Source organism: Urtica dioica, chromosome 7, assembly GCF_054948205.1.
Source record: "Urtica dioica subsp. dioica isolate 48M chromosome 7, U.dioica_male_clone48M_v1_H2, whole genome shotgun sequence".
Classification (NCBI taxonomy): Eukaryota; Viridiplantae; Streptophyta; class Magnoliopsida; order Rosales; family Urticaceae; genus Urtica; species Urtica dioica.
The window spans coordinates 45629716-45699014 of record NC_142762.1 but is presented as its reverse complement, the minus strand read 5'-3'; the positions used below and the strand labels follow the sequence as shown (position 1 = coordinate 45699014).

At 35.7% G+C, this 69299-nt stretch overlaps 9 protein-coding genes across 12 annotated transcripts; 5 read left to right on the top strand and 4 right to left on the bottom strand.

Annotated features, from left to right (window-relative positions):
• Positions 1-1677: 1677 nt before the first annotated feature.
• Positions 1678-10149, top strand: ISA3 (isoamylase 3). Its single transcript, XM_089619296.1, has 27 exons — positions 1678-1789; positions 1893-1994; positions 2386-2696; positions 2793-2850; positions 2952-3026; positions 3113-3279; positions 3486-3567; positions 3864-4100; positions 4201-4305; positions 4497-4601; positions 5291-5425; positions 5524-5610; positions 5714-5771; positions 6045-6108; positions 7360-7459; positions 7545-7645; positions 7756-7807; positions 7916-7978; positions 8096-8185; positions 8272-8344; positions 8444-8523; positions 8705-8809; positions 8915-9013; positions 9106-9167; positions 9266-9374; positions 9453-9605; positions 9691-10149. The coding sequence occupies exons 3-26, from the start codon at positions 2632-2634 to the stop codon at positions 9564-9566; spliced, it is 2286 nt and encodes a 761-aa protein (XP_089475422.1). The 5' UTR covers positions 1678-1789; positions 1893-1994; positions 2386-2631; the 3' UTR covers positions 9567-9605; positions 9691-10149.
• A 6203-nt stretch (positions 10150-16352) lies between these two features.
• Positions 16353-17941, bottom strand: LOC149392137 (mavicyanin-like). Its single transcript, XM_089619178.1, has 2 exons — positions 17663-17941; positions 16353-17171 (listed from the first exon to the last, which is right to left on the bottom strand). Exons 1-2 carry the CDS (start codon positions 17832-17834, stop codon positions 16780-16782), a joined length of 564 nt encoding a protein of 187 aa, XP_089475304.1. The 5' UTR covers positions 17835-17941; the 3' UTR covers positions 16353-16779.
• A 2938-nt stretch (positions 17942-20879) lies between these two features.
• Positions 20880-23029, bottom strand: LOC149392136 (RNA-binding (RRM/RBD/RNP motifs) family protein). Of its 2 annotated transcripts, XM_089619600.1 has the most exons (5): positions 22572-23029; positions 22385-22483; positions 21762-22049; positions 21239-21416; positions 20880-21020 (listed from the first exon to the last, which is right to left on the bottom strand). In XM_089619600.1, exons 1-4 carry the CDS (start codon positions 22953-22955, stop codon positions 21267-21269), a joined length of 921 nt encoding a protein of 306 aa, XP_089475726.1. In that variant the 5' UTR covers positions 22956-23029; the 3' UTR covers positions 20880-21020; positions 21239-21266. The 2 variants fall into 2 exon arrangements, with proteins under 2 accessions (XP_089475726.1, XP_089475725.1); XM_089619599.1 differs by lacking the exon at positions 20880-21020 and having other exon boundaries at positions 21068-21416; positions 22572-23028.
• Positions 23030-23048: 19 nt separating this feature from the next.
• Positions 23049-25738, bottom strand: LOC149392135 (uncharacterized). The gene is made up of 6 exons (XM_089619598.1): positions 25308-25738; positions 24945-25217; positions 24045-24205; positions 23841-23946; positions 23661-23768; positions 23049-23525 (listed from the first exon to the last, which is right to left on the bottom strand). The coding sequence occupies exons 1-6, from the start codon at positions 25512-25514 to the stop codon at positions 23391-23393; spliced, it is 990 nt and encodes a 329-aa protein (XP_089475724.1). The 5' UTR covers positions 25515-25738; the 3' UTR covers positions 23049-23390.
• Positions 25739-33639: 7901 nt separating this feature from the next.
• LOC149392134 (uncharacterized) lies at positions 33640-38900 on the bottom strand. The gene is made up of 6 exons (XM_089619112.1): positions 38852-38900; positions 35551-35752; positions 35379-35456; positions 34618-34700; positions 34279-34481; positions 33640-33884 (listed from the first exon to the last, which is right to left on the bottom strand). Exons 2-6 carry the CDS (start codon positions 35736-35738, stop codon positions 33741-33743), a joined length of 696 nt encoding a protein of 231 aa, XP_089475238.1. The 5' UTR covers positions 35739-35752; positions 38852-38900; the 3' UTR covers positions 33640-33740.
• Positions 38901-39517: 617 nt separating this feature from the next.
• On the top strand, positions 39518-40860 carry LOC149392133 (uncharacterized). Its single transcript, XM_089619111.1, has one exon. It carries the CDS (start codon positions 39668-39670, stop codon positions 40592-40594), a length of 927 nt encoding a protein of 308 aa, XP_089475237.1. The 5' UTR covers positions 39518-39667; the 3' UTR covers positions 40595-40860.
• On the top strand, positions 40856-45203 carry ASHR2 (ASH1-related protein 2). 3 transcript variants are annotated; one of them, XM_089619108.1, is made up of 3 exons: positions 40856-40926; positions 42750-42990; positions 43366-44639. In XM_089619108.1, the coding sequence occupies exon 3, from the start codon at positions 43452-43454 to the stop codon at positions 44490-44492; it is 1041 nt and encodes a 346-aa protein (XP_089475234.1). In that variant the 5' UTR covers positions 40856-40926; positions 42750-42990; positions 43366-43451; the 3' UTR covers positions 44493-44639. The 3 variants fall into 3 exon arrangements, with proteins under 3 accessions (XP_089475234.1, XP_089475235.1, XP_089475236.1); XM_089619109.1 differs by lacking the exon at positions 40856-40926 and adding an exon at positions 44653-45203 and having other exon boundaries at positions 42681-42990; positions 43366-44492; XM_089619110.1 differs by lacking the exon at positions 40856-40926 and adding an exon at positions 44911-45203 and having other exon boundaries at positions 42682-42990; positions 43366-44492.
• An 8552-nt stretch (positions 45204-53755) lies between these two features.
• Positions 53756-56494, top strand: LOC149392131 (patatin-like protein 2). The gene is made up of 7 exons (XM_089619177.1): positions 53756-54011; positions 54131-54315; positions 54445-54601; positions 54718-54882; positions 55229-55519; positions 55855-56030; positions 56150-56494. Exons 1-7 carry the CDS (start codon positions 53865-53867, stop codon positions 56205-56207), a joined length of 1179 nt encoding a protein of 392 aa, XP_089475303.1. The 5' UTR covers positions 53756-53864; the 3' UTR covers positions 56208-56494.
• Positions 56495-62107: 5613 nt separating this feature from the next.
• LOC149392130 (patatin-like protein 2) lies at positions 62108-64956 on the top strand. Its single transcript, XM_089618999.1, has 7 exons — positions 62108-62383; positions 62733-62914; positions 63294-63483; positions 63574-63738; positions 64024-64326; positions 64398-64573; positions 64668-64956. Exons 1-7 carry the CDS (start codon positions 62237-62239, stop codon positions 64738-64740), a joined length of 1236 nt encoding a protein of 411 aa, XP_089475125.1. The 5' UTR covers positions 62108-62236; the 3' UTR covers positions 64741-64956.
• The last annotated feature ends 4343 nt before the right edge of the window (positions 64957-69299 follow it).

Sequence of the window (69299 nt, the reverse complement as noted above, 5' to 3'; positions counted from 1 at the left end):
TTTTTTTTTAATCACATTCCTTGTTCACCACGTTTTCGTTTGCCTCAGTTATTTCTAGGTTTTCGGTCAGAATTGCGATTGATTTTCTTCGTATTCTGTCACTGAAAAAGGAAGTTTGTTTCACGTACCAATATTTGGGTATAATGCTATATTGAGATCTCATTGAATCATTTAGATTATTTGGACTCTACTTGGTTGGGATATAATTTGATTTGGCTGAAGCTAGTTTTGGAAATTCTTTGGGAGTATCCGATGGCGTTCCAATATCCCCATTGAGTTTTGTAAAGGTATTTTTAGGCCTCAGTTTCCATTTATTTTCCCCTCTATGAGTGACATCATATTATCTCCATTTTGTTGTTTTTTGTCCACGTCTGTTAACGGATCTTAACTGCTAAAGATCGCTGCGATTTTCAACAATTATATGTCATGAATAATGGGTCCTTATTATATTAATCTCTGTCAAATACCGTATATGAAGCTTAGCATGAGAAAACAGTGAAAAATAAGATCACAACACTTTGAATGGAAACACTTATTTGATCTAACATAATCTATTCTTTTATTTACTTTTTTCTACCGAGAAGCTATCTTCTTTTTTGAGGACGACAATGACACAGTTGCAAGGGATGTTTGGGACTGGTTAATGTGAGAGGTGTTTCTTGCCATTCTTGAGCTCATCACATGCTTATCTATATCCTGAAATCATCTTGTGCTTGCTTGTTTGAAAGGTTTCTTCGCGACTCTTTCGGATGGTCTAAAGAGCAAAAAGCTGACATGCACATCTTATTTGCAGGTGAGTAATTATCTTGTATCCTTACACTCTGTGGGCCTGTAAAAACTTGAAAGTTTAATTAGTATATAGTCTTCATTAATCTGTTTCACTTCTTTGCTTTCATTGATTTCCATTCTGTGCAAGATATTCGTTTCTTCTGTGGGTTGATTGGTATCTGAAACACCCTTATATTGCAAACTGCAACCTCATTTCACCCTTAAACAGTGAAGCCTTTGTATTCGCTTTCTCAAACATTGGAATTGGCTCACTTTTGGTCAACATAAAGACGCATCTGGTTTGATTTTATTTCTTCATTTTTTAGGTCTCGTTATGTCCTATTTATATTCTCTCTTTTGTGGAATTGACGTGCATAGTTGTATAGTTCTTAAGAGCATTTAGCATGGTTGCTTGAACTCCACTTACATCTAATACATGTTTATGAAACAATTTCTCTGCTTTCAGATAGACCGATCCAGGCATGTATAGTTTACCTATTTTTATACATGTTTCAGCTATTACATGTTCTTAAGGGCATTTAGCATACTTTTTAGTACCCGTTAACCTATTTTTATTGTAATCTTAATTATTGGCGGGCATGTATAGTATTTTTCATTTTGTTGGTACATCTGATATCTTATCTTTTATTTATTTCCGTTTGAATGCTAGACCTTTAAACTTGTTGTAACAAAATGAAGTAAATTATGACTTACATTTTTGTAGCAGACTTAGAGCGAAAGGTGAAATGAATACACACTTGGAAGGAGTAAATTATGATATACATTCAGCCATATTTACATTCCCACTTGACAATTGATTAACATGTAAAACCCTTATAACAGTCCTATTCCATTTAAAATGGTAAAGTCATTATAACAGATTGATTTTCTCTTCTTGTCAGGCATAAAGGTATATCGGGTGAAATTTTGTTTTTATCCTTGTCACAACAACTAGGTGTGCGTCATTGTGGGAATGGACTATGGAGGGTACACAACACCGCAAGAAAAATTATGAGCCTGGGTATTTTATGAGTATGAAAAGTAAAAATGTGATGTTTTAATCTCCTCCGTTTTACATGTACTTATATACAACCACATACTGTAACGTTGGACATTTATTGCAGGGAACGAATTTAGCTACAGCAAGAGAAAGAATTAACGGTTGCTCTATACTTCCGAATTCTATATATATCAACTACTATATATATTTTTTTCTTCCCCAAAAGGTATTTCCTTAAAATGTTTTTGTTTATTAATTTTGATTATTATGATCATCATTATTTGTCTCAGCATTGTTTGATCTCATATTCTGATACCAGTGTAAGTAAACATCTGTTGGCGTTTGTTGTATTTAATAATTCAAGTAAAAAAATTTGAATATTTTTTTTAAACTGATCGTAAATTGATGTCGTTTTTTTGTTTCCCATTAAAACGACATCAAGAACCGGCAATTGTCGTACGCGAAAAAGAAGGTCAATTTTTAAGGGAGAAAAAGGTCATTTAAAAAAGCTATTTTTTTTTTCTTTTCCCATTTACTTAAAAAGTTAGTTTAGGGACCGACGTAACGTACGTTGTTGTTTTCTTGTTTGTTTGACTCGGGGTTTTTTGAGATCCCAGATATTTAGGAGAGAGTTGCACAGAAGAAGCTGAACAAACGACAACACGTGGCTCTGTGAGGAAGGATCTGAAACAAAACAACATGTACCGAAACTCTCTCATCATCGGCTCACGTGGCAGACATGAAAAACCCGCTCTCTCACCACCCATCATCTTAAGCAAGAAGACGAAGAAGAATAAGAAGAAGAAGAAGAAGAAGAAGAAGAAGAGACCTTTGAAATCCAATCGCACTCACAGTTCAGCGACATGCTTCGACCACCGCACCTTCTAGAAGCTAACGCCGCGAGAGTCTCTCTCTCCGATCCTCCTCGGTAAATGAGTCTTTTTTTTCTTTTTTTTTTTTTATTATCTCGGCGAAGCTCTCTGCTTTTGTGCCTTATATGTCTGTGTTCATGTGGTTTCGCTAGATTGAAGCTGAGCAAATTACAGGCCTTGCCTAGGACCCGGCAACATTGCTCAGGAAAGGCAAGTTGTTTACGGGCTTTCTTCATTTTATATCTTTTGATTTGAGCTTCATTTTCATTTTCATTTTCACGTCTACTGACCGAAGATATTATCGTTGATAGTTCGGTTGTTCTGGGAAGCGTGGGATGGCTGGTAGGGTTTATGCCTCTCAAGCTGAAACGAAGGCTTTACTTGAGGTACATTTTGGGTGTATCTTGTTTTATTAGTAAATAATTGTGTTTATTTTTTTACTTATTCAATTGATGCCGATTTCCAATTTTAGGAGAAAGTGGAAGTCCTTGAAGTTCCGGAGACCAACCCATCACTGAGAACTTTTCCAGGTCAAGACTCTCCGCTTGGCGTGTCTGAAGTTGATGGCCGTATCAATTTCGCCATTTTCTCGCAGAATGCCACTGCTGTGACTCTTTGTGTATCGCTTTCTGATGAAAGGTAAGACTGCTTATACTATCACTTGTAATGATTTGAAATTTGATTATGGAATGTGGGTGGTCAAGGCCTCTATGCAAACAATTGTTATTGGTGCATAAACTGAAAAATTCCTTTAAAGAAACAAGTTCCTCTGATCAGCTATTTTTGTGTCTCGAGGGTTTAAAAGTTCCTTCCTTTTGCCTATTTTCTTAACTTCATTTTCTTAGGGATGCACGAGATGGAATGGTGGAGCTAGCTCTAGATCCTCAGCTGAATAAGACAGGAGACATTTGGCACGTATGCATAGAGGTACTTTTCGGTTGAGCTGTTTTAGAAACATGAAAGCTACAGTGAATATTTTGATATCATTTTAGTCTTTTAAAAGTTGCAGGTCCTGTTTGAATGTTACGCTGCTAATTTGTTTGTCTGATCAGCGTATTTTAGTTATAGTCCTACGGTATGCAAAATTTATGTATGAGATTTGTTGGATACCATCTTTAAACTTTGTCATATAGGTTCTGGTTATTTACCTGGCTGTATTCTTGTTTTTTTTTTTTTCTCCGCTTGTAGACATCGCTATGTTTGACAACATGTCATCTTTGTAGGGTTTACCTCGGAGCAAGGTTCGTTATGGGTATCGCATCGATGGTCCACAAGGTCGGCATCAAGGCCATCGATTTGACAAGAGCATTGTGGTTGTAGATCCATACGCAAAACTTGTGGATGGACGCAGATACTTTGGAGATGCTAGCAAAATAAATTCTCAATTTTTTGGGACTTACGATTTCGATAGCTTACCTTTTGATTGGGGAGACGAGTACAAGTTTCCGGACATACCCGAGGTGCTCCTTTCGTGTTTATCACCATAACACGATGAAGAGATCATGTTCTTTATTGAATTTCGCCAGTCAATGATTTTAATTCTATTTATTATGTTTGCAGAAAGATCTTGTCATCTATGAAATGAACGTGCGTGCATTTACAGCTGACAATTCGAGTGAGTTGGATTCAGATACACGTGGTAGCTACCTTGGTGTGATTGAGAAGGTAATTCTTTCCTGTACTGAAATTTGATAGTTCCATCGATTTGTTGTCATAGAATTGAAAATAGTGCTATCTCTATGTGATCTTGAGATTTTTGTAGGTAAGGAAAACGGGGTTTTTTAAATTTATTTTCTTCGGTTTCTCTGCGCCCGTGCAATTTGTTTTCCTTTCTGATTTTGATTTGTATTTTTAAGATTCCACATCTTTTGGAGCTTGGTATCAATGCAGTCGAATTGCTACCTGTTTTTGAGTTCGACGAAATGGAATTTCAAAGGCATCGCAACCCTAGAGATCACCTGGTAATTTAATTTTAATTGTTTTAAAATTTTGCATAATTGTTTTACCTTCCAATACTTGATGGCTTTTCTGTGCATATTTGGGAGTTCTTGTCTTCATAATACTATAAGATCTTACAATTTAAACTTCAATGTGTATGCATTTGCTGATATTCTCTGTTTGAGCTATGCATTGCCTGGAATGACGAATACAAAGGTGTTTATAATTGTTGCTCATGTATAAAATACCCCGTCACTTCTCATTCGAGGTCATATATCCTAAAACTATACAGATTCTATGAGTCTTCCTGTTTGAAAAATTATGTCCAGTGTTTGCTCAAATACCCTTACGAATAAGCATAGATACTATTTGTACAATTTTCACAAAATACATCTAAAGAGAATCGGGTCCCTTCTTTTCGGTTCATATACGGAAGAATACAATACTCTATAGTTCTTCCAGGAATCTACAAAGTGTTTTTCTAAAAATTTGCATCACAATTTTTTTTGTCTTCTCCGAGAGTTAGTCAATTTAGATGCGTCCCTGATTCAGCATTAGTGAAGAGCGCCTGTGAGCCTGACTGAGGCAAAGATCACAGGTTCAAATCTGGGACGCCCGAGCTTCTATTAACAGAAAATCAATCTAAAACGCATTTATAGAACTTGACATGACAATAAACAAATGATTGTTTGGTTTTTTTCTTGTTCCAAAGATCAATACGTGGGGGTACTCAACAGTGAACTTCTTTGCTCCTATGAGTCGTTATGCGAGTTCTGGCGGAGGTCCCCTCAAAGCTTCCGAAGAATTCAAGGAAATGGTTAAGGCTTTGCACGGTGCTGGAATAGAGGTGCTACATGTTCACGATTTCATGAATTTATGTCAATTTTTAATCCAAAATTCTTCTCTCAGTGATTGAGTAGTTTTTTTTATTGGACTTTTTTGTAGGTCATTTTGGATGTTGTTTACAATCACACAAACGAGGTCGATGATGTCGGTCCTTATACAACCTCATTCCGCGGCATAGATAATAAGGTAGCCACACGAAACGTGTGTATCTAGATATGACTCTCTATCCGATGCCTAGAATTGTGCATGTTTTTGGTGTGTGTATATGACACTTTCACATTCATCATAGATTTATTACATGCTGGACCTAAATAACAAGGATCAGATGATGAACTTTTCTGGCTGTGGTAAGCAAAACATCTTTTCGAGTGCTTTTGTATTTCTTGCCCTCAAAGCATGATTTCTGAATCCAAGCTATAGAACTCTTATTAAGTGTCTAAAACTGAAATTACCACGGGTATAGCTAGTCGATAAGCTCAAGCAGCCTCCAGATTTTATTTAGTAACAAGATTGAAATAAAGCATGCCAGGACTATAAAAACACCATAAGCTTTACGTAAAACACCTTTCTCAATCATATCGTACTATACTTATTACGCGCTCACCTTTTGTGTTATCCAGGGAATACATTAAACTGCAATCATCCAGTGGTCATGGAGCTAATCCTTGCCAGCTTAAGACACTGGTATTTATCTTAATCCAACTTATCATAGTTTTCACTCGTCAAGCTTCATGAGTCTTTTGGTTCTTCTAACCAACATATGCTTTCCCGCCTAGTTTCTATTGTGAATTAAGATAGTCAACTCGCAAAAATTTAGTCAAGAACGCGATAACCAAATAAAGAGAAGGGTAAGATTTTATACCGAATATTGTACAGATGTGATACTCGTGATGATCAACGAAAGGTTCAAGGACGACCTCCCTGATTTTCTCTCCCCACAAAATACTTGTGGGGAGATAAATTTAATACCTGTGGTTGCAATTGACCAATCGTTTACTTCATATAAATTTTATATATATATATATATATATATATATATATATATTTAAGAGAAACTGAAAAAATATAGAAAAAAGAGGGGAAAATGAAAGCTTCATCTAGAACGAAGCAAATTACAAACTAGATAGCACTTTGCCAATCGCGGGATAACACAGGGGCCAAGCCAACGAATGGACCGAATTATTTCCTTCGAAACCTTCCCAAAGAAAATCTTGAATCAATCTCTCGATGGCCGCGCAGATTCCTTTTGGCATCCTAAAAAAAGAGCAGAAATGATTGGCAATAGCCGAGAGGACTGACTGAATTAGAACAAGCTTCCCACCTTTAGATAAGAATCCTCTATGCCATCCCGAGAGCCGTTTAGTAATTTTAGCTATCACCGGATTCCAAAAGTCTGGTTCTCAGGTTTCCCCCGAGGGGAGCGCCTAGATAAGTCATGGGCCAAGAGACCACCTTGCAACCAAAGTTAGAGGGCCAGCTCGATGGAGAGATCTGGAAAATTCATACCGATAAAGGAGCTCTTCGAAATTTTGACTTTCAAACCCGAAGCTCCACAAAATTCCTGAACAATGTTGTAGAGGTTCTCCCAATTTCTCTTATCAGCTTCACCGAAGACGAGTGTCATCGGCAAACTGGAGGTGTGCAATAGGAAGATTGGAGTTGCCAACTTGGAGCGGAGTAAAAGAACCAGATTCAATACCTCTGTGAATTCTTCTAGAAGGAGTGTCGGTGAGAAGCGTGAAAAGGAAGGAAGAGAGGGAATCCCCTTGCCTGAGGCCCCGAAAGCAGGCTATTCTCTCTCTGGTTTTCCATTAACCAAAACGGAAAATTTAATATTAGTGAACCCGGTTTTCCGTTTCGGAAATACTAGTCAGACCGCTTCTTCTTTTTATTTAATTATAAATGATATTGATCTATTTTTGTGCTTATATGTAGGGTCGTCGAGTATCATGTGGATGGGTTTCGATTCGACCTTGCGAGTGTTCTTTGTCGGGGCACAGATGGCTCTCCACTTGATGCTCCCCCACTTGTAAAGGTAAGTTTTCTCGCTCCGTAATTTGAATTTCAAACATTGAATTTGTTTTTGCCTCATGTCATTGATTTAATCTAAACTGAACCAGGCTATTGCTAAAGACGCTATCCTTTCAAGGTGTAAAATTATTGCTGAACCCTGGGATTGTGGAGGTCTCTATCTTGTTGGAAAATTTCCAAACTGGGACAGGTAAAGTTCTCATTCACCTTCTGTGATAGTGTATCGATACTCTTTCTACACTTGTTCATGTTTACTCATGAGTCTGAAATGAACTCGTTTCGCAATCTCTTCTGATACAGGTGGGCCGAATGGAATGGGATATACCGTGACGACATGAGAAGATTTATGAAGGCTAGTACATGTGATTAAAAAAAATATAATATGTTGCAGAAAGTTATTAGTTATCAATCTGTTGTTGCGCTGCACTTTGCTTACTCTTCCTTAACTTCTGTGATATAGGGAGATTCTGGTATGAAGGGAAGTTTTGCGACTCGTATTTCTGGATCTGCTGATCTATATCAAGTAAGCCTAGCTGGAATTCTTGTGGTTGATCTGCAATAAAAATGGTTTCTACTTTTATATTACTTTTTTTTTTTTTTTTTCAATATAAAGTTGCTCACAGATATAGTTATATTTCAGGTAAACAAGCGCAAACCCTGTCACAGCATCAATTTTGTTATTGCTCACGATGGCTTCACACTACACGACCTCGTCTCGTATAACTACAAGGTACTTGAAAAATCACGTCGATCATATACTTTGTTTCCGCTTCTCATCCGCTGTGTAAACCTTTCGACAACTCTTTGGTTTTACAGCACAACGAAGCTAATGGAGAAGGTAATAATGACGGATGCAATGACAATCTGAGCTGGAATTGCGGTGCTGAAGGTTGCTTCATATCCTCAATCCTTTATTCAAATGCATTTCAAAGTTATGCCTGCATGATTGTTCTTCAAATTTAAATATATCAACTCATTTACTATACAGGAAAAACCGATGATAAAAATATTAAAGGACTACGTTCCCGGCAGATGAAGAATTTTCATCTGGCTTTAATGATCTCTCAGGTATGTATATGCAGAAATACCAGTCCTTGAATATAATTCCATGATATTACATGTCGCTCTGCAGATTTTCAAATACTTTTTTTCCGGGAGCACTTTTTATTGTTGCATAAAGTAGGACCATCTGTGGAACAAAAAAAATTTAAATTAAATTAATATGTAATTTCTATGTTCATGTGACAAGGGAACGCCGATGATGCTGATGGGAGATGAATATGCACACACTCGTTACGGAAATAACAACAGTTACGGACACGATACCGCTCTTAATAATTTCCAGTGGGGATTGGTGCGTTTCGAGTTTTTTTTTTTTTTTTTTTTTTTTTTTTTCTGCTATCGAAAGTTCAATCAATGGTTGTTTTTATCACATCGTTGTCCTATTGGGGCATTGCAGCTAGAAGAGCGGAGGAGTTCTCACTTTAGGTTCTTCAAAGAGGCGATAAGGTTTCGGCAAACTCGTCGTGTTTTCAGGCGCGACACTTTCCTCGGCAAAGTAAATCGCAAACACAACCACCGTCTCGGATATTTACGTCAATTTAGTTAGTGTGTGCGTGAAGAGTCTCTGAACACATTGTTCTTGTGCAGGACGACGTGACGTGGCACGAAGACAACTGGGAGAGTCTGGAGAGCAAATTCCTTGCGTTCACGTGAGTGATACCAACAAAAATATATATAAAAAAAAATTACTGCTGTTATATTTATACCAAATTGTTGGAATATTGAAGCGTGTGTGTGGTATTCACAGGCTCCACGAGAATCGCGGCGAGGACGTTTACTTGGCATTCAACTCTCATGACTTCTTCGTCAAGGTCTCTCTTCCTCCGCCACCAACGAACAAGACATGGTTTCGCGTGGTTAGTTCGGTTCTCAATCACAGTTTTATTGAGAATGCTATTTGTTTATGATATATATTGTATGTGAATAATTATCAGGTTGACACTAATCTGGAGTCTCCAAATGACTTTGTCTCGGAAGGAGTCTCGGGGGTCGAAAGCACCTACAATTTGGCCCCTCATTCCTCCATTCTTCTTGAAGCCAAAATGTAATTCAGAATCAATCACACGCTTAGGATGTCGTTGAATAAGGTGAGTTGATTTCTCTGTCTCTGTCTGTGTATGTATGTTGTTTTCAAACTTGTTACAATTTACGAGTCACGGTGCTGTTTTCCAGTGACTTTTTGGAGTTCGGACTTCAGACCACGGAAGGTGAAGATTAAAAATGATAACTTGTACGCTGGTTATATGAAATAAATTGAAGTAAAGTGGATGTTCGGGATATCAAATGTCAATTTCATGTTCCTTGTCAAGGTAAAAGGAAAGATTGGTCCCATTGATGGGCTACTTGTAACTTTCAATAATAATAATAAAGATGATAAACTAGTACTCTCTCTCTCTCTCTCTCTCTGTTTCGTTTTGGGCTGTGGTATTGTGTGAGTTATTATGTACGTGGTGAGGGACAACTCTAAAAAGACAATGCATGTGCCTCTCGAGCCTTATCTTCTTCCTGCTTTTCATTGTCGTTTTACTGCCGTTTCAATCTAATCTGAACTCGTCCTCTACTGGCTTGTCGACGTGTACTTTAGCTTGTGACACTTTGTCATTCATTGAATTTATAGAGTTTTTTACTTTTTTTTTTTGTCATTAAAATGTGAGAATAAGGTGAGTTGAAAAATAAAGTGGGAAAATATCGCCCATTGAAATTTCTCAGGCTGTCTGTCGTGGAATAGTTAGGTTGTATTCATTTTGTAATTTGTTTGTATAACCAAAAAAAAAAAAAAATAGTGGACAGATGGGATGGGTGTCCATTGAGATATGATACTCTGGCTTTCGGCGATGACAGGTGTCATGAACCCGAAAATGGAAAGAAAAAGAAAAAAGAAAAAACCAGTGTTGTCCTACACTGTATGACAGCTCACTTATTTTGCTGGCAACGTGAAAACTCCAAAAGGAGCTTCATTCCTTCCAAGCCTTCAGCTCATTAAAATACACATTTTTCTTTTTGGCGCATAATAATTATTAACAACGTGACCTGTGATTAAAGGATAAAGCAAGAATTTTCGTTGCTTTTGACGAAGGATAAAAGAAAAGAAAAAAAAAAAAAGAACATTTGTTGGCGTTGCGTTCCACGTTCACCAAACACATGCACTTGTGTTATGGATGTGGTGGTGGTAGTGTTCTGGAATGGAAGCTGGCAACCGCCTAAAATAATATAATTTTTATATACAACAAACAAATTTGTCAACCTGGTTTTGAAATTTAGAAAGCTACAAAAAAGAAAAAAAAAAAAACAACAAATCTTGGTATCAATTTTCGGTAGAATTGGCACTTATCTTGAAAACCTAGCTGGTGGTGGGTCTCGTCTCCCGTGATAGAGCATCCATTTTCCAGAAGCATTTCTACAATATCTGACTAATTTGACCACTACATATCTAGTTATTGTCTGGTTTATATTTGAAAAGTGATACAAATATCCTTAATTTCATTCCCGAAATTATGTATCTAATGTTTTCGATTTTGTGATGTCTCCTTACTAATAAGATATCTAACATAATATAGTTTTTATCAATTTAGTACGTCTTTGTAAAAGTAGTAAATAAATAAACACAAAATTACTAATCTATTTCAGCCAATAATACTTGCGGTAAAAAAAAAAAATTCACTAATCAATTATATAAATACTCAATTGTCTTAGTTGAATTATCAATCCTTCACTACTCCTTTCTTTAGATTATTTGTAAATTTCAACTAAGGCTCTATCTAAATCCAAGTTCTCTCATTTTCACTCAAATCAGTTACAGAGTGTTTGATCAACGTTTATAACAATGTTTGATCTTTATAATACCATAAAACATAAATTCTATTATGTCACTCGCAAAATGGTAAGTGGAGATGAAGCAAGAATATGTACAATCGAATTCAAGAACAAACAGTTTTCACTCAAACTCTCTCTAAACACAATGCGTAATCAAAGTCCTATGGGCAGATTTTCTCCTTTATAAGAGCCAAAGCCTAGTTAAAAAAAAAATTCTAGCTAGGGTTTCCACGAAGATCGGTTCAATCTGATTTAGAGAAAATAAAATCGAAAGTGAATAAAATAATAAATCATATTTGTGCAAAATACTCACATAATCGAATCTGTAGTGATCTACCAAGGAATCAGATGTTTTTAAAGATGTTTAGGACATCTTGAAAATAGTTTTTCAAAATACAAACATATCCAATCAACGTAACAACAATTTCAATTCTATTTTTCATCTTAATCTCTTTTATTTGCTCGATATCACATATAAAATCAATTTTCTAACATTCAAACAAAAAAACAAGTTTTTTTTTTCATTTGGAACGCATGATGAAAAAAGTACGATTTAATTTTTATTTTTTATTTAGCCTTAGCTCTAAAGCCATCGAAGCTCTGCAAAATTATAATTTTTATTTGATGGCATGGGAATCTGTACAGAAGATTGACGACTTTATTTATTTACCTACAAGTGAAACATTATAGATTTCGATGAAATTGAATGTGTTCTTGAATAATTTTTAACGTGCATATAAAATAGTTAAAATATGAAGGAAAAAAATCATTTTTTATTACGAAAAAATCATTTTTTATTACGAAAAAATCATTTTTTATTACGAAAAAATCAATGTTGAATGTGGTTATTGGACTTTTAGAAGTGAATAGATATATTAAGATACAACATGAGTTTAGAATAGATGGAAGAAATTGAAGTAAGAATAAAATTAAAAATATAGAAAATACATTTTATAGTTATGAATTTTTTTAGTCTAATAAAAAAGAGAAATTGAAGGAATAAGCTGGTGGGTCCCACCATATGTGGACTGTCCTTGCATTTTTTGCCTTTTTTTAAGAAGAAAAAATAAATAAAACCTAATGCTTATCTCATAAATATCAAGTTTCTCTTTTACAATTATATTCTTCGTTGCATCTTATAATTTGTATCCTTTCCTTTTCGCTATAGATTCACTAACATAAAGGCAAATCAAATTATGAAATGCATAAACAAACCCATCAAAAAATGTGTCAACGGCTAGTTTTGAAACCGTTTATTTATCGTGGGTGTCGAACTATTTCATTTTAATAGTTATTATTTTTCATCTTAAAAAAAACCTTTTTAGCCGCGTATTTGAATAATTTTGTCGTTTGTTTAGTCTTGGTGCGACTATTGTTCCCTATTTAATGCTGAAGTGATTTGTCCCTATTCGTGTTTATGTGTTCTCTTCGTCTCATGTGCACTCGACTAAACCAATGATTAAGGCAACGGAAGAATTCTTAAAATATTATTTATGATATATGTTTGTTAAATTACGTTTTGCATGATGTAATCAATATTAAATATTCTGTTATCTCTCATAACAACAAGAAGAAGAAAAATGTAAAATCCCAATTTCAACAGTAGAGCACATGTTTTTTATATTTATTTATTATAATTTATATTTAGGAGTGATCGTGTTTCAATATTAATATGTCAAATAGACTTTGACATCTAAGAATTAATGGTTTCGTGTGGAAATGAGCTTTCCATTTTAATCTATTAATTTCTTCTTTGGACGTATATAATTGGGTCTTCGGGAGCGTCAAACGAAATTTTTAAAGTAAACACATCGTAACATTTAATAAAATTGATTTTGGGGCTTTAACATTTTTTTTATTTTTTGAAGGAATGGGCTGTAAATAAAATTGATTTTGAAAGATGTAAAACTGGTTAGTTATAATATAATAAAGGGTTATTAAGCTATATAGCCACACGGATATAGTGGATTGAGATATAACTCACCTTTAGTTAATTTCTTGTAAATAGCCAAGTAAACTTATTAACAGATTAATAAAAGACTTATTTAACATAGTCAAACATATATTTTAGGTAGTTAATAGGCTGACACATATGCAAATTGGCTATTTATAAAGTATTTACCAAAGGTTGGCTAATTTACAATTCCTATATTTTAGGTGGCTTATGTAGCCAATTTTGTGTATAATAAATTATAAATAAAGTATGGCTATAACTATTTTGGTAGAATAATCCCACTATTTGCTTAATATATATTCATCAATAATTTTCAACTGATTTAGTAAGCTATTACTGATTACCACTTGATTTGTTTTTTTTTAAGGAAACGTACAAAAGAGAGTTGAAAAATCAGAAAGTGATACCGGTCACCGGATCATCTTTAACTGTTGAATTGATCTGTTAACGATTCTGAACCGTTCGATCAAACAGACCTTTCAATCAGATCTCCAAAACATGAAAAGAAAAATTAGAGAAGAAGAAAAAAAAGGTAATAAACAGCTAATCTGAGTTGTCAATCAACCATTAGTTTCCAATTAGCAGGACGCGTTAAACATAGGTTTCACCAAAAGATTTTGTGAACCTGCCCGTAGCTGATCTCCACTCTTTCCACACCGGCACAAACCGACCTATATATATAAGTCCCCGGGTCTCACTCTATCCTTCGTTTTCTCATCAGCCAAACAGAAAGAAACCCCAGATTCCCTCCCAAATCTCATTTCACTATCAATCAGTTTCTTCTTCTCAACAATGGCTCGCTCGCTCATGATCTTCGCTCTCTTCGCCTTGGTCGCCGCTTCGGCTCTGGCTCAAGCCCCGACCACCGCGCCGATCGCCGCTCCGACGAGGTCACCGCCCGCCGCGTCGTCTCCACCTCCAGCGACCGCCCCCGCCCCGGCGAAGACTCCCACCGCTTCTCCTCCGGTCTCCAACCCCGTCGCTGCTCCGACGACCTCCGTCGCTCCGGCTTTAGCTCCTACCTCAACTCCGTCGAGCTCTCCTCCGGCGCCGCCGACATCTGCTCCGCCGTCTGATGTTCCGTCGTCTACGCCGACGATCGCGGACACTCCGACTGAGTCTCCTGGTAAGACTCCATCCAGCGGTCACAGAATCGCCTCTGTTGCCGGATCTGTTGCCGTGGTCTTCCTCGCCAGCTCGCTATTGATGTAGATCTGAAGATTCTCGACGGTTCGCTCCGCCGGAGATGCAGAATCTAGGTTTTTCTGTTCTTATTTAAAGTTAGGAGTCCTAGCTATTTATTTTTCGATTTATTTGTTTGATCGTATCCTGTAGTTTAGATTTGTTAGGTTTTGTGGTGGTGGTGGTGATTGTGATGATTTTATCTATTGGTGGTGTTTAGCGATGCGCGACGATGACGATCTGAGTTTCATTTGTTCTTATTTGTTATCCAATTTTTTTTTTTAATACCCTCTGATTATGGATTCTTTTTGTTATTAATATTTATATTATCATGGTGGTTTATTTATCTTTGTTCCATTGTTTATCACTTCCATTAATGTTCATATATCTTTGTCTTGTTTTGATCTATCTTTTATCACTGAGGGTTTAAGAATCTGTCTTCGAATCATCTTCGTGGTACCAATTACAAAACCCCGTAATTAATCAACTACAATTTGAATAAGAGTTTTGTTAAGCATTTAATGGGAGGGATAGCTGTAGAGAGAGAGAGAGAGAGAGAGAGAGTGAAACGGTGGAGTCGTTTTTGTCTGCTGAACTAAATGGGAAGAGTACGTACGTGTTAGGTCTGGTTGGACTTTTAGATTTGTTTTCTTCTACGCAGCATTGCTTTTATTTTAATTATAGTAAGTTTTTCTTTTCTTTTTCTTGAAAAAAGTTGTGTAAGTGCTTGTTGTTGTTGGGTTTTGATTGGCTAACGGAAAAGCGAAGAGTAGGTTTTTTTATAGCAGTGTCACGTGGTTACGGCTGTCACGGAGATGCCACATTTACATATACACCAACAATCCCATGTGCTTCGAGTTGTCAGAGAAGCACTTCTATACTTTATTGAAAAGACTAATGTTTGGGCCTACGTTTTAGTATCTGTTGAAGCCCTTTGCATTTTTTCTTTGATAAAGGTTTTGGGAGATGGGAAATTTAATTAAACTAGTGGGGAGGGGTTTAACGACTTTAATCAAAGGGTAATTGCAGTTTCTCTACCTGCTTGGAGACAGTTTAGTGGTTGGGTTAGTGACTGATTGATCTAAATGTGGACTTGGTTTAGGAAGCACGGGGTTATAATTATATAGTGGTCATCATATTGGAACAAATTACAAGACCTTATTATGTAGTTATAAGCTAATTTGAGACACACACTCAAATGGTTGAGTGCCTGAATGCATTTTCATGTTTACGTCATGAGTCATGACATGAAGTGGTAAATGGGCCTACTTTGATTATTTTCTTGAAGCATTTAAAATTAATTGCTATGAGTTGTGTAGATTAAGCAGGTAAAAGAAACCGTTCTCATCAATGCTGTTTCTGATCAGAACTTATGTGATTGAACCTACTGTAACCTAAATGGTATTTAATGCCCTGAAATCCTTTGTGAATTTGATTCATCAGATGGTTGAAACTTGAAACTCTTGGTTATTCCAAGTGACAATAAATTCAGGCTCAGCTGTTTGAGGTTATAGATTGTAGAAGAATTAATGATTTTGTTCAAAGATTTAGCCTTTGCGTTGTCTCAATCTCAACATTGGATTCTCTTAGCAGATATGACATCACCATCAGATGTGGATATATTACCGTTATGATCATTTCATTACTGGCAAAAGCTGACTGGTAAATCTATTTAGTAAAATAACAGATGAAGATGTTGATATAACTTGATATATATCACTTTGAGGCCTGCCCGTGAATATTATTACTATTATTATATATAATTATAAAATCTTGGATGCGATAATAAGCATTTTCTAGAAAGGTTTGTTACAGATGTGGTGGGTGGATAGTGGGTTTGGTGAGTTGGGAGGAACCAATAGGAAATAGAAAGACAAAGTCCAAAGAAAAAAAAATGAAGGAATACATATAGAAGATACCAATCATGTTCATAATTACACAACCCCATATCATCTCATATACCCCTCCTGAGACCTACTACAAATGGACCCCCTAACAAACACACAGAAAAAAAAAAAAAGATGAAAATAAAACACAGATCATAATAATTAATGGAAAATGCAAGCAAACCTAGTCTCGATTGAAAGAACACATAGCAATTACACCACCAAAATGAAAAATGAAGCACATAAACATAATCAAAAGTTCATAACAATAAGAAGAAGAGAATACATACATACATATATATATATATCATCACCAAAGCACTGCCTCTATCCTGACGAGGACATAATAAATATGGCCGTCAAAAACTCTCTCTCTCTCTCTCTCTCTCTCTCTCACTACACTCATCATCATCATCATCATCATCATCATGACATGAGCACCAAGGCGGCGGCGGCGAAGAAGGCGAGCGAAGCGGCGGAAGCGACGAGCTTGGAGGACGAGCTCGGGGTGTGGGAGCCGGCGGGGGTGGAGGGAGGAGAGGTGCTGCCGCCGGCGCTCGGAGTCGGCGTAGTGGGGGTGGTCGGAGTGGGAGTGGCGGGAGTAGTGCCGGAGGAGGCGGCGGCGACGGTGACGGAGAGCTTCATGCCGCTGGAGCAGTGGAAGGAGACGCCGCAGACGAAGTTGTGGACGCCGGCGGTCTTGAGAGGGATGGTGGTGGCGCCGTTGTTCTCACTCGATATGGCGTTCGCAGTGCTGCAGCTGCTGTAGTCGCTCGGGCTCACCTCCGCCACCGAGTGGCTGCTGTCGTAGTTGAACACTGTACACACATTGTGGTTTAGTTTAGAAACCAAATATTTGCAATCAAATAGAATATTTGGAAGAACACAATAAATTACACACAGAGAGAGAGAGAGAGCTAGATATGAAGTTAATTTGTATATTAATTGAATTCAAGTATTATTTTGAAGAAAAAAAAAATTTACATGAAATTATAATTAGGACAAAATTAATGGACAAAAGAAAAAAATAGAAAGAATTATGTCCACATTTGAATTACAAATGTAACTATTTTGACAGGTTACAGGCGTTTTTTTTTTAATTTTTTTTTAAATTTTTTTAAACATAGTGGTTAATTTGGAAGCTTTAAAATATACAAATAAATTTCGCATGAATTCAGTAAGGGCATTTTAGTGGATTGTGATATGAATTACCTTGAATGAGTTGTGGAGAAGTGAATATATAGCTATGGATATGATCAAAACTTGTTATAGTAATTAATGATTATAATGATATTAATTGAATACCGACCAAGGCTATCTCCGACTACAAAAGTCTTGTCACTGGCCCAAGTGCTGTAATCCGTGCTCAAGCCCCACCCAGCAGCGTCTCCGACTGTGTACACCGTGGCCGATGAGATTGGCATCACAACGCTCACACCCAATATCATTATTATTGTACACAAATTCCTTATCATTGCCATTGCTGCTCTCAATTAATTGAAAATATGTGTATAACACAAAAGAACAAGAAGAAGTTTGTGTTGTGTTGTGTTGTGTTATGAGGAATTCACAACAGGGCTTTGGACTCCTTTATATATTGGCCTGGCCATTTCTAAATTCTCTTTATTATTATTCTCAAACAAACTCACTCATGCATTGCAATATGGTCATTACTTGCTTTAGACTTCATACCTAATCTTCTAATAAACAAGTGGGTCCCATTATTATTTGCCTCCTATATTCATATATATATATTTATATATTTGTTATGTTTTAATTTTTATTAACTAATTTACTTGTAATAATTAGTTCTTGCTGGCACGAAGCTAGGTGAGGGTCGTCGCCCTCCCCCCTTGATTTGATAATCATTTTAATAATTTCTAATTCATTCCAATTTGTATTAATGAAATGAAAATACTACTATTATATACTATTTTATCTTCTTCATTTGATATATGGTGTTATTCATAATCCGATCTTTTTATACATAAAAAAGGAGGTATCAATATTAAAGAGAAACAAATATGAAATGCAATAATTAAATTGTTAAATGTCATTGTTTTTCAACTTAATTGTATGTTTTATGATTACTATTTAAAACATGATCTCTCTCTCTCTCTCTCTCTCTCTCGATTGTTTTTGCACTAAGCTCAAAAGTCAATGGACTACCCAAATCATGCTAGCTATATAGTAGTATATATTATATACAAGTCGTATAATACAACGATAAATTGATTTTTTTTCTTCTTTCTTTACCAATTTGATGGTGTTGTGATTAGTAAATAGTCATTTCACTTCATCCACATAATTATAGATTATGAATGAAGTAAAGTGGTTTGCAAAATTGGTTTTAGTTTCCAAATCAATAATTGTTCTACTATTTGTTTATGCTTTATTTGAGTTGTGGTTGTTGTGGTAGGAATGTGTTGACGATTCCATTTCGACTTTATCTGGGGTAAGTTCATTAGAATTGGGGTCTTCATGTCATAGTATCCATACATGTAAACTTTCCAGCTGAAAAGTTGAACTAGTATTGCAATGTAATACATAAAATAAAATAAAATACTTGAAGTTTACATGGTATGCAGATGGGTCGGTGAAAAGGCTGGCTGATCGTATGAGAGTTTAGTAAAATATGTAAAATATATGTACAATATATATTGATACAATTGACACGTATATAATATAAGAGTTTTAGTTACACCTAAAAGGAGAAAAACAAAAAAAACAAAAAACCTAATTTGAACAAATATATCTTGATCATTCTATTTATGAAATTGCAATGTTTCATTTTTCTTGTAACATAAGGAATTTTTTGGTGCTGCAATTTGATCTGAAAATATATAAAGTAATAACGATTTATCTGTAAGAGTATAGCAATCGCTAGAATTTTTCTTTTTCTTTTCTTTCTAAATTGACTGAAAGGAATCTTTAGAGTCTTGACGCAAATTGGTGAAATTTGACAGTGATACTAATAATAGTGTTTTTTTTTCCCTCTCACACTCTTTCATCAAATAACATGCAAAGCAAAACATCCATCGCAATGATGACAATGATATATCTGCTAAGTTTGTAGAAAGTTGAAATGAGAGATACCAAGTTAGATCAAACGGTTCACCTAATCACTATATGTGTCACTTGTCGAATAACATGTACAATTTAAACGTAAAATATTGTAGATATTGTTTGTAAATATAATATAAGACTAGGTTTCGTTGATAGAATAACATGTTTTAATTGACCAAAGAAATATTATTTCCATGATCATTTAAACTTTGATAAAATAAATCACATGCTTGAGTTTCAAATCCCACTTTATCTTTTTTGTCACCTCGAACATGGGTTCGTTGATAACTCCGAGTTTTGTTAATTTGTGGTCCTACTAATTAATAGGGCCAAAAAGCATTAGCACTTTGATTATTAAATGCACTTAATATTTAATTAAATTTGGAGACGATATGCTCTGACTAAACCAAATATATTATTACCAGTCATTATCAGTTGCTTAAACTTTGGATTTCGTATTTTTCATCTTTCTTTCCTTTGATGAATAAATCGTGGAGGGGTTGTATGATTGTTACATTTTTCAACCAAAATTATAAAAATGTTTTTCTTGAACCCTATTTGAGCCTGAGGGTTTAGAACGAAATTTGAAAAGTCATAAATGAAACAAAAATGAGGAGAGGCATACAAACAACATACCTAATATTGGTAGCTAACATCTCAACATCACACAGTCTTCTTTTCCCAAATGTTTACGTTATAATGAATTTGGTTTTGAATAAAGTATCATCAAGTGTAATACTATCCTTCTCAAATCACTAGTATTTAGTTTGATATTATAAAAACTCGTCGAAACCAGAAAGAGGATTGGTTAAGCTTTATTTCTTCTGAAATGAAACATGAAAAATAAAGAATCCAAACACAAGACAAGATGTTCGAGCCTTACGTTCTTGTTACAAAATTCAAGGATGTCTGTACTTAACCACTATTTGTATCTACTGATGAGTTGGCTTTAACATACGTAACCATTTCTATATTGAAGTAATTATCTGGTATCCCAGATTTTCAAACTTAATTCCTCGAATAAAGACCAAAAATGTTCAATCTCATAAAATACTGTTTGTGTTTGTCTAAAGGTGGTTTTTTTTTTTTTTTTTTTTTTTTTTTTCATGTATGCTGTTTTATTTGACTTATTTTTCTTAATGTTTAATTTTTACAATTTCATTCAATTGTTTTTTTAGAATAATAACGCTTTCAATATAAATTACCGATTGGGAAGAAAAATTAAGTAATAGCCGGTATTCTTGAAACGTGCATTATAAAACCGGCATCCAAGGAACAGCTAGTAGAAGATAAACATACTCGAAACAAGAGATAAACCAAACCAATACTGAAATAAGTCAATGCAAGAAGTATAAGCAAAAAAAGAGAACAAAAAAGCTGGATATCATATAGCCAAAATCAACCTCTTTAGATAAAACCCGGCCAAAGTGAATGGAAAAACGTTGGTGAGAGAAGCTGGATAAGAAAAGCATCTCAAATATGATTGTTTCTTCTGCTATATAGTATATACTACCATGGCATAAGAATGACCATAGTTGAAGCACTGGTTATAATATTCTGCAAGAACTCCAAGATTATGCATTTCATATCTGCACCAAAAGCTATAAATAGAGTTGTCTCAGAACTCCTTTTTTCACAAGACAAACAGTAATAGCAAATCAAGATCCTAGCATTAAATTTTCTAGCTGATGAAGCTTCAATCAAAGCATAAACATCTTCTAAACTAGCTTTCAGACTACTCGTTATACAAAATCGTATCATACACAACATGAGTTCTAAGTTTAATCTTTGCTAAGCAAGAAAAAATAAAGTACCATACATTGATAACAGAGGTGAAAATCCCTTCTCTAATTCCCCTCAGGCTCAGCCGCTTTCGCTTGCTTCTCATCGGGGACCGACTCGGTTGTAACTTTCTCTTTTGGCTTTGCACTTTCCGGGTTCGATGTTTTCACAAACTGTTTGCTTTTTGCCAATCTAATCGGTCTTCCCATACAAAGCTGTGAACAGAAAATTCTCAGATGACTAAACTCTTTGAAAACACCCTTTGTTTAATATACAAAAAATTGGCTACGTAAACCACCTAAACTATAAGAATTGTAAATTAGCCAACTTTTAGTAAATACTTTGTAAATAGCCAACTTGCATACGTGTCAGCCTATTAACTACCTTTTTTTACATGTTTGGCTAGATTAAATAAGTATTTTATTAATCTGTTAATAAGTTAACTTGGCTATTTACAAGAAATTAACGAAAAGTGGGCTATATCCCAATTCACTATAACCGTGTGGCTATATAATTTAATAACCCTTTAATATATTTAGATACGCCGTCAGATCAAATACCTTTCCTTGAACGGAGGCGATAGCTGCCTCGGCTTCTTTCTTCGATTTGAACTGCACGAATCCGTAACCCAAAGACCTCTTCGGATTATCATGGAATATAACTTCTGTAGAGACGGTGTTGTGACCCTCTGACTTGAAGAACTCCTTGAGATCTTTGGCTCTTGTTTCGAACGACAGGTTTGCCACAAAGCAATTGAACGTCACGTCCGGCTTTGGCTCTGATGGAGAAGTAATTGTCTTCGTTCTTGGCTTCGCGTAATCGAGCGTGATGATACGACCATTTAATTCCTAAAAATTTTCACAGAGAGAAAAAAAACATTTTAGCTATAGACACTAATGACAACGAGTAGAAGATTTCACTTAACAGCATAACCTTGATTTTTTTTTTTTTTTTTTTTTTTAATATTGTTGAATTCGATTGCAACGGAATATGGAAACTAATCCTATTCTAGCTTCTCATTTTTTAGTTTCCACTCACAAATAGTCAAACACTTGCCTCAAAATTTCTAAAGGCACAATTAAAATCATAGTTCAGTCAAAGTTACTCCATTTTCGCACCATGATTGAAATAGCTTCCCATTTTTACAACTTCAAGCGAATAACTCAAAAGTATTTATGCTTACATACGATTGGAGATTGTTGAGAGCCTCAAGAGCCTCCTCTTCCGAGCCCATTGTAATGAACGCCAATCCTCTGTTTCTGGTCTTGTCGTACATTGAAAGCTTTTAACCATTCAAGAAATCAGAAAAAAATCGACACCAGAGAAATCCACGAAAAAACCTCTAAACATAATCGAAAATGGAGACAAACCTCAACGTCTATAACAGTCCCGTATTTCTGGAAGAGAGCGCGAATATCCTCCGGAGTACAATCCCAAGGCACGTTCTGGGCGTACAATCTGTTCTTGCTCTTCGGAACCTCTTCCTCCGATTCCGCCTCGGCGCTCGCCGGCGGAGACTCGAGAGCCGACGAGGAATGAGTTTCGAAGTGGGATTCTCGTCTGGTCTTGACCGGAAGACGAAACACGAACGGCAAGGAGAGTGAGAGCGAAAGGGAGTGGGATTTGAATGTCGTTTTACGGAAGAACGAAGCGGAAGGTTTCGAAGGGAATTGCTGTGACTCGCCGGAGAAACATGTCGCCGATGAGGAATAAGATGACGGAGATAAGATAGCGAGACGATGTAACGAAGCCATGAGAAAAGCTTCTTCGAGCTTTTAGTGTGTGGTCTCTGGAACTTCTCTTTGCCTTCGCTTTTGTTTTGGATATGGCCGAGACAAAGAGATAAGTTTCAGCAAAACGCCGTCGTTTTGATTCAAATTCCCTGAATTTTTTGCGCCAAAATTCTTTGCCTAAAAAGATTTTACAATGTCCCAGCTGTTTTATAATGGACGCTTTATATATTCAAATTGTATACCAAACAGCTCAAATTGTACCATTGGAATTTAGTTCAACATCACTGTTGGGGAAACATGCTATGAACAGCATAGAAACAACATTTTTGTTGTTGTTTTCCAGTCCAATTTCGTCGATCATCATAACCAACTTCACTACAAAAGGGTCACAAACAGAAGAAAAAAAAAAAAAAAAAAAAAAGAAAAAGAAAAAAGAAACTTGATTGCTAACGAGGACTAAGTTTTGACTCTGGCGTCCAGAGAATTGCATTGCAACGGTGACAAAGGCTGTCTCTCTGCATCGGCGTCGCTAAAATCAATCTTCTTCTCGATAGGGCTACTCATCTTTGATGCCGGTTTCCGCTTATTCGACTGTCACAACTCAAAAAAAGAATTAAAATAATTTTGAGATTAACTATATCTATTAAAAGGAACATCTGGCAACAAACGGAAATAGAGAACATAAAACGAAAGACATTATTAAGGCGTGTTTCTCTTTTATTCTACCTTCGCTGCTGATGCGCTGTTTGCTTGTTTTCTACAAGAACCGTGACAGTTCTTTTCTTTCTGGTACATTGTCAAGAGTTTCTTGTTCTCCTCATCAAGCAAATAGACCTGCAATTTAAAAAAAGAAAAATTGCATTAGTACACAAGATAAAACAAATTCCAAAGCGACTTCAAACTAACCTCCTCTTCAGCCCTACAAAGATTGACTCTCAGGTGTTCCTTGTCCTTCTCATGAGCCTTCGACGCAGCAGCTAGAGCTAGAACTTTTCGCGACAACGGCTTCAAGCTACGACGATCGAGAGCATTACGTGTCAGCATAAAGAGATCATCCGATCCAGTCGGAGATGACTAGAAGCGAACGAAAAAAAACTTGAGGACACTTACGAGCTCCAAATCTCCAACAGCCTTTGGCAAGGCTCGACACTGCCGTTTTCTTCCAGAAAAGCACGAGCAGTGATAGCCTCGTCTCTGTCCAATATTGTCGCCAGCACAGACTCGAGTAAGCCCTCTTCTATGGCTTCAACACCCTGGAGAGACGATATCGCCTTCAAAGTACAGTACCAAAACATTCTCACAAGTTTAGCAAGATATAGATTATCAAGTTAGAGCAATCTGAAAAGGATTCAAGTGAAGTATATCTGAAATGATTATGATAATATCCAAATATCTAATGTGTCCAGTGTTTGAATTCAAACGTCTTATTGTACAATAATCTACACAGTTAGTATATTTGAAATGATTCAGACACTACACAGTTAGAAACCATATGATAATTTCCAAATATGTGTCTAGTGTTTAAATTCAAAAGTTTTATGATACAATAATCTGAGTCCGATGTCATCTCTCCTGCTACACATTCCTCACTTATGTTTGATTACAAAGCCCAAGTTAGAGCAATCTGAAAAGGATTCAAGTGAAGAATATCTGAAATGATTATGATAATATCCAAATATCTAATGTGTCCAGTGTTTGTATTCAAACGTCTTATGATACAATAATCTACACAGTTAGTATATTTGAAATGATTAAGATACTACACACTTAGAAACCATATGATAATTTCCAAATATCTCATGAGTCCAGTGTTTAAATTCAAAAGTTTTATGATAAAATAATCCGAGTCCGATGTCATCTCTCCTGCTACACATTCCTCAATTATGTTTGATTACAAAGCCCAATTCCAATTTCCAAACCCCCCATCAAACACATTTAGGGTTAATGAATACGAATATGCACTTATTCTGCTATCTATTGATCAATTATATGTCTGTGTGAGTGAGTTACCTGGCTTGCCTCATATTTCCGCTTGAAATACTGAAGTTCGTCGGATAACACTCTGAGCTCGGTCTCCAAATCCTCGACACGAGCCTCGGCCTCTTTGGCACGTTGATCAGACTCGTTTCCAAAGTCCATCAGAGCTTCCCTGTCGCGTTCGTACAACGAGATCTCTCCCTCCAACTTCTCGTGCTGGCTCAGCAGACGAGTGCACTCCAACGCCAATTTCTGATTCTCTTCCACGAACCTCTTCAGCGCTACGGCGTTCATGTTCGCTTCAGCCTGAAGAAAAAAAAAAACAGAAATTCAAACAAACGTGTACAGAGTATTTAAAAAAAAACGATGAAATTGAAATTTTCGCAAGAAATGAACCTTGACTTTGTCGATCACTTTCTCTTTCTCCATCAATCTTGAATTGAGAATCATGTAATCGCCGTGAAGGCGTCTATGTGCTTCTTCAGAGGCTCGAAGCTTGACCTCGAGGGTTCTCGCGGACGAAGGAAGTCCAAGAGCAGAATCGATCGTTTCTTTGATGAAATCGTCGAGTTCTTGAGGAAGTTCCATTCTTTCTCTATCCATCTCTGACGAAACCTTGAAAATTTTACCCCAAATAAAACCTTAAAATCTCCGCGACGGCCAAGAAATTCCCTTCGGCCAGTTGCTTCGGAGAATTCAAACCCTAGAGCTCCAAAGAAGGCTTCGATCGAGAACTATGGCTTTTCGTATTCCGGAGAAGGAAATTGATAACCCTAGAAAACCGCAGTCTGTGCAAAAGTGAGAGATTAGAAGAAGTGTTTTATTTTAGGAGATTTTATGGAAAATAATTTCAAATTGAAAAACACACAAATGAGAAGAGAGAAACGGTGATGACCGTTAGAGCGCGCTGATGCTTATAGCTCGAATCAGTCGGGACTGGATTCGAAACGATTGACTTTCGTCCGACGTGGCACCCCGGCCCGTGATTCTGAAAACCCGGTTCGACCGCTTTCTTGTGAGACCGGGTTAGTTGACAAGTTTTAGTTGTATATCAAAAATAAAATAAATAGTTTTTTTTTTTTTTTTATGGGAAAGAAATAAAATAAAATAATTGTGATGACTCAAGTGAAATGAGCAGTGCTCAAGTTTTTAAACTTAAATAAAATAATATATATATATATATATATAAATATTTATTATAAAATAGTTCGAGGCTTTCTATTAAATTAAATAGCAACGCCCACAAATACAAACACTACTAAACATCTTTAAGCAATATAAGACCTTAAAATTGAAATGATTCAAACTACAATATCTTCTTCTTAATGTCATTTTGGATGAGAGCCTGAGGCGTTTTTTTGAATCGCGCACCACAAACAAGTGTCTAAGAAATTATATTCTTTTTTATATTTATATATTTTTATTTAATTATGATCTAAAAGTCCAACTATCCAAAATGAGCAATATGTTTTCGCAATATGATTGTGTATGATCTTTTCGTGTTGGTTGTGAAATGTCAAGTAAACAATAACATATGATTGCAATCAGGACTATTGAATCCGAGCTACGAGAGAGAACCAGAGGATTTGGGATTAGATCGAGAAGATGAAGAAAAGAAATAATGAATTTCATTAATTGAAAAGAAAGTACAACTGGTAATTAAATAGTAGCTCACAACTACTTTACCGACTCAAAGGAACGAACAAATGAAAACAATACACGTGTCCGCGTACATTGTAAAACAAAAGAAAGCAGAAATAAGTAAAACAACACCGTATTATCCTAAAAGACCTCCAAAATAATAAATCCTCAAGACTCCCCCTCAAGCGAATACATCCTTGAGATGAAGCTTGGACAAAGTCAAACGTAGTTGTGGAGAGGATAACGGCTTCGTAAACATGTCAGCTAATTGATGCTGAGTCCTGACCGGCAAGAGCTTAAAAGTCCCTTCATTGACATGATCTCTGACAAAGTGCAAATCAATCTCCAAATGCTTTGTCCGCTCATGAAAAGAAGGATTCTCAGCAATATGAATTGCCGACTTGTTGTCACAATACAACACTGACTTAGGTGAAGCTTCAATTTGGAAATCTCTAAGCAGTTGATGCAGCCAAACAATCTCGCTTGTAGCTGAAGCCATCGCCCTATATTCAGCCTCTGCAGAAGAGCGAGCCACCGTTGACTGTTTCTTAGCTTTCCAAGAGACCAAAGAATCTCCAATGAACATACAAAAGCCTGTAACCGATCTCCGAGTGTCCTTGCATGTTCCCCAATCAACATCCACAAAACCTCTCAATTGTGTTGAAGACTGAGAGGAGTAGAACAGACCAAGCCCTGGATTGGACTTGATATATCTGAGCAAATGATGTGCAGCTCGAAGATGTTCATCAGTTGGAGCGTGAAGGAACTGACTCAAGGCATGTACTGCAAAAGTGATATCCGGCCTTGTAATGGTTAAGTATAAGAGTCGACCAACCAGACTTCTATAATGCTTTGAATCTGGCAAAGCAATGCCATTCTCAGCAGTTAGAACTTTTCTTGGATCCATCGGAGTATGTAGTGGCTTTGACTCTATGAACCCATAGTCTTCAAGTAACTATAGAGCATAATGCCTCTGACTTAACACCAATCCTTGGGATGACCTTGCAATCTCTAGCCCCAAAAAAAATCTCAACTGCCCCAGATCCTTCAACTTGAAAGTGGAACTCAAATATTTCTTTACTTCATCAATGGCTTCTAAGGACGGTCCTGCCAGTATGATGTCATCGACATAGAGTAACATAACCACAAAAGTGTCTCCACTGCCTCTTGTAAACAAGGAATAATCCGCTTTTGATTGTGTGAACCCAACTGAGATCACCGAGCTTGTGAACTTTACATTCCACTGTCTAGAGGCTTGTTTAAGCCCATAGATTGACTTATGCAGTCGACAGACAAGCTTTGCTGCTGAATCCTCTCTTTGCTCCCCCTGAATCTGAAGTCCAAGAGGCAGATCCATATAGACCTCTTCCACCAAATCTCCGTTGAGAAAAGCATTGTTAATGTCCAACTGCGTGAGATGCCAGTTCTGTGAAGCTGCAAGGGCTATCAGCATTTTCACTATTACCAGTTTGGCAACTGGAGAAAAGGTGTTGATAAAGTCTACTCCTTCTTTCTGGTTGTACCCCTTGGCGACCAGTCTTGCTTTGTGTCTTGCAAGAGAACCATCGGCATTGAACTTGTTGGTGTAAATCCAACGGCAACCAATAGCTTTCTTGTGTGCAGGCAAAGGAACTATGGTCCAGGTGTTGTTGTCCTCCATCGCTTGAAGTTCCTCATTCATGGCATTCCTCCAATGGGCATATGGAGCTGCTTGATGGTAGAACTTTGGTTCCGGACATGTTGAGACTGCCAAACAAAAAGCCAAATATGAAGGAGATAACTGATCATATGTTATAACCTTAGATATGTGATGATGTGATGTTAGTTTACCACCTGATTGAGTTATGGTAACACCACAGTGATAATCTTGTAAATATGTAGGGTGGCTGTTTAACCCTTTGTGGTCTCATAGGAGCCAATTGGGTTTGAATAGGTGGACTGCTATGTGATGGACTGTGATGGGGTTGATCGGTGGTTGTATCATCCTGTTCCAGTCCTCCATCATTATCTTCCAGTCCTTCATCATTATCATCAAGATCATCATCACCATCATTATCTTCTGTGTGACTAATGTCAGGTTCACTGTGATCATCTGCATTATCACACTCAACAGAAGGAATATAGACAGGACTAATGGAAGGTAAAACAAGATCAGGAAATGGATCAAAATTCTGGTCTTGTTCAGAGAGATTATGAAAGGGAAAAACATTTTCATGAAAGATAACATCACGAGAGATGAAAACATTTCTGGTTTTAATATCAAGCAAACGATAACCTTTGTAATCCGGAGGATAACCAATGAACACACATTGCCTTGCTCTAGGGGCAAACTTAGTTCTATGGTTTTTCAAAGTGGAAACAAAGGCTAAACAACCAAACACACGCATGAAATCATAGTCAGCAGGGTGATTGTACAGTAATTCATAAGGAGTTTTATTATCTAACAAGGGAGTAGGAGTCCTATTGATGAGGAAGACAGAAGTCAAAACACAATCAGACCAAAAATCAACAGGTAACTTGGATTGAAAATAAAGAGCACGAGAGACATTTAATAAATGTTGGTGCTTCCTTTCTACCACAGAATTTTGCTGAGGTGTCTCAATACAGGAATATTGATGAAAAATTCCTTGTTTTGCAAAGTACTGTTCAAAGACCAATTCCTTTGCATTGTCAGACCTGAAAAGTTTAATCTTGGCAGAAAATTGGTTATCAATCAAGGCACAAAAACGAGGTAAAATAGTGTGAACATCTGAGTTATTCATCAACAAGAAAATCCAACAGAACCTTGTACAATCATCTACAAGAGTAAGAAAAAATATGTGGCCATTTCTAGAGATAACAGAATAGGGCCCCCAGATATCACAATGAACTAAATCAAAAGGCTTATCACAACGTTTATTTTGAGAAACAAAAGGAAGCCTCTTCTGTTTAGCTTCAGGACAAACATAGCAAGGCTAATTTCTGTCAGATGAAGAAAGAAGAAGTTTGTTTTTTATAGTATCAAGACATTTGTAGGAGAGATGACCAAGACGTCTATGCCACACTTGATCAGACACTTTGTTGATGAAGGCAATGATATGGCTTTGATCAGTGAGAACATAGAGGTCTTGGTGATTTTCACCCCTGCCAATCGTCTTCTTGTGATACATATCCTGTATAGTGAAACCATGATCAGTAAAACAAACAGATAAATGAGTCTTGCTAGTCAAAGAACTGATAGATATAAGGTTGAATCTGAAACTAGGAACAAGAAGAACATCTCTTAGAATGAGATTATTGTTGATGCGGATATCACCATGAAAATGCACCGGGATAGAAGTATGGTTTGGTAGAGTGACATTGGAATTCTGTAAAGGCTTAAGGCTCATAAAAACTGAATGATCAGAACAGATATGTTTAGTAGCACCAGTATCAAGAATCCACATCTTGTGATATTTGTCAGAAGAAATTTGAGAACAACTGTAACAAAGATAACCTGGTGTGTAAGATGTCATGTTGACTTCTCCAGATTTTGACTGAGGCATTGCCGAAGAAGTGAGCCTGGTTGAGAGAAGGTTGATGAGCTGATGGCATTGGTCACTTGAAAATCCTTCCATTGCCTTTGCTGATTCACGCTGTCAGGCACTTGAACACCTTTAACAGAATTGGCTTGGCCTCTGACTCGTGGTTTGTACCCTGGTGGATAACCGTGAAGCTTGTAACACTTGTCAGCGGTGTGTCCAATCATCTTACAGTGAGTGCAAGTAGGTTTCTCTTTTTTGTTGTTGAACTTCTTCTGGTCTTGGGCAACATTCATCGCCATGGTGCTTGATTGATCAAGATTTCCAACCATTTCTGTTTGGATGGACCTTTGCTTCTCCTCCTGAGTGATAAGTGCAAAGACTTTGTTGATTGGTGGAATGAGATCCATCAGAAGAACTTGACCTCTTGCTTGAGCGTAATTCTCATTTAGTCCCATGAGAAATTGCATGACATATTATGAGTGCAAGAAAGCCGCCAATTCTTTTGCTCCTCCACATTTGCATTCGCACTTGCAGCATGGTCTGAAATTACTCAGTTCTTCCCAAACAGATTTCAGTTTCGTGTAGTACAAGCCAACCGACTTCTGATCCTGAAGGCAATGCACAAATTCCCTTCGCAACTCAAAGATTCTCGGTGCATTGCTCTGAGAAAACCTTTCTTCCAGATCTTTCCATACTTCCATCGTTGTATCTGCAAACAGCAAACTCGATGAAATTTCTTTCGATACACAATTGAGAATCCATGAGAGGACAATTTTGTTGTTGCGATTCCACTGTCGATGAGCCTTCACTTCTTCTGGTGGTGGTCTGACGAGCGATCCGTCTATGAATCCAATCTTGTTCTTCACATCCAGCGCTATCTTCATCGATCTACTCCAAGAGATGTAATTATCTCCAGTGAGAGCTTGCGATACGAGAACCGAGCTGGTAGTGTCAGAATGGTGGAGATAGTACGGATCTAAAAGATCGTCATCCATAGACCTATGAGGTATGACTTTCTTGGAATCTTCTCCAGTCGGCGTTGTTCTTTCGGACTCCATAAGAGCAGATCTTCAAAGAAAACTTGTGACCGATAATGGAGACGAACGTAGCTTGGATTGTCTGACTAAAACGCGGATAGCTCTGATACCATATTGAATCCGAGCTACGAGAGAGAACCAGAGGATTTGGGATTGGATCGAGAAGATGAAGAAAAGAAAGAATGAATTTCATTAATTGAAAAGAAAGTACAACTGGTAATTAAATAGTAGCTCACAACTACTTTACCGACTCAAAGGAACGAACAAATGAAAACAATACACGTGTCCGCGTACATTGTAAAACAAAAGAAAGCAGAAATAAGTAAAACGACACCGTATTATCCTAAAAGACCTCCAAAATAATAAATCCTCAATAAGGACCGATCTAACCTATAATTATAAACGAGATAAATCAGTTGAGACCGCTTAGTGTGAATTTCGTATTATTTTCATTGTCATTGACTTAGGCCTAAATATAAGCATCTTTAGAATTGTATCTTCATTTTTTATGTTCACCTTTGACAAATAAATTCTTGTAGGCCCAATTTTTGTTCACCGGTACATCTCCATCATCTGCCGCGACTTTCACCGGTGCAGATGTGTCATCCACTACAACGTTCATAGCTGCAGATCTGTTCTATGCCTTCACCGGACCGGTAACACCTATCGCCTAGTAGTGTACGCAGGGCCGGCTTAATAGATTATGGGGCCTAAAGCGAAAGTTCGAAATAGGGCATTTTAAATTTTTTTTAAACACGCAAATTTTCTTATTTTTTTCTTAATTTTATTGGACTCCAATTACTAATTTTTACCGGCAGTATGCGCAATTATTCTTTATTTATATTTGAAAAGTAAGCCAAACAAAAAATTATTGACAGTATATAACAATCAAGAAAAAAAATGTCTAATTGATATTTATAACGCAAACAACAGAAATAATAAAGAAAAAAAACAATAAATAAACAGAGAAATATAAATGATAATTACTTTTTTATATTTATTTGCACATAAGAGAGCCTAATTTGGAGAATATATATAGAAGAATTAATGGATTGTATATATGATTTTTATATAAGTATGATTAAAAAAACTTCATATTTTAAATAATGTTCATGTGGGTAATTTGATAAAAGAGGGGAAAAATAGGGCCCTGGTGCAGTAATAAATTTCCATTTTGATTGAAAGTATTTAAATGAAATAACGTATGTGTCTATTTAATTGTTATAGAATGTACAGATGTTAGGGAGAGAGAGAGAGAGAGAGAGAGAGAGAGAGAGAGAGAGAGAGAGAGAGAGAGAGAGAGATATATATTTTAAGAATGTGGACCCATTACAAATTACTCAGCCAATTAAAAGTGAATAAAAAAAGGAAACTTAAAATACATGCGTTCATTGTTTCAGTTTTTAAGCTTTATAATATTTTATTTTTATATTTTATAAATTGTTATTAAAATTATGGGCCTTCCTCAACATGAGGCCTAAAACAATTGCTTTAGCTCCCTCATGGTTGGGCCGTACCTGGGTGTACGATGGCCAAGGACGCCTATGGTATGGTAGAGAGAGTATGGACTGCATCAGTCACATCCGTCTATAAAATAATAGCGCCATAGTCTGAACCTATGTTTAGAATATTGATACTGATATTGATAACTAAGTTCAGATTTAACTGGTATACCGACTACCGAATAGTAGGTCATTTTTATTTAAAAAAAATAAAAATGGAAGTTGTGAATTCAATCCTCATTGACAGTAAAATTACCCTTAAAAATGATCATACTTCATAGTTCATACCTACGTAAAATATATATCTATATATATACATATATTTTATTATATATACTCGTCAAATATATATATATATATATATATATATATTATTAATTGAGAAATTTATCAATATTAATATTGATTTTATAGTAAAAATAAAATAAAATCGAGCTTCGATCACCTCACTTATCTATACACATCGAAGGGACCGGGAGAGAATATAAAAGAGATGGAGTGTTCGATGGATGGTTTTGGTGTTTCTTCCGTTGAACTATTTAAGAGCATTTTTTTTATGGTACAATAAAAATGATAAACTTACTTGAACTGAAAAATGAATTTCTAAAAATTACAATGAAAAATAAACTTTTTTTTTACTATTTTCATTATACTTGATTACATAGAACATTTAAACTCAGATTACAAATAAATTTTTTAAACTCCATGTAATGTAATACAAGAAAAAGATTCATATCATGTATATGTAATACATGAACAAGATTCGTATCATTTATAAAAAGTTGGTGATATGGGGTCAAAATGGCTAAAAATGTCATTTTCTTATACTATTTTAATTTTCAATGAGGTCATATACTATTATTTTGTGCAAGTTGCTACCTTCTTCATCGGCGATTATTCAATTCTCAACCAAATTGGTTCCAAATAAGTACAAATATAAATTGCTTGAATTATTATTTAATATTATTGTGATAATTTGCACATGCGAATGCGAACCCATAAATCAAAGTAATACAAATAATGGCAAGCAAAAATACCACAAAGGGAAATTAATAGGCCATTCCGAAGTAGTAAAAAAAAAATACTAATGTTTACAATTTCTATAACACAATTTTTATATAATTGATCTGATCGTAGAATATCTAACTAGCTAGGGAGAGAGCCAGGTTTTGTTATTTTAGCTTTTTTCTCGTCCATATCCAACTTCTTCTTCTCATCATTCTTTTTATTTTTTGACTCTTCCATTTGTTCCTCAAGGAATTCCTCTACCTTATTCTCTAGCTCCTCAACCTGCAAAACACACCATATCATCCGTCATTTTTTTATTTATTGGTTTTTACTGTTTTTCTAATACATCATCCTTGCAATCATACCTTATACATTGAACATTTATTGCAAAAAAAAAAAAAGTTAAAACATTTAATTTAGAACATATTTTTGTATGTTCATTATTTCCTTCCTCTCACACATAGGAAGTCTTGCCAGCTAGTTAAGTCTTCGGTGTTACTTTTAATGTATTATTTTGAATTGAAGTTTTCACTCTTTTTTTTTTTATATAATTTCCTTTTCTATTTTCCTATCATTTGTAAATAAAATTTACCTCGATATAACAACACAACAAACCATAAAATCAATAAATAAATAAAATTATAGGAGATGGAAAGTGTGGGTTGAGAAATGAAACCTTATCAAGGGCCTCTTCAAGGCGATCGGTGTTCTTCGTGGTCTGATTAGCCAAGTTTTCAATCATCAAAGCGGCTTTTTGAAGCTTAGAGCCTTGAGGAAGCTTGTCGCCGAGCTCGTCCGCAACTTTCTCCAATCCCTCCGCCGCGTCTTCCACAACCTCCACCACTTCCTGCGCCGCGTCCACAACTTCTTCCAATCTCTCTGCTCCTCGTCACATTCATTATTATTTCATCATTGATAATAGAAAACACATTAAATTGATTTATTAACCAATCAAGGTGCATAAAAAAAAAACATCATATGAATCAAGCGATTAATGTCGCGTTTTTAGTTTTACCTTGCCATTTCTTCAAAGGTCCCCATTTGTTCTGCCAAAATGGTATGATCACCGTGAAGAATATCCCGGCAGCCCAAACTTTCCTGGCGGAGATTCAAGCCAAACTTCGAATTAATTAACTATGACTTGAATAGTCCATGAATTTATTATATGATTCTGATATTTTTGTCTATGACTTATTTTTAGTTTTGAACATTTAGTCCTATAGTTTTTTTGAAGCATTCCGGTCATTTTTCAAGATATATTATATTTTAGGAATTAAATAAATTGCAAACTCAAATATAGTTAATTTATATAATAAAAAAAAACTAATTAAATTATATTTGGACTCTATAAAACAATTTTAGATTTTTTTAATAAAATAATAAACAAGCTATTTTTTATTTTTATAATATGAACTAACTATTTTATTTTGTAAATATGTTTTTAAGTCGTTTAGGATTGAATTTCGAAAAGACAAAAACAAAAAAAGTTACACTGAACAAAATGATGTAAAATCAATCTAGATAACAAAATGCGAAACAGTTATGGACAGAGCCAATGAAGGCTTAGAAGGGCTTAAGAACACCTATGTGTAGAGATTTTTATTTAATTTATATATATAAGTTATAACTTATAACACACCAAATAAGTAGAAAATTATAATAAAGCCCCCTCACAAAAAAAAAAAAAAAAGTTTTAGCCCTTTATATAAATAACTAGTTTATATTAAAAATTCAAGGCATATATAGACCCATGAAACGTTGACTTTGCTATATTACCAAGCACCAGGATCTGAAGAGTCTGAAGGAGGCTGAGGGACATCTGGCAACAGATGGTCGTTGACCTTCATTCTATCCCTGCAAGCAAGCAACAATAACCTTAAACAGATCAGATCTACAACCATTACTGATCATTTGTATATATGTATAATATGCATATTAATGTATTTACATCTTTGCGTTTCTGCTTCCATTATTTTTCAGAGTTGCAGAGGTTCCGAAGAAGAGACCAGAGGCGATGGTACACGCCGCGAGATCGACGGTCAAAGATAGCCGGTGTGACGATCTACGGCTGGAGATTGATGATCTGATTGTGTGAAGGCCGTGAACAGGGTAAGAGCTAACAACTGAGCTTGACATGGCTTTGTGTTTTGCTAAGAATATGAGAAGAAAGTAGCTACAAAGTAAGAATGGTTGTATATATATTATGAATATTGTAATAATAATATTTGGTTTCTGTGTTTATTTATGTATATTATATAGAAGCATAGCTATTGGTTGAATTTTCTTGATTCATTCAAATCAATAAGCCTAATAGTCTACTAACCGCGCGCGTTGAAAGACCCGACAAGTATAGTAAAATGAATTAATATTCAATTTAAAATATGTTTCTCGCTAGCTATTATTATTTACTCATCATCTCTCATCCCATTTATTTTGGTTGTGATTCATTATTGTGACAGGTCCAGTTCGAACACCGAATCATATCTAAAATGGAAAAATCATGTTATAAATGCTAGCCGTTAGCGTGCTATTCAGGGTTGCTTGTGCTTGACCAGGTCATATGTATAATAATAATTTAAGTTATTTGGGGATATTTATATAAACGATATAGCTTACACGAAATGAGACTTGAAAAAATAGTATTAATTAGCTAAAATAGCAATTAATAAAAAGTAATCAAGTCGAGTGTGTCTAAAATCAGCAAAATAATAATAATAAAAAAATCTAAAAATAACATAGTATTGCTACAATATTTAAAAAAAAAAATTCACAAATACCAAGCGCATTAATTTTTTTGACTATGTAATTATGTATATAAATTTGTATATAAGGTAAGTAGCTTACGTATATGTGTCAATATATTTCTTGATAATGTCAATTTTTTTTTTTTTGACGATATCAAATTTAAACTATTTTGCTGAAAAATAATAAAATAATACTTTGATTGCTTTGGTAAACATTTACAACGTTGACTATTTTAAAGGGGTGTTTTGTATAATTTCTTTAATAATTATAACTCATTTCATGTTGCAATAAAGAGGGTGATGGGAATGGCAATGAAATCGTTTGATATGTCTAGTTTTCAACACAGCATAACATTACCCAACTTGTAGAGAAAATACATGTAATCATACCCACATGCCATTGTTGTTTGTAGTACCCAATAATATGCATTTTGTATAACAACGGTGCTTAACTTTCACTAATGTTTAAAAAATATACATACAAAGTTTCACCGCACTACCTCGAAAACAAACATCAGTTGCATAGTTGCATACACAATATTAAATACTAGTATGACTCTAGAGTACAATTCTTTTACTTTTTATACTTTACCCGGTACCTACTTAGCATAATCTAATTGATAATTTCACATCATATCATAAGTTCAATCCCCATTAACAATAAAGTTGTCCTTCAAAAAATACATTTACTCTTTATAAAGTTTATTAGTTAATCATGGAACTATTTATTTTTAATCTTATTAGTTGTTCGTAGATCTAGCATAATTTTTCTTCTGCTTGATAAAACTGCACAGATACCATTGAAAATGTTGCAGCATATTTTCTATGATGCCTTTTTGGTTTGGTCGGGTTCACTCCGAATTAAAAAAAAAAAAAAATTGACTTATACTGCAATTTTGATTTGATACTCTACTTAATATTTTGAACAAAAATTATGCACAAATCTTAATTGACATCTAAGCAATAATTCCCTCTTTAAATCATTTTTTTATTTGTAATCCGAATCCAGGGGTCTGTACGGTCAACGAATAAAAATTGTTACAAATATTTCTGTTACTTTGTAACCGATCAGATTCACTAATAAACTATTCTTGGTTATTCGTAACTATACTGTTGAGCATTTTCATTCTTTGATTCCAATCGTAGTCCTCTTTTTAGTCGTTTGTACCACACAAAACTTAACAGTATAAAAACAAAATAAACATAAAAAAACATATGCTAAGAATACCATCAGTGTGAATGATTCGATTTACAAACTTGTATATTTTTTTATTGAACTTGTGGGGTTGATTTTGGCGAAGTGAGCCCAAACTTCTAAGTTCTAACAGGTTGATTAAGTTAACTCTCATATTGATGATAACATATTACTTATTTATTAATATGTTTCTGACCCATCATTCTTATGGAGTCCATTGTAGTAATTGGGTTTTATCGTACACAGCAGTTTGTTTACTTCATATTTTGTTACAATTATTAGTAATTGATTTGATCGTTTATATCCTTTTGCCTGCAGATGGTATGTAATAAAAACATCACATTATCGAAACCAAGCACGTTTCTTATTAAAAACATATGTGATTGTTTGGTGGACGGAAATAAAAGAAAAAGTGAGAAAAGTTGACACAGTAGATTTGACTTTTGGAATCATCAAATTCGTTCATAAAAATGGCATATAACCAATGTAAAAAAGGGGTGAAAAAATCACATTCAAACAATATAAAAGCTAGTTTTTTCTTTCCTTCCGTATATTACAAAATTAAAGAAAATAAATTACACGTCGTTTTGTATTATTGAGGGGTAGTTAGTCAAAGGTGAGCAACTCTATAATTTAACCGAAACAAGTTGAAACTAGTACTACTACCTTATCAAAATGATAGCAACGTATATCTGAAATCAAATAAACGCTGCAAGTTGTAACACACAGATTTTATACAATAATTAGATGGCCAATCCATAGACGACTCTTTTTATAAGTATAATAAATCTGTCGTAAAGTTTTATAGAAAAAAAATACCAAGAATATTCTTATAAAAATTAATACTATTATAAAATGTGGTTATTCATTAGTTGTTCACTAATAAAAGATAAAATAGTTTCTTGTACATGGGAGGTGTGTAGAAAAGAGTCTTATATTGCTTAGATAGTAAAGAGTGCCATTTAGTGTTCCTTTGCGTGTTGCTCGCGCAAAAGAGTGGACTCAAGCCTAGAGACTCTTGTAGGCACACTTGAGAAAGACCAAACATGGACATCATTGTGAGTTCGGTTTGTAGGCTCTCCATAAACAATTGTCTCTCCCACCGTTACGTTCACTAGCGCGTCAATTATTTTTAGTTGTTTTTTGAGCGAGAAATTACGTTGTTTCATACGAACTCACGGTCCTATCATTTGGAACTGTAATTGACGTTCAACCGAACGAAAGCGACTTCCATTGACCAATAAGAATGATTTTTTCTAAGAATATAAGGAAAAGTTAAAAAAAAAAAAAAAAAACCTTATCTCGCATACTTGAAGATATTAAGAATGGCGGACCACCTTGGATTTCTGGATATCTCAATCTCCTACTCAAAAACACTTTCTCCATTCTTTTTGTCTTGCATGCGTTCGAATTTCGCCTTGGTATTGCCTGGATGCATGTTTGTCGAATCTTGCAGTATTTTTGTCTAAGACTTTCCATAACTTTTCAATGTGCAAAGATGCTATGAAGAAAACGCATCTCATCTCATGCGCGATTAAAGTTTTCGAACATCTTTATGTTAAAGAAATTATTGACAAAAGATTTAACAACTTCATTTGGTGACCAAGTCGTACCCATATATACCCAAATTATTAAAGTTGCACCTTGAGATTCCTTAATCTCGAGATCTCGCTCAAATTTCAACTCTCGATACAAATAACTTATGCAAATACACGCTCGAAATCACTCTCTCGTGCAAATAATTCTCCTAACGCGTAACCAGATTACCATACGCAAGCAAAAAAAAACACTACTCGTGACTCGATTTCTTCCTACTATTTCTTGTTATAAAAAATTTCTAATAATTGTGGAAACATCACGTCCTTCTCAAACAATAATTTGGAGTTCAAGATAACGCTCAAACTTCCCAATAAACCAAAAGAAATAACGCACATACATGTACTAAAACCTTGACTTGGCACCAAATACCTAACGCCACCTACAACACCACCAACTATTTAAATAATAAGACTAAAAACCCTTGCAATGCAACATTTCCTCACGGAATTAGACACCTTAACTAACTCTCAACGCTAAATCTCTCTTTTCTATGCGCTTCACAAATTTCAGCCAGACTTGGGAAAAAAATGAAGAGGCATAGAAAACTATACCCGACTACTTGCACCGATCACTGCTCCGGCGATCCATTTGCCGACTTCTACTATCCGTTCCAGTCTCCTCCGCCACCGCCGCCGTTTCAGACCGCTCTATTCGCCGGAGACGATCAGAGCGACGGCGTATCGGCCTCCGTCATCGTTCTCTTCGTTCTCCTCTCCACTCTCCTCCTCTTCCTGCTCTACTACATCATCGTCGCCAAATCCTGCCTCGGCCTCTGCACCAGAACGCGAAGCTCCGACGGGGAAGACGAAATCGCCGCCGAAGAGGACGGCCTTTCGGCGGCGGAGCACCAGCACGACCACCCGATCTGGATGATCGCCACCGCGGGGCTTCAGCAATCGGTCATAAACTCCATCGCCGTCGCGAAGTACCGGAGGAGCGAGGGCTTGATCGACGGAACGGACTGTTCCGTCTGCCTCAGCGAATTTCGCGACGGAGAGACCGTACGGATGCTTCCGAAGTGCAGCCACGCCTTCCACGTGGCGTGCATCGACGCCTGGCTCCGATCGCACACGAATTGTCCCCTCTGCCGCGCCAACATCGTGGCTCCGTCGCCGCCGCAGCAGAATTTCGACCGCGCGCCGGCCGATATCGGCGGAGGCGACGGATCCGGTGAGATCACGGCGGAGGCGGCGGAGCAGAGCGAGGTAGCTAGGGTTCGCGCACTGGGGCGATCGGTTTCGATGGACCACGAGGTGGTCAAAGAGCGTTTGTTAGGCGGTCAAAAGAGAGAGGAGAGGTTTTGGAGGATGGTGAGAGTTAGTCCTGTGGGGATGAAGAAGAGGTCTCTGTCTTGCGGCGGAGTGAGGTTTTTGTCGTCTTCCTCGATGACCAGAGCGCTTAGCGACGGCGATTACCGGCTCCGGCTCTCGGATTCGATTCTTCTTCCGCTCTGACCTCTTTTTGTTATATTATTTTGGTCTCACTTTTTGTGGCTGATTTAGTATGTACATAACATAACACGTGAAAGGCTTTCACTGGATTGCGAAGCAAAAAAGTAATAAGAAAAAAATATAAAACGAACATTTTTTTTCTTCTTTTAATTTGAGGAAAAACATCTTGTTTTAATACTGCAAAGCTCGAAGCTTATTAATTCAAAGATCTATCATTGTTTTTTCGTTTTGTAATAAACAATACTACTTTCAGAACACCGGTGGTGTCACGTTTGGCTTGGGGCAACGGGCTTGAAAGTTGGAACGTAATCAAAAGATTCGGATCACTTTGTTTGGTGAGTAGGAATATTGATTCTATTGTAACCATGGTTCAATCAAATCAAATAGATGGAATCACATTACTTCAAAATTTGAGAGGAAATCCAGCATTTCTTGCCATTTCATTTTATTTTTCCATTACTACCCTCTCTTCAAATACAACCAGACCAATATTTAGCCAACGACAAGTTGTTAAAGATTCGGGCGGACATCATTGGCACAATCTTTTGAATCAATGATTAGTCACCCTCAAAATGACTAGGAATTTCAATCAAGTGACAAATTTTTTTAAAAATATTCAGGGAAGCAAATTTTAAAAAATCATATAAATTTGGATTAAAAATATAAAAATTGAAAAAGATTTAGAGTAACTCCAACGTTGGGTCGACTTCGACCCACATGAGAAAACACTGCCTCTTATCCTCCGGAGACACGACAGAGACTACTGATTGTCGCGTTCCGAGACGCGGATCTCGTCAAGATAGTGACAAATTGTTGACCTTTGTGGTTAATTCCTCTGTGGCATGATTTTATCATCTTGGCAAAATTTATTGCTTACAGTTTCATTTATAAAAAAAATAATCTCAAATAACGCTTTATAGTTCAAATATTATCTTTCAAAGGATTTAGAACACCCACAATTTTAGAACTTTTGTACGTTAAAAGTATTATTTCTATAACTTTCTCTAAATAATACTTTCGTCCATCTTGAATGAGTATATGGTGGAAAGGAAACGAGAGTATGCATTAAAAAAAAAAAAAAAAAAAAAAAAAAAAAAAGCATTACGCTCCTTTCTTTCCCATTCAAGCACTACCCCTCAAGCTGCAGGTTCCACGAGCCTAATGAGACTTCGTAGGATTGTGCTTTAGTTTCTTCACTCCCAAAAGGTCTGTTCTTGCTGTGTCACACCACAAAGCAAATTACTCAAAACAACTAAGGCTCCTCTTCTTTTTTTTTTTCCTTCTTAACCATTATAAAAAAAACAATGACAAATTTGACGCATCACTTGGAACACAATTTAGTCCAGTACCATCGACTTGGTACGGTGTTGTGGTCGTCGATGAATTAAAGGTTTTTAATTTTTTTATTAGAAATATGAAATCGCTTATCCTTCTCTCCGAGGGCATTGTAGGCCTTGCCGAGCTCGGCGAGCCAGGCCTAGTATATCTCCATAATATCAGCGTCGGAGCACTGATTCGGCGATATATTTGATATGTCTAGGGCTCAAAAGAGGGCTATGGCGGAGGGGACCGAAATAGTCACGAAGAGATAGAACCTCATGTTTGGGTGGTCGATCGAAAGACCAAGGAGTTTGAAGTGAAGAGAGAAAAGAGAGAAAACACATATAGCGATGTATAGAGAGAGAGAGAGAGAGAGAGAGAGAGAGAGAGGAAAAATAGGAAAACAAAGGAAAAATTGAAAAAGAGAGAAAAAATATATTAGGATATATTTGTATGAAATAATTCTCAAACCTCCGTTTAGTAAAGATTGAAATTTTATTTGATTTTGGATAATTGGTATGAATTTAGTTATGATGTTTTCTTTAAGGCGAAAAAAAATAAGAAGAAGAACCTCGGACACTTTTTTTTAGAACAATTTTGCTGTCAATGATGATTGAACCTTTACTTTTACTTTGAAAAATTATCAACTAGATTATATATATATATATATATATATATATATATATATATTTTTTGCGATTTTCTATTTTTTAAAGTCTAGTCCTAAACTAATAATTTATTCCAGAATTAATTAATTTTTAACCCTTTTATCTTTATTTTTATTTTCTTGACAATATTGTTTTTTTTTTTTTGCTCGAATCTTGACAATATTGTTAAGCCGTTTCAGTTCATAGCTCAGTCAGTCAAAACCCTAAGAGCCTCTATCCATCCCCGCCGGCGAGTCTCCACCGAGCCAACCGGAGTCAATCCGCCGACGTGAACTCGAATAAAGAAGCGATCAGCTTTGTATTTCGCAACGAAGGCGACAAAATCGAATGGTGCTTCTTCGGAAAGTTCAGCTATGAAGTCACACGGATGAAAACGCGTTAGATTACGGTCGATTTGGAGTAGTTCACAAGGTAAACATTCTATCATGCAAGAACTCATTTGCTTGAAGAAATCTTCTGTTCGGCAATACAGAGGAAGTAAAGATGATAAAATTGACATTCCCAGGGCAAGCGTACTAACGGGCAAGATATAGTTGTGGAGAAACCCTTGGAATTTTTTTTGGTTTGTTAATTATATATTTATGAATTTCAATATCAGTTAACTCTCTATAGCTTAAGGTAGTTGATGGAATAGCTCGAGGGAAAATGCGATACAGATCGAAATTCTAATTTTTCACTCGTTAATCTACAAAGGGAAATGAGATACCAATCGAATTTTTCTCAATCCAAACGACACACAGTAAAATACTAAGGATGCTCATTTTTGTCCTCCTCTGATTTTTTCAGATTCCAAGCAAGCCTACCCCAACGAAAAACCTCAACTTGGAAATCCGTCGAATCCGTTGAAACCGACACTCGGGACCGGCTTTCAAATGGCGGCGGTGCTGCGAGTGGCGGAGATAGAAGGGAAGGGAAGGGGCGTGGTGGCGGCGCGGGCCGTGAGGGGCGGCGAAATCCTGCTGAGGGATTCCCCGATACTCCTCTACGACGCCGGCCCCGAGGACGACGTGCCCAACCACTGCGCTCGCTGCTTCCGAAGCGTCGCCGGAATCGGCGGCCGAGTGAATTGCGGTCGGTGCAACCGGGTTTTCTGCGGGGAGGAGTGCTCGGCCGCGTCGGGGCACGCGGGATGGGCGTGCGCCGCGCTCTCCGCGGCGGCGGAGAGGGCCGCGGGGGACGATCTGGTGGAGGCGCGGTTCCTCGTGGCGGCCTACGCCCTCGCCCCGCCCGAGCTCGCCAGGCTGGCGGCCCTGCGGGGGAGAAAGGCGGCGGAGCCGTGCGGCGGCGCGGTGGAGCTGGAAGGGTGGGGCCGGGAGACGGTGGCGGAGCTGGTGGGGAAGGAGCGGGAAAACGCGTTCGGGCTCATGGAGCCGGTGGGAGACGGGGGGAGCGGGGAGAGGAAGGTGAGGGCGTACGGGATCTACGGCGCGGCCTCGCTGTTCAACCACGACTGCCTTCCCAACGCGTGCCGGTTCGACTACCTCGAGTCGGGGAACCCGGAGGTGGTGATCCGAGCCGTCCACGACATCGAGGAGGGCCGCGAGATCTGCCTCAGCTACTTTCCCGTCAACCTCGGCTACTCCGCCAGGCAGGCCCGCCTCAGGGACGGCTACGGCTTCGCTTGCTCGTGCGACCGCTGCAAAGTCGAGGCCCAGTGGCCCCAGGATCGTGCCATGGATGATGATGATGAGGATGACGATGTGATGGATGATGGTGATGACATGGATGATGGTGATGACGAGGATGATGATGATGATGTGGCGTTCCCGCACGCTTACTTTTTCGGGCGATACATGTGCGAGCAAGAGAACTGCGGGGGAACTTTGGCTCCTCTGCCGCCTCCGCTTCAGTCGCAGCCGCTTCTCACGATGGAGTGCAATGTCTGCGCTCGCCTCACTTCTCTCCCCAATTAGGTACTACGCCTCATACTTCCATTTTCATCGAAGTTGAATGAGTTTTGTCTGCGATTGATTGACGTTTTTGGAGAGCTTTCCCGGGTAAAAAAGTTGTTAAAAAAAGAGAAGAGGTTTTGAGGAGTTGCAATCGACATTGTTTTTCGTTTTGTTATTTCAGTCGTCGTGCTTTGTGACAAAGAGTTGGGTGATCTATAGCTTTCTTGTTCTGTTTGGGTGTCTGTTAGAGCTTGATGCTTTTTTTTTTATGATGGTGGTGTAATAGTACATAGACGATGATGTTGATTATTGAATTTCATGGTGATAAAAGCCGTCACTAAAGAATTTATATACTCACGCCGTCTTGCGTTTGGAACGTCAGGCCTTAGGAGTTTGTTGGGAAGTAACTTGAAGCCCTTTTCTTGTTTTAACGGTGCAGTGCTGAGAAAAACGAGGATATGGTTTTGAAGAACAGAACCAAGAAATAGAGAATTTAGATTGATAACTCATGTTACCAAGATTTTCAAGCTTTTAATATATTGGGGTGAATGACCTTGCTTATGTAAATGTATTATTTTCATTTCTAAACTCCATCCTTACAAGTTAGAATCTCATCTTAATACTCTAAATCTTACCCTCCAAATTGGGTCATCGGTAAAACCATGGCCCAAAAGGACAGTCTTATCTTGTAAGAGTAATTGTATGTTGAATTTATTTATTTATTTATTTATTTTAACAATTTTTGTATTCATACAATTCATATATTTAATTACATGATACATCTAATTTCAAATTATAAAAAAATTCTATGAAAACTAATAATAGAGGTAAATTATTGTCTTGGGAGATTTGAACTAATATCTTCACGCATGAAAAAGACTTCACAGGCAGTCATGCTAATGTACAATTATATTGAGTTTGAATTACGGATTGTTGGCTAAGAAATTCATTGATCCTTTGTCCCTGCTGGATCTTTGATGGGTGATTAATAATAGTCCATCTCTATTTTACATGTAGTGGACGTATTTTTCAACAAAGATTGACTACAATTTTAATGGAAAATTTAAAATTTCTAATGCAAGCATCGATCATAGTTAATAGATGACATAGACCTTTATCTACAAAGGTACAATTATGTATGGATATATTAAATACCATTAATAATTTCCGATTAATACATGGCATATAATTTTCAATGTGCCCTAATAATTTTGCAAAACCAAGTCTCTAAATACAACTCAACGACAGATAATCTATATCCAAGTCACAATTATCTACGTGAAACGAAATGGTCCCCACCTTCATATTTGCTTTCAAACCAACATGGTACACGTCACCACCATGATGAAATTCAATTGTTAATAAAGTGGAAGACGAATCTATTATGACAAAATTATACTCCACGTGCTTACAAACAAAAGCATAAAACCATACACGAATCTTTATAGTGATTTCATTCAATTTTATAAATATTGTTCCCTTATAATAATACACATACCCCTTTTTTGTTCATTTTTTTCTTTTTCCACTTCGAACAAACCAAAAGCACGATAAAATTAAAACCCCCCATTTTATCTTTTTCGACTTAGAACAAACCAAAACGAGAGCAGAAAATCTTACCGTATAATGGGCGTTTGGCAATTTATTCAACTTCTTTGGCGATTCCTTCGTATCGTATCCCTGATTATTTTTCTTCACGAGCGAAGACATTTTTTTCTCTGAAGTTTGAATCCAAGTGTTTGTTTACTCATTTACCCTTACATTTAGCATCACATGACTTTCACGAGTTTAAAAAATTTGACGGGAATAGAGAAAAATATACGGAATGATGGAGTTTTGAATAGTAAATGTCTGTTATCATGATAATGTACAATTATATAGGGTTTGAAATTTTGGATAGTTGGCTAAGAAATTAATTGATCCTTTGTCCCTGCTTGATCTTGATGGGTGTAATCACATCATATCACCCTTAATAATAGTTTCTCATCTCAATTTTACAAGCAGGGGACGGATTCTTCAAAAAAAAAAAAAAAAAAAAAACTACAATTTTAATGGAAATTTTGAATTTTCTGATGCAAGCATCGATCATAATTAATAGAATAGATGACATATATATATATATATATATTTTTTTTTTTAGTAAGGCACTATCGGCCAGGATTACATGATATATTAGCAGTGCAAAACGCAGGTGGCACTAACGGCCAAGATTACATAATAGGTGGTACTATTGGCCAAGATTACATACTTATTAGAATAAATCCTAGGGGGCATGCATTTCTGCATCCCATGGGAGCTTGAACCCATGACCTCTCCGTCGAGGTGAGTGTGGAATTACCGCTAGACCAAGCTAGCTACCACAGATGACATAGACCTTTATTTACAAGAAACAATGATAAAATTTTGTAAGGATATATTAAATGGGAAACTTGATAAAGCAAGCTTAGTGCAGCATGTGATTTGAAAACCAAACCATATTTTGGTTCCCTTAGGAAAACCAAGCATATCACCATGTAAAATGACATTATTACCCTTAAATGATTTTTTTTTTCAAAATCAATCATTCACTCACTCCAGTTGTCTTTTTCAATTCAGAAACCAAAACAAAAGAAAAAAAAAACGTGCAGCCCACAGCCAAGCACCTTTCCCTTTCAAAAAAAAAAAAAAAAAAACCATCCTCATCGCCACTCAGCCGTCGTCGCCACTCAGAGCCCTAGCCGTCGTCGCCAGTCCAGCAATCTCGCGAACCAACAGAGCCCTCCAGCCGAGTCGCGAACCAACCGAGCCCACAGCCAAGCACGCCCATCTCCACGCACGCCCATCGTCGCAAACCCCGACGCACGGCAAACCCGAAGATAAATGGGTAAGTTTCGATCCCTAATTCGATGATATTTTGTAAGAGATTTGTTTGATTTCCTGAAAAAAAGAGTTTGAGTTCGGCATGTTGGATCCAGAAAAAAGTCCGAAATTGTTGTCTGTAATTTCGAAGTTTATAGTTGTTATTTCGATTTCATTTCGAAGATTTCGATTCCCAGAAAAGATTTCGTTTAAACTCAAATTTTTTGGGCCTTCTATGTAGTTAAACAGCTGAGAGAAGAAAAATGGGTAAGTTTCGATCCCTAATTCGATGATATTTTGTAAGAGAGATGTTTGATTTACTGAGAAAAAGAGTTTGAGTTCGTCATGTTGGATCCAGAAAAAGTTTGAAATTGTTGTCTGTAATTTCGAAGTTTATAGCTGTTATTTCGATTTCATTTCGAACTTTTTAACCTGTACAGATTTGACTTCTAATGTATACTTTTTAACTTCTTAACAGGTTCAAACGTTAATATATGTTGTTTATTTGATGGTACTTGGGTGAACAAAGGTACAAAATGGGAATATACTAATGAATCGCGATTCGAACTCCGTGCACTCGCGAAAGACATATCTCGGGCGGAGCTATTAATCGCTATGTACGAAGCTTTTTGTGTCGACGAGTCGTTATACGATTTGAAACTTGAAGCTGCGTATGTTTGGGCTGGAAGACCAATGCCTCCTCTCATTTTGGCATCGGACCAAGCTGCGTTTCAGTTATTTTTTGTAATGGATTTTCAGAGTTTTCAGTTATGTTATGTAATGAATTTCAGAGTTTTCAGTTAGGTTATGTAAAGGATTTCAGAGTTTTCAGTTATTTTTTGTAAATGATTTCAGTGTTTTCAGTTAATTTTTTTTTTTATGGATTTCCGAGTTTTCAGTTATTTTTTGTAATGGATTTCATAGTTTCAGTTAGTTTATGTAATGAATTTCAGAGTTTTCAGTTAGGTTATGTAAATGATTTCAGAGTTTTCAGTTATCTTTTGTAAATGATTTCAGAGTTTTCAGTTAATTTTTTTTTATGGATTTCAGAGTTTTAAGTTATTTTTTGTAATGTATTTCAGAGTTTTCAGTTATGTTTTGTAATGGATTTCAGAGTTTTCAGTTAGTTTATGTAATGATTTTCAAAGTTTTCAGTTAGTTTATGTGAAGGACTTCAGAGTTTTCAGTTATCTTTTTTTATGGATTTCAGAGTTTTCAGTTAGTTTATGTACAGGCTTTCAGAGTTTTCAGTAAGTTTTCTGTGATTGATTCTTTATTTCGAACTTTTCTCACTTTTTTGTAGGCACCGAAGTATGAATTGTTAGTTCCCATCTGTAAGGAGTACAGTGGTCAAATAAGTTTCAGAGGCAGCGGGTACTTGAAGGAAATAAGCACACGATTTATGATATTCGGATTACATGCTAGGTTGAAGGACACACAATTTAGTTGGATCGATTCCCCTTCCGTTACGGGTTTCAACTTTAATGGTGTGATTATAGACCAACTTCTCCAACGACGCATCCAGCAAAGATGTCAGGATGCAATTTACTTTGGTATCGGTAAGAATCCTATCCGTTTCGGAAGAAACGAGTTTGCTTTGACGACCGGACTAAAGTTTAGTACGCTTCCATCAACGGGAGAATTCAAGAAGCACCTTTCAAGCAACCGTCTGTTGAAGACGTATTTTCCTGACCCCGAACACCTTGATGACAACGACAAAAAAAACAACCGTGAACGCCCCCTTGACGGCAACCACCGTGAACGCCCCCGTGACGGCAACCACCGTGAACGCCCCTGTGACGGCAACCACCGTGGCAGCCCCCGTTGACGACGACGACGACGACTTCGTCAACCCTCCGGCGAAAGAGACGGCAGGAACTGTGGCAGCCCCCACGACGGCAACCTCTGTGGCAGCCCCCGATAATTATTTTGGTAGTTTTGGAGACTAGTTTTTTGGATGATATTTTGGTTTTTTGGATGAACTGAAATGTCTGAAATCCTTGACAAAAAATTACTTAAATGTCTGAAATCCATTACAAAAATGAACTGAAATGTCTGAAATCAAGCACATAAACTAAATGAAAACTCTGAAATCAAACACATAAAATAACTTAAATGTCTGAAATCCATTACAAAAATGAACTGAAATGTCTGAAATCCTTGACAAAAAATTACTGAAATGTCTGAAATCCATTACAAAAATGAACTGAAATGTCTGAAATCAAGCACATAAACTAACTGAAAACTCTGAAATCAAACACAAAAAATTACTGAAATGTCTGAAATCCATTACAAAATGAACTGAAATGTCTGAAATCAAGCACATAAACTAACTGAAAACTCTGAAATCAAACACATAAAATAACTGAAATGTCTGAAATCCATTACAAAAATGAACTGAAATGTCTGAAATCCTTGACAAAAAGTTACTGAAATGTCTGAAATCCATTACAAAAATGAACTGAAATGTCTGAAATCATTGACATAAAATAACTGAAATGTCTGAAATCCATTACTAAAATGAACTGAAATGTCTGAAATCAAGCACATAAACTAACTGAAAACTCTGAAATCAATCACATAAAATAACTGAAATGTCTGAAATCAAGCACATAAACTAACTGAAAACTCTGAAATCAATCACATAAAATAACTGAAATGTCTGAAATCCATTACTAAAATGAACTGAAATGTCTGAAATCAAGCACATAAACTAACTGAAAACTCTGAAATGAAACACATAAAATAACTGAAATGTCTGAAATCCATTACTAAAATGAACTGAAATGTCTGAAATCAAGCACATAAACTAACTGAAAACTCTGAAATGAAACACATAAAATAACTGAAATGTCTGAAATCCATTACTAAAACGAACTGAAATGTCTGAAATCAAGCACATAAACTAACTGAAAACTCTGAAATCAATCACATAAAATGACTGAAATGTCTGAAATCCATTACTAAAATACTATGAAATGTCTGAAATCAAGCACTTAAACTAACTGAAAACTCTGAAATCAAACACATAAAATAACTGAAATGTCTGAAATCCATTACTAAAATACTATGAAATGTCTGAAATCAAGCACTTAAAATAACTGATGGTGAGAAATCCATTACATACAATACTACTGACGAAAAGTACACGACTTCCTATTATGTCCTCTACCTGCACAAATACTACATTTGCGCTGAACAACAATTACTTCACCTTGTGACGGCAAACGTTTGATCTTGCGCCGTCCTCCTTTGCTCTTCTTCTTCGGCCGACCGGCGGGGTTTTTCGCAACAGGTACCAGCCCAAACATACGCAGCTTCAAGTTTCAAATCGTATAACGACTCGTCGACACAAAAAGCTTCGTACATAGCGATTAATAGCTCCGCCCGAGATATGTCTTTCGCGAGTGCACGGAGTTCGAATCGCGATTCATTAGTATATTCCCATTTTGTACCTTTGTTCACCCAAGTACCATCAAATAAACAACATATATTAACGTTTGAACCTGTTAAGAAGTTAAAAAGTATACATTAGAAGTCAAATCTGTACAGGTTAAAAAGTTCGAAATGAAATCGAAATAATAGCTATAAACTTCGAAATTACAGACAACAATTTTGAACTTTTTCTGGATCCAACATGACGAACTCAAACTCTTTTTCTCAGTAAATCAAACATCTCTCTTACAAAATATCATCGAATTAGGGATCGAAACTTACCCATTTTTCTTCTCTCAGCTGTTTAACTACATAGAAGGCCCAAAAAATTTGAGTTTAAACGAAATCTTTTCTGGGAATCGAAATCTTCGAAATGAAATCGAAATAACAACTATAAACTGGCGACGACGGCTAGGGCTCTGAGTGGCGACGACGCCTGCGGGCTAGGGCGCTGAGTGGCGACGAGGATGGTTTCTTTTTTTTTTTTTTTTGAAAGGGAAAGGTGCTTGGCTGTGGGCTGCACGTTTTTTTTTCTTTTGTTTTGGTTTCTGAATTGAAAAAGACAACTGGAGTGAGTGAATGATTGATTTTGAAAAAAAAATTCATTTAAGGGTAATAATGTCATTTTACATGGTGATATGCTTGGTTTTCCTAAGGGAACCAAAATATGGTTTGGTTTTCAAATCACATGCTACACTAAGCTTGTTTTATCAAGTTTCCTTATTAAATACCATAATTAAATAGTTTCCGATGAATAGTTGCCATAAAATATTCAATGCGCCTAATAATTTGCATAACCAAGTCTTTAAGATCTTACCTTTTATTTTATTTTTCTTAAACAGAAACCGTCTTTTAAGATCTTACCTTTTATTTTATTTTTCTTAAACTTAATATATATGGCTTGAGCTATATGAGTCTTAATCATGTACTTAATAGTTAATATTAATATATATTTTGATTAAATAATATAGTCCACTGGCTAATTGTATAGGGATCCAGTCACTATATAAGCTTCTTGTGAATTTGCCTAATGGCTATATTACCAAGGTGGGCTAATTTCAAGCGCGGAGCCAGCTTGTGCTCAAGGTTGGCCGATATCTCCTTAAATTTTTAAAAATTAATTTATTTTATCTTAAATTAAAAAAAACTAAAATTTTAATCCTAATATTTTATATTTTAACCCAAAATTATATAATTTTTTTATATTTGCCCCTGTGAATATTTTTTTTCTTACACGCCGATTACTGAATCTAGAAAAAAAAATTAATCAAATTTTTCCCCCTTAACTACAAATTCTAGTTCCGCAACTGCATACTTTATATTATTATATTCAAGTCTCACCTACAAATCCTGTACGCAGTCTCTTCATATATATTGAAATACAGTGAAACTTGTGTGGCCTCTATGATCGATTTATTTAATTATGGTGAATAAGCACGAAATGGTAAGGCATGAAAATAATCGGATTATATATATTTTTGGATTTTTTTTTTTTTTGCACATGTTTAATTGGATAAGCTACGATATATCAAATAAGGTAGAAAATAGATCAAATTAAGCAGCAACGGTCATGGAAAGAAATACAAAAGAGTATAAGGAAAAGATTAAAGTAATATTAAAAAAAAAAGTTAAAAACCGGAAAGGCAAATATGCAATATAGCATTAAAAGAAGTTTAGAAAAGGCGGAATGAATACACAAAAATAATAATTGAAAAAGGGGTTGTTTATAATATAATATTTAGCAAATAAAATTGAAATATATAAGCAAATAAATACATATTAATTTGTGGGCAATCGAAATATATAGCCACCCAAAACATAAAATAGATATAGCCATCCAAGTACTTAGCAGTTGATTGCAATTGCGATAAACAAGGAAACAAAATACACCAATTCATGTCACCGAGTATCATTCGTGCATATTTCCCATTTTTAACCAAAATTAGAGAAAATAATTGTGTTCATCGCCACAAAGAAGATAAAAAGGAAAATACTGCATGCTCAGAATCGAAATCCAGTTTGTATGTAATTAATCTCAGGTACAATTTTTGGCTTTGAAGATAGTTTCTCTCTGTTTGGGGATTCATTGTATATGTAGGAATTGGGGCCAATTATATACTTTTATGGTATTTTAGGGTATTGTTTGGGATATTTATTTTCGGAATAAATAAGAGGAAATACCCATATTTCTTGCTGAAAATCGTTCATGATGCATCTCTAATAATGTATTAGAAAATGGTTATGTATACAAGATAATGAGTTTTGTAATGTGCATGTTGAAATCTAGATTTTTTCAATTAAATAAACATTTCTTTTAAAAATAAAAGGCAATTTGTAGTTTGAGTATGGTTAATTTGGATTTTTTTTAGTTTTATTCATAAAAATGAATTATGGATTTGCATGCAAGTATATACTAATGAAATAACTACGTACATGTCAACAAGATATACATGGCGATATGAGAAGTGAAAGTGCAAAGAAGATGATACGAGTGAAGAACACCAAGCAAGATTCATAAAATTGACGGACAAACTTATTACGCTAATAGTTATAAATAGTAGTTAATATTTGTAAATAGTATTAGTAGTTAATAACAGTTAATATATTTATCAAATTTGGTGTACTTCTTTTGTTTGTTAAATATAATAAAAAAAAATAATATTAATGATTAATTATCGATTTCCTTTTTAACTGCATACATATCAGCAAGTTAAATTTAATAATATGAGAAGAAACATACAAAAAACATGTTGATTGTAAAAAAAGTTTAACAAATACACGTTAATATGCATAAAAATGGCTAATAATTATAAATAGTGATGTTTGTAGTGGTCTAGATAGTACTTATAATTTTGTTAATTTGTTTTCTTAATATTTTGAGGGGGGTCACGTGCCCCACGCGCCCTAATGTAAATCGCCACTCGTATTATACCTCTATAAATACTTAACATTAGACTCGACTTGATAAAGTATCCTACCAAAGCTACTACTATATATAGCCATCAAGCTTTTTCCAGATCAAGCTCTTACAAAGTTTAAGATTACAATTTACAGACACTCTCAGTTTTCTCTCGTGACGTCACTACCAGTAAAACCCTAATCTCCGCATATTCCCTCTTAATGGAATCAGGAAAGAACAACGTAGAGTCACGTAATTTGCAGTCTCCGACTTATGAAAAGCGAATTACAGTTCTTAGCATCGACGGTGGTGGAATCAGAGGTCTCATCCCAGCGACTATCCTGAGTTTTCTTGAAGATGAACTTAAGGTTCGTACACAACTAAAAATATTATATACATATTGCATGTACTTTTTTCTTCGTTGCATGTAGCCATATAAATATTGCATATTACTGATGTGACTGGTCATTGTTTTTCTAAAATGCAGAGAATTGAAGAGAATGAAGAAGCAAGAATAGCCGATTATTTTGATGTGATTGCGGGGACGAGCACGGGAGGGCTTATCACGGCGATGTTAGCCGCCCCAAACAAGAACAATCGTCCGCTTTTCGCTGCCAAGGACATTAAGGACTTTTACTTGAATGAGAGTCCTAAGATCTTCCCACAGGATAGGTACCACTATCACTATATATACATTTAATGCAATATATGACCTATTGTCAACTGGTTACATATATTTTTTCAACATATATATATGAATAATTCTTAGCAATTAATTTTTATTCTTCAAATGACAAACAGTTTTTCAGTGACTGGACCAAAATATGACGGGAAATACCTGCACAAGCTTGTTCAAGACAAGCTTGGAAACACCAAATTGCACCAAACTCTCACTAATGTTGTCATCCCAACATATGACATCGAGAAACTCAATCCAGCACTTTTTTCTAGCTATAAGGTAAATTAATTGTGGCAAGAAAAAAAATATTTACATGATATAGATGTATATACATATATAATACTAAAAAATTTAGATCTATAGTACTAATTATTCTTGAAAGTTATTTTATATAGGTGTCAATAAATTCATCGCACGACGCGCTGTTATCAGACATATGCATCGGGACCTCGGCGGCTCCAACATATCTGCCACCTTACTACTTTGAAACCAAGAATGAGGCTGACGAAGTGCTTCATAAATTTAACCTAGTAGATGGTGGTGTAGCCGCGAACAATCCGGTATGTAAATGATTGAAATATCATAAAATAGTAGATCGAATTAGTCAATTTTTTTTTTTTTTTTTTTATAAAACAGCTTAGATTTTACGAAATATTAGCGACTTTAACCACGTATTTATACCTTAATTTTGACTAGAGTTTTTCTAATGATTGTGAAATTCTGACAATTACAAAATTAAGTAATAAATAGCTAGGTTGTTAGCTCTTAAGCGGATACACTTACATGTTCAAAGTACTTAGACCGTTAATCTAACAACCTATTTTAGGGGTCGAACGCAAGCATGTCTCTAATTGACTGGCGTAATCTCTAACACAAGTTAATAATATTAACTTTTATTTTTTTTAGACACTATTAGCAATTGGTGAAGCGACAAAGAAGGTCGCGGAAGGAAAAGACGCAGTCTCCAAAATGTCTCAACATGATAACTACAAAAGATTTCTAGTGATATCACTAGGAACCGGGTCCCCCAAAACCGAGAAGATATACTCAGCGAGGGAGGCTGCCTCGTGGGGCCCACTGGGGTGGGTCACAGTCTTGATCGAGATCTTCGGTCACGCCAGCGGTGACATGGTCGATCTCTATCTTTCCGAGGCTTTCCAAGCCCTGAATTTAGAGGGAAACTATCTTCGAATCCAGGTGATTAATCAATTACATTTGGAAGAGAGTGTAAAATAAATTAAGAAAAAACTATTACAAGTAACAAGTAGCTAGCTACGTACCCTCAATTGAAACTAGCTATTTACATTTGCGTCTTGTCGTATTTTGAGTTATTTTCTTGATTATTAGGTAGTTAGATTGGAATTTTGACGTAGGGAATCTGAATAGATCATATGTAGCTCTCTTATAAATTAATAATGATTATACGAAAAATTATTTTGCATGTTCAAATTTATATGCGGGGACCATTAAGTATGAAGATTTTTTTTTTAGTGTGAGTAAATTATATAATGACATGGGGAAATAAATTACAGGATACCGCGTTGACTGGAGATACTGTATACATGGATAAAGCGACGCCTGAAAATCTGAAGAATCTGGTCGAAGTTGGCAAGAAACTACTAGAGAAACCGGTTTCAAGGATTAATTTGGAGACTGGCCTGTATGAGGACTGTAATGAAAACAAGACTAACAAAGAGGCTCTGACAAGGTATAAACATATTATATTAGTTCTATTTTGTGGTATATAATTAATACAGTAGTGAAGAAATTCGATAAATTAAATTAAAGATTTTGTTGCATATGATTTTTTTTTTCTTTTTTTGGCAGTTTCGCTCATAAATTAGTGGAAGAGAAGCGACTTCGCGCTTTCAAGGCTACTAAGTGATGAATGAATTTGCCGATGCTGGACCTACATGGGTCATGGTTGCCCATGTCACCCCTACTCTTTCAGAACAAGATTTTCATATGCGTTTCTTCTTCTTTTCGTTGCTTTTATTATGCATGGTGTGTGAAGTATTAAGAATAAAACGATCATTGCAAAACATGTATTACTTGTGGTATTGGAACAGTTAAAAAGCATTACTCTATTATTATTATTATTATTATTATTATTATTTGAATTGTGTAACATATAAGTACTTGTGTGGTATTGGAAACATATATAATAAATTGTGGGGGGGGTTTTTTTTTTTTTTTAGAGACCATCTTAAATTTTTTTATGATACGATTGCGCTTTGTTAATTATACTTTATATATATATCGAAGCAATTAAGAAGAAATGCTAGACTATAATCGGGCTCTCCTATTAGCTCCGAAACACGCACGGGCGATTTGAATCGTTAGGGTATCTTCTACGTCGTTGACTCGTTGACCCCTTCTTCCCTGCTGGATCTTCTCTTCCTATACCTCTCTCTTTGATCTCTATTTATGGGCTTTGAGCTATGATAATCCCTGACGATGAATTTCCACGCCTCCAAGGCAGTACTCATGACGAGAATCTGAAAGCATCTGTGGTGGTTTCGAACAAGACCCAGAGTATGTTGAATTAACCTTCCTTTGCATCAGCTTCCCTTTTGGCTAACAGAACTTACGGCTCCAAGAATGGCAGACCAGCGATCTTCTTTGGAGATTGAGGTTGTTAGAGAAAGAATAAAGGCTTGCTTTCCGTCGGGTTTTAGTACTTCTCGAGTCGATCCGATGGCTTAAGCAAACGGATGATCGAAAAAGATGTTGACTAGGCATAAGTTATACTGTTTTGTTCCGTGAGAGAACAGAGAATTAGTTTTATAACAGAAGGTTTCACTTTCACCAAGTGTACGTTTAATCCTACTTATCTTTGCAGGCTATATTGCTTTGGAGAAACGGTGCTCACATCTGAATGACGTAGATATACTGAATGAAAATTGGTGTTTTAGACTTTTTAATGTATTAGTTTCTTAAAGCTATTTTTATATAAGATATCACATCTGAATGACGTAGATATACTGAATGAAAATTGGTGTTTAAAACTTTTTAATGTATTAGTTTCTTAAAGCTATTTTTATATAAGATATCACATCTGAATGACGTAGATATACTGAATGAAAATTGGTGTTTTAGAAATCCAATGTTATATACGACGTTTTCCTATAGGACGACGTCTATAACAATGTTCATGGGTACGGAAGCGCCGTCTATAGATTAATTTCCACCGCAAACCTTCACATATCTTCGATCAAATCGTGAAGATTAATCCTAAGAATTCAAAAAAATTCATATAGAACCTCTAAAAAAAACATTCTTTTTTTTTTCTTCCCGACCCCAGCGGTGGTCGACGTTGCTTCTCGAAGTAAAAAGCTGCAAACTCTGGCAGAGGCAAAGGTGGTCGTGCGGGATGTGGAGAGATCCGTTAGTTTTGTCTCTGAAATTTCATAAACAAAAAACAAAAACAAAACACGAATAAAGGTAACCTACTAATTAAGGAAAATTATTTCAGTTAATTAGTTAACATGGTATGAAAGTATAAAATAAATCATAATCAGCGACACAACATGTTTTACGGCACCTCCTTGAGTCGTGACAGGCAATGCAACATAATCACGCAACCATGCATTTTTTTTCAATATTCAATCTATCGTCGAATTTTGCTACAAATAAACGTCTGAGTTGCAATATATAGACCAAACAACACCTCCAAATATCCTTCGTCCATTACTTAACATCTAAAATAAAAATAGGAGACGTATAATCATATCATTTGTAGGCATTTTGCACGTGTAATTTCTGAAGTTTACGAGCTGCTTATTATTGACATTAAAAAATTTATTTTTATGAGTATGATCTTTGAACGTTCAAAACTAATTTGACACGTCGTTCTTTCACTAATTAATTCTCAAACTCAATCTCATCCATACAATGTGCATGGCAGCGATATATATGAGATATGACCCATTTTCAATAGCTATTTGAGTTCTTTTCATAACATATTTGTGAAATATAAAGTGAATCGATTTTTATTTTATTTGAATTCTTTTCATAACATATTTGAGTTCTATTCGAAATATTATAATATCACTCCAACATCGCAGCCATCGTTACGGCCAAACTCGTATATAAGAATTTTATATTAATTATATAAATAAGAACTAATGATAGTTTAATAGTCATATGTTATTTTTATTGTCTATTATTTTGCGATGGAACTCGTAATATTTAATATGGTCATACGTGGACCCAGAATTTAAAAAATGGGGGACCAAAAAAACATTTTGGGCTAAAACGATATAGTATTTAAGATTCGACTCAAAACGTAAAGAACCGTCATTTTGAGAGGGCATATTAGAAATCCCATATTGAAAACCTATAAAGTCATAAATTATTTATGCTTTGAGATAGAATATGATACTTCAATTAAAAAAAAAATAGATATTAAAAAAGAAAAGAAAAAAGACCACGAGTGCACTACTACGACCCATAAAGTTAACTTTAAAAGCTACATTCAGAAACGAATTCGTTTTCTTATTATATGTACGGTTACGGTTGTCTAGTTTTCCAAGGCCTCAGTTTTTATTTTTATGTTGTTTGTTACCATTTAAGAGGTCAAATCAAGCGGCCATTAGAAATCCAGATCAGTTGGGAAACCTCATACATGCTCAGAGAAAAGTAGAGATCGATCGAAGCATGTGCTCAATTACTTCATTTGATCACGGTAATTGTAAAACGTTAACAATATATTTTTCCCGTACTAAAGGGATCCCATATATGTTTGGGAAAATAACACATTTATACCCTGTGTTTTAGTGAAATGTCGAGTTTAACCTCGGTTTTCAAAAATGTCGAGTTCATACCCTCTGTTTAACTCAAATGATGAAATTATACCATCTGTTTAACTAAAATGACGAAATTATACCCTGAAATAGACAACAGTGTCACGAATATTCTTTTTATTGACTTTTCATTGACGTTGACTATAATATTTATATATAAAGACCAATTATCTTTATTCATTCGCGTCATATATGTAATTTACTTAAAAACTAAAAAAATAAACAACAATCTCTTAATCGTGAAGAACACAGAAAGAGGCAAAGATGTAAACATCGATAGTTGATAGTCATCAAAATCGCATATTCGAACAGAGAATCCAGGATTTAGAGTTACAATTCGAACACGGAATGAAGTCGTTTCTTAGGAGGTATGAGTTTTATTATTTAATTTCAATTTAAGGCTATTTTTATTTCAAAATTGAGAATTTGGAAGTTAGGGCACTGATTTAGATTTGATTTGATTTTTCTTATATAAGAGTTAATATTAATGAAAGGGAGATTTGTGACGCTGTTATTCATTTCAGGGTATAATTTCGTCATTTTAATTAAACAGAGGGTAAAATTTCGTCATTTTAGTTAAACAGAGGGTATGAACTCAACATTTTTGAAAACCGAGGGTTAAACTCGATATTTCACTAAAACACATGGTATAAATGTGTTATTTCCCTATATGTAATTGCTGTCTACGGTTATTGTTTAAAATAACCAGAATAATAAAGGTTAAATCGCAATTTATTAACAGAATATTTTATTATATAATAGTTATACTTTAATAAAGCTGATTAAAAAGGCACAAAAAGTTTTTTGGAATAACCACTTGGCACTCAAGAGATATCAATCTGTAAAGCATAAAGAATTTAATCATCCACAGCACTAATCTGCAAGATTGGACCATCTTGGTACTTTTTAATTCCTCTTAAAATAGAAAGAAAGAAAGAAAAAAAAAAGACCTTCCTAGACATTGCATATCTAAGACGTCTAATCAATGTATAGAATATTGTTCCCTATCTGTGTTCAATATTCAATGTACCTTTGTATACAAATATACGATCAATATGCAGATGACATGTAAATACTTTTACGCTTAGTAGAGTATATTACGCGGTAGTTTTAAGTGAAATTAAGATTCATTTCAATTTTGAGGAGCCTTAATTTTATCAGATTTTTCTGAATATAAGGATTATTTTTAATCAACCAAGCAGATTTTATTGATCAAATTAGACGTAATTGTAAATATGACGAAATCGGCAGTTCGGTTAATCTTTTTTTTCAAGGTGTTAAGATAAAAAATATATATCATAAACTAGTTCGCAAGGACGTTAATATAATATTGAATGTTTGTACGTTATCATGATAATTAGGGATTGTTGCCAAAGAAATTTATTGATCCTTTTTCTCTGCTTGATGATGGATGTAATCACATAATCACTGTTTATTCTGTCACCCAGGATGATAATTCATCAGCTTAACTTTACAAACAGGGACATGCTTTTCAAGTTTCAACATACATTCACTACAATTTTAATGAAAAACTTGAATTTTTCGAATGCAAATACATCGATCATAGTTAATATTATAGATGACATATAGCTTTATCTACAGCGAAACAATGGCTACAATTATGTATGGATATATTAAATAAGTTGCCGTAGAAAACATGCCATGAAATTTTCAATGTGCCCTAATAATTTTGCAAAACCAGATCTAAACTAGTTTGTGCGCCCTAATTGACCGCTTCCTCGCCATAAATCATACCCCTAAAAAATCGCTATTTACGAATTCAACGACGCGTATAATCATAATGTTCTTACCTTTTTTTTCTTAAAATTAATATATAGGGGTTGGGCTAGGCGTCTTTATCATGTATGTGATATTAATATTTTGATTAATTAATATATTCGTATAATTAATTTGATTCACCATATAACTTCCTTTTGAATTTTCCTAACAAGCTATATTGATAGAGACATATTTTTCAACATTCATTAACTACAATTTTAATGGAAAACTTGAATTTTCTAATGCAAACATCGATCATAGTTAATAGTACACATGACATGTAGCTTTATCTACAAGAAAAATTGGTTTATAATTATTATGGATGGATCTTTCATCTAAATTTCTGTGGAATACTTGCCATGAAATTTTCGATTATGCCCTAATAATTTTGCAAAACTAAGTCTCTAAACATATAGTTTGCATTGCTCCAATTGACTGCCTCCTCGCCATAATTATTCGTACCCCCAAGAAACCGCCTTTTACGAATTAAACGACGCGTATAACGATCTTACCTTATTTTTTTTTCTTCTTATAAATTAATATACAGTGGTTGTGCTATAGGCGTCTTTATCATGTACTTAGTATTAATATTTTGATTTTATAATATAATCCGTTGGCTAATCGTATAAGGATCTAGTCACACTATATAATCAGTTCCTTGTGAATTTGCCTAACTAGCTATAGTACCAAGTTGGCCTTCATATGCATGAATTCACCTAATTAGTCTCACCTACGATTCCCCCATATTTTATTATATTATATTCAAGTCTCACCAAGAAGTCCTGTACGCATTCTCTTCGTATTCCTTAAGATACAATGTAACTTGTGTTGCCTCTGATCGAATTATTTATTTATGGTAAATAAACACGAAAGGGTAAGGATTGAAAATCATCAGATTAATTATATATTGTGTATTTTTCTCCACATGTTCCAAATTGATATACTACGATGCAATAAAATAAGTTAGAAATTAAATTAGGTCAATTTAAGCAGCAACAGTCTTGGCAAGAATTACAAAACGGGTCAAACTTTGAAAATTTACGCCAATCATTATCCAAATTCTGTCGCTGGTGTCATCATATTTTTTTGGAGGGATCATATTATGACACACGTGAATGGATCTCTAAAAAGTGTCCAGTGCTTTGAAATCTCTATAAATACCCCTCAAATCCTCAACATGAAACTCAACTCAACAAACTAACCTACCAAAACTACTTTAGCATCAAGTTTCTTTCAAACCAAGCTCTTACAAAGTTTATAACTTACAAACAGACCCAGTTTTTATCTCGATTCATTACCAGCGAAAACCTAATCCGCATATTCATTCCCAATGGAATCAGGAAAGACCAACGCAGTGTTACGTAATTTGCAGCCTCCGACTTATGGAAACCTAATTACAGTTCTTAGCATCGACGGTGGTGGAATTAGAGGTCTCATCCCAGGGACTATCCTGAGTTTTCTTGAAGATGAGCTTCAGGTTCGTACAATTCGTACACAGCTATAAATATTATGTCCTATATATGTGTATATATAATTTTAACCAGACAACATATTATATTTTTTTCGTTTTCTCGTTCATCAAAATAACAACGTATTTGCATGTAGCCATGCATGTACGTATGGCCATACAACTTTTGACAATTAAATTTTTATTTTTCAAATTCATATCAGTTGGTATATTTTTAGCCAAATATTATATGGTTTTTCATATATGCTCCCGTAAATAATTTTTAACACACGTATAAAATTTTTAGTTAAATTTTCTTTAATCCCGGCCCCGCCATATTACTGATGATTGGTCACAATTTTTTTAAAAAAATATGCAGAAATTGGACGGTGAAGAAGCAAGAATTGCCGATTATTTTGATGTGATTGCAGGGACGAGCACAGGAGGGCTTGTCACGGCGATGTTAGCTGCTCCAAACGAGAACAACCGTCCGGTGTTCGCGGCCAAGGACATTAAGGACTTTTACCTCACTCAGTGTCCTAAGATCTTCCCACAGAAAAGGTAACACTATATGTATACATTTAACAAAAAAATAGTCAAATAAGCCACTGAAAGTCTAAGAATTGCTAGATAGCCAACCTTTTGTATATTTTTTGTAAATAGCTACCTCAACTTATTTACGGCACTCATAAAGACAAAAATACCCAAAAACCTTTCCGCCTATTTTGGGTTTTTTTGTCTTTTCGAGTGCCGTAAATAAGTTGATGTGACTATTTACAGAAAATTTACAAAAGATTGACTATTATCCAAAACGCTATAAGTCTAATAGCTATATAGCTAAAAGACCCTACATTTAATACAATATGACCTATTGTTAAATGCCATATATTTTTTTCATTATCATCATTAGACTTTTTTTTTCCTAATTAATGTCAAACAGTTTTCCACTATTCCCACACGTGGCAAAGATTGTGAAGGCATTGTCGGGCCCAAAATACGACGGGAAATACCTGCACAAGCTCGTTCAAGAAAAGCTTGGAAACACCAAATTGCACCAAACTCTCACTAACGTTGTCATCCCAACATTTGACATCGAGACATTTACTCCGACAATATTTTCTAGCTATGAGGTATATTAATTGTGGGAAGAAAAATTATTGAAAATTTATAATACTATAAAAAATGAAATACTTAATTATTCTTGCAATTTATTTATTTAGGTGACGCAAAATTCATCGCACGATGCACTGTTATCAGACATATGCATAGCGACCTCGGCGGCTCCAACATATCTGCCAGCTCACTACTTTGAAACCAAGAACGAGGCCGGGGAAGTTCTTAAAAAATTTAACCTAATAGATGGTGGTGTGGCCGCGAACAACCCGGTACGTACATAAATGAAATAATGTTGATTTGAAAAACTATTCTATAAAGTAAGAAATAAAGTAGCTTTTAGGTTTGTAAAATATTAGCCACTTTAAACACATATCAATAATTTATTTAGACCAATAGTCTCTAATTAAAGTGCTCTACGCCTCTACGAAATAAACCTCTCCTATAATTTCGTTGCTTAGCCAGTTAATCCATCAAAGCAATTACTACAAGCCTCTAACAGAATTTTCTTAGAGGTGTCAAATTATTATTAACTTTAATTTATTATTTATTTTCAGACACTATTAGCTATTAGTGAAGTGACAAAGAAGATCATAGAAGGAAGTGATGCATTTTTTCCAATGTCTCCGTTGGACTACACGAGATTTCTGGTGATATCGTTAGGAACCGGTTCTCCCAAAACCGAGATGATGTACTCGGCTCCAAAGGCCGCCAAGTGGGGCCTACTCAACTGGCTCACCAGCGGCGGCTCGACCCCAATCATCGACGTCTTCTCTCACGCCAGCGCTGACATGGTCGATCTCCATCTTTCTGTTGTTTTCCAAGCCCTCAAATCCCAGGAAAACTATCTTCGAATCCAGGTAATCAATCAATTACAACCATAATTAAATTTCAAAGAGAGTGTACAAAAAAATTCATAAATAAATTACAGGATGACACGTTGATTGGAGATGTTTCGTCGGTGGATATAGCGACGAAGGCAAATCTGGAGGATCTGGTCAAAGTTGGCGAGGACCTACTGAAGAAACCGGTTTCAAGGATTAATTTGCAGACTGGCCGTTTTGAGGTCTCTAATAACGACGAGACTAACCAAGAGACTCTTGTTAGGTAATAAATATATATATTTTCGTTTTATGGTGAAGGGATTAGATATATTAATTGAAGATTTTGTTGAATGAAACTTTTTTTTTTGGGCGGTCAGGTTCGCTCGTATACTATCCGAAGAGAAGCGGCTTCGTGAAGCTAGATCCCCTCAGTTTGCCTCAAGAAAGTGATGATAGAAACTAAGATGACTGAATTTGGGGATGTACAAAATTATTGTGTGTTAATTAAGGATTGTAATGTAGATCTATATATCAGGGTATTATAATGTTATGCCATGTGTGATTCCATTCTTTCTGTAACTAATCATAGATGTATTCTTTATTGGATTGTGAGTTGTGACCATGTACAACAATGATTGTTTTGTTCAGTTTGTTTATTTAGTTGTATCTAATTAAGTGTATATGACTATATTCTTTTGTTTTAAAAAATTATTAGGTACATTCAATATTAATGACTAATTGGCTCAGCTTATATTGAAAAAATTCCGAACTGAATAAAGAATCGTATCCCAAATTAATCCCCCGATAACTCCAATAACATTATTAATAAGTTTGCAAATATATCTCAATATCAAGGAAAAACAAACTTATTGAAATCTTAATAATAGATTTCTGTCATCGGCCAAATAAAATAAAATAAATTAAATAAATATTTACAGATTAATTTTAAGGAAAGAATACAATACATTTATATAGCCGTATATATTTTTATGTAGCGTCCAAAAATAGAATAAGATCTAGCTAGTCGTTGCGAATTATTTTAAATTTTGACTATTTTGTTAATTTTAAACAAATTTTGATTTTTTTTTATTCAAACAAACTTCGACTATTTTATAAATTTATTATTTTTAGTTGGCTTTTTTTTTATTTTACTTAATTAGTATCATAGATTCACTGTTCACCGGTAATTGAAATAAATATTTATGTATGATACTATAAAGTTATATGAAAAATTTGTTGCAACTATACAATTATTTAGATTCGTTTAAGTTTTTAGTCAAAATTTTATTTTATTAAGAAAATAGCCTATCAAGCTGAGCTAAATTAATTAAATATTTAGCTTAATTCAATTTACTTCGGCCTTATGAGTTATTTTACTAAGTAAATTAAATTAATAATCTAACTAGTTTATGAGTTTACTTCGACCTGGTGGACTATTTTATTAATAAAATGATTTTTTTGCTATTTTTTAAAGACATGGTAAGCTATTGGGCTACTGACCTAATTGTCTAAAATTATATTATATTTGGAAAATGTAGTTAATTAGTTAAGATTGAAAACAATTTTTATATAAATAATAAAATTTAGCATATTTTAGTTAAAGGATTAAACACTTAATTATTTTATATAAACAAATTTAAATAAGTACAATATAATTATTTAGTTTAACGCATTAAAATTTTAAAAATAACTTTGTAATATTAAATATATAATTTTTAACATGTAACTGATGGTTGAAATAATATATATACATATATACCATTCATAAAAATGTACCTATATAGAGTTTAAAAATAAATTATAATCAGTTCAAGTTCTACTACGAATCCACTTTGCAAGAGAATCAAATTGGGTTTCTACCAGGTTTACAATAAAAGTACTGCTCGAGTTGTGACATGCACTCATCGAAGGCTATTAGAGTCTAGTCATCAGTCAAGTTAGCTATGCCTTGTCTACAGCTCAACCGTAGGATTAGAGTCAGTTGAAGTTGTTAGAAGCCGACGGTTGATCAGATGTAGTCAGGCCTGGTTGTATTTATATCAAACAGTTGAGAGGCATTATTCAGTTAATGAGAATCAGAGCTCATTACAGCCAAACACTATCTCTCTCTCTCTATCTATCTCTCTCTATACTTCAGTTTATCTCTTCGTACATGGTATCAGAGCGAGTTTGATCCAAACTCGATTCCGCTCAACAATGGCGTCCTCAGGAAACACACAGGCGTCTCCGACGGCATTTCAGTCTTCTCTGAACAGTCAATTGCAAACTTATCAAAGTTTTGCACCTCACATCAATCCGCTGAGTCTCAAACTGGATCGCAACAATTTTCAGTTCTGGAGCTCGCAAGTCCTCTCAACAACACGAGCGCACGGATTGGAAGGATTTCTTCAAGGCACAATTCCAGTTCCTTCTCAATCGCTCAACACAGTCAACTCCGATGGATCCACAATCCAATCGCCAAATCCAGAGTACATGCTCTGGCTCAGGCATGATCAATTCCTGCTCAGTTGGTTGTTCTCGTTGATATCTGAAGGAATGCTTGGTCACGTCAATCGATGCCTGAGATCGGCAGATGTCTGGACTACTCTCAATCATATCTTCCAAACGACGTCCAAAGCAAGAGTTCTTCAACTTCGTCTGGCGCTCCAAACAACGAAGAAAGGAAATCTGAGCATTGATGAGTACGTTCTCAAAATGAAGACAATCGGAGACAACCTAAGCCTTGCCGGATCCACGATCAAAGATGACGATCTGGTACTCTACATCCTTGGTGGCTTAGGCTCTGAGTATGAGTCCGTGGTAGTGAATCTGACAAGTAGATCTGACGATCTGTCACTACCTGAGGTTCAATTTGCACTGCAATCTCATGAGATGAGATTAGAGGCAATCAACTCAGTCAACAACTCCGATCCACTATCGGCACCCATGGCCAACCTAGCAGTTCGAGGAGGACGTGGAAGCAATGGTCGATCACGAGGTCGTGGCCGTGGACGCGCTGGTGGACGCAATCACAACAACAATGGCAATAGACCGATTTGTCAGCTATGTGGAAGAGTAGGACATCTCGTCAACAAGTGCTTCCATCGATTTGATGTCCACTTCTCAGGGAATTCGTCACCTGCCTCGAACATGCCTCAACAACAGTCCAATGGTGGTTCTCCACAGCAAGGTGCTCAAGCCTATGCAGCAGCAGCAATGACGCCTCATGAGGACCATTCGAATCAAGATTGGTTCCTGGACAGTGGAGCGACTCACCATGTCACATCTGAGGCTACAAACATCAACAACAACGCTGAATACAAGGGTAAGAACAAGCTCATAGTAGGTAATGGCTCTCACTTACCTATAATGCATATTGGTGATTCTGCTTTAAAGAGTAACAACGGAAATCTGTTGTTGAAAAACATTTTACATGTCCCTAGCATTACCAAGAACCTTATTAGCATATCCAAATTCACCAAAGATAACAACATTCTCATTGAGTTCTATCATGATCAATGTCTTATCAAGGACAAGGTCACGAAGGAGGTTTTGCTAGCAGCAGCTGTTAAGGACGGGTTGTACCAACTGGACCTGTCAAAATTGTCTCATCACCTCAAACCACATTTTCAAGCTCTTGTTAGCTCTCTAAATGGAAGTCTTTTCTCTGTAAATGAGTCACAAACTGTTGAGTCTTGTATTCAGTCAAATGTGTGTAATACTGTCTCTAATAATGCCAGCACTGAGGATGTCAACATTTGGCATAGCAGGCTAGGCCATGCGTCTAAAGATGTTCTCAGAAATGTGTTAAAAACTGTCAAAAGTCCTGTGTCTGTATCAAAACTCAATTTTTGTTCAAACTGTGCTATTGACAAATTACACCAGTTCAATTTTGTGCCTTCTGAGAATCATTCCAAGCATCCTTTTGATTTAATTCACTCAGATATTTGGGGTCCTGCACCTGATTTGTCTGTGGATGGGTACAAGTATTACATACACTTCATAGATGACTTGACTCGGTTTACCTAGATTTTCCCACTGAGAACCAAATCTGAAACCAAAGTTGTGTTCCATAGATTCAACACCTACATAGAAAGACAGTTTAGCCAGAAAATCAAATCCATACAAACAGATTGGGGTGGTGAATATAGACCACTAGTACCTATTCTTCAAAGCCTAGGGATCAACTTTCGACACCCCTGTCCTCACACACACCAACAGAATGGAAAGACAGAAAGAAAGCACCAGCACATCACAGAAATGGGGTTAACACTTCTCTCCACAGCCAAGTTACCCTACAAATATTGGTGGGACTCTTTTGTAACCTCAGTGTACATAATAAATAGGCTGCCCACCCCAACTCTTGACCACAAAAGTCCTTTTGAAACCCTATACCACACTGTTCCAGATTACAAATTTTTCAAAACTTTTGGTTGTGCCAGCTACCCCTATCTGAGACCCTACAACCAAAACAAGTTCAGGTACAAGTCATCTAAGTGTGTATTTCTTGGCTATAGCCTTTTCACAAAGGCTATAGGTGCCTTCACAGCTCAGGCAGGGTTTATATAGCTCGGTCTGTCATTTTTGATGAAAAAGAGTTCCCATATGACAGTTTGTTCTGCTCAAATAAAGAACTCCCATCTGTGTCCAACAGTCATAAAATGTGCTTTTACAAACCTCAAATAAACTCACAACAGCTTTTTCCTGACCCTGTGGTACAACCTAACACAACATCTGCTAGCAGACAAACCAGAACTCAGTCCAGTGGACCTAACACACAAACAACTGACCAACACCATGTCCCAGTCACACCCATATCACATCTCGAGGTAGTACTCCCCATTACCAACAACGCCAGGACCCAGGACATAGCCAGTGAACCACAAATTCATCATGAAAACACTGAACCTATTCACAACACTACCACCAACAATCATGCCATGGTCACTAGGTCTAAAGCAGGAATATCAAAAACAAAACTCTTTAATGTACAATCATCAATTGCTGATATAGTAGATGAGCCCTTATCT

Excerpts from the sequence above, each read along its gene's own strand:
- LOC149392130 (XM_089618999.1), top strand. The coding sequence starts at position 62,237 with ATGGAATCAGGAAAGACCAACGCAGTGTTACGTAATTTGCAGCCTCCG. Across the intron at positions 62,384-62,732 it reads TTCTTGAAGATGAGCTTCAG|AAATTGGACGGTGAAGAAGC; the intron begins GTTCGTACAATT and ends AAAAATATGCAG. Across the intron at positions 63,739-64,023 it reads GTGTGGCCGCGAACAACCCG|ACACTATTAGCTATTAGTGA; the intron begins GTACGTACATAA and ends ATTTATTTTCAG.
- LOC149392134 (XM_089619112.1), bottom strand. The coding sequence starts at position 35,738 with ATGTCAAGCTCAGTTGTTAGCTCTTACCCTGTTCACGGCCTTCACACA. Across the intron at positions 34,482-34,617 it reads ACCTTTGAAGAAATGGCAAG|AGAGATTGGAAGAAGTTGTG; the intron begins GTAAAACTAAAA and ends GACGAGGAGCAG. Across the intron at positions 33,885-34,278 it reads TTGAAGAGGCCCTTGATAAG|GTTGAGGAGCTAGAGAATAA; the intron begins GTTTCATTTCTC and ends TGTGTTTTGCAG.
- ISA3 (XM_089619296.1), top strand. The coding sequence starts at position 2,632 with ATGCTTCGACCACCGCACCTTCTAGAAGCTAACGCCGCGAGAGTCTCT. Across the intron at positions 5,426-5,523 it reads TGCACGGTGCTGGAATAGAG|GTCATTTTGGATGTTGTTTA; the intron begins GTGCTACATGTT and ends ACTTTTTTGTAG. Across the intron at positions 7,460-7,544 it reads ATGCTCCCCCACTTGTAAAG|GCTATTGCTAAAGACGCTAT; the intron begins GTAAGTTTTCTC and ends AAACTGAACCAG.
- LOC149392136 (XM_089619600.1), bottom strand. The coding sequence starts at position 22,955 with ATGGCTTCGTTACATCGTCTCGCTATCTTATCTCCGTCATCTTATTCC. Across the intron at positions 22,484-22,571 it reads GGACTGTTATAGACGTTGAG|CTTTCAATGTACGACAAGAC; the intron begins GTTTGTCTCCAT and ends AATGGTTAAAAG. Across the intron at positions 22,050-22,384 it reads TCAACAATCTCCAATCGTAT|GAATTAAATGGTCGTATCAT; the intron begins GTAAGCATAAAT and ends GAAAATTTTTAG.
- LOC149392131 (XM_089619177.1), top strand. The coding sequence starts at position 53,865 with ATGGAATCAGGAAAGAACAACGTAGAGTCACGTAATTTGCAGTCTCCG. Across the intron at positions 54,316-54,444 it reads AAGATCTTCCCACAGGATAG|TTTTTCAGTGACTGGACCAA; the intron begins GTACCACTATCA and ends AATGACAAACAG. Across the intron at positions 54,602-54,717 it reads CACTTTTTTCTAGCTATAAG|GTGTCAATAAATTCATCGCA; the intron begins GTAAATTAATTG and ends TATTTTATATAG.
- LOC149392133 (XM_089619111.1), top strand. The coding sequence starts at position 39,668 with ATGAAGAGGCATAGAAAACTATACCCGACTACTTGCACCGATCACTGC.
- LOC149392135 (XM_089619598.1), bottom strand. The coding sequence starts at position 25,514 with ATGGATAGAGAAAGAATGGAACTTCCTCAAGAACTCGACGATTTCATC. Across the intron at positions 23,947-24,044 it reads CTGTTGGAGATTTGGAGCTC|CTTGAAGCCGTTGTCGCGAA; the intron begins GTAAGTGTCCTC and ends CGATCGTCGTAG. Across the intron at positions 23,769-23,840 it reads TTTGTAGGGCTGAAGAGGAG|GTCTATTTGCTTGATGAGGA; the intron begins GTTAGTTTGAAG and ends TTTAAATTGCAG.
- LOC149392137 (XM_089619178.1), bottom strand. The coding sequence starts at position 17,834 with ATGGCAATGATAAGGAATTTGTGTACAATAATAATGATATTGGGTGTG. Across the intron at positions 17,172-17,662 it reads TGTAGTCGGAGATAGCCTTG|TGTTCAACTACGACAGCAGC; the intron begins GTCGGTATTCAA and ends ATGTGTGTACAG.
- ASHR2 (XM_089619109.1), top strand. The coding sequence starts at position 43,452 with ATGGCGGCGGTGCTGCGAGTGGCGGAGATAGAAGGGAAGGGAAGGGGC.